Here is a 72,089-nt window from a genome sequence, read left to right as displayed (position 1 = left end):
AATGCCAAGGAAGGCAATGTTTATAAATAGCATTCAAAACAGCCCCCTCCACTTTCTTGGTGAATGTGCACCAGCTTGTCAATGTCCCCATTGTGCAGGGCCCAGAGCGGGATATAATTAAATCCTATTACCAAGGAAAACTTGCAGCATAGTTGGTCTGACACATTTAATGATTTATTAACTCAATACGCAAATGTAATGAGAATAACTGTGCCTGGGAAGTGGGGGATGGATGAGATGGTATGGTGCCATCTTGGTCCTCAAAGAGCTTATAATCCAGTGGATAAGGAAATGGCTAAATATAGTCTCAAGCACAAATAAGTGAATACTAATTACACCTTCAGCAGCAAGAAGCACCAAAATCTCTGAACTCTTTCAGGGCAAGGTTTTGTCTATGCCCCTTCATCTGGAGTGAGAGATGCTTGTGCAGTGATTGGAAATCTGAACTCTGGCGTCAGACCGCCTGGGTATGAATCCAAGCCCAAACCCTTGCCTATTGTATGAACTTAGTTGGGTGAGATGGTTAACTTCTCTAAACCTCTGTTTCCTTATCTTTAACATAAGGATAATAATAGTAACTATCTCAAAGAGATGGATGAAGGTTGAGATAATGAATATAAAACACATATTGTAATTCCTGCCACGTAAACAGTATTCACCTTAGCTCACTTTTCCCCAGCACCGATCATAGAGATCACCCATAGTAGGTACCACTAGTGGATATTTAAAAGAATAAACAATATATGAATAAAATAAAGAGTGAATGAATTCTTTAATTAAGGTGAATATTGTTTGAGAATAAGTGTGAAAGTGGAATTACGCTCGATTAGGGAAACAGGAGGTTTCTTAGAGGAGGCAATATTGGAGAGAGCCTGAGAGGCTGGACTCTCACAGCATGGGTGGAGCAGGGCAGATGTGCATTAAATGAGGTCAGAGCCTTGGAAACATTCCAAGGAGTGTGTAGTACTTTTTGGGGGGAAAGAAGAACTAGTAGAGGTTTTACTAGAGGGGTTTGATGTGATATCAGTTTTTTAAAGTGCTATTCAGGCCACACACAAGCAGTGTGAAAAAAGAGCAGAAGCTGGAGGGCAATCAAGAGGCCACCCCAATAGTTCAGAGACCGTGGGAGTCTGCACTAGGGCAAAGGTTGTGGGAATGAGGAGAAGAGGAGTCCAAAGGGATGGAATGTCAGGGCCAGAGGAGAGGGAGGAGTAAGTGAAGAGGCTCAGGTTTCTCACCTGGGTGATTGGCACAGCCTTTATTATAGAGAGAAATCATTATTAAACCATAGAGAGAAAATGGCGCATAAACAATTGTTCAGTTATTTCTCCTAAATCTATAATCCTAGATTATCATGGTGGATGAGACCAGTCCCCCAAACATTCACCATCTGCTGCATCAATTTTACTCATCTTCGTCCTAATTCCAAAGCAGCTTCAGGACATCTCTTATTCTTAGAAAGGTCAGCCTTATACTGAGTTAAAATCTGCTTTCCCATAATTTCCAGCCTTTGGTCCTGGTTTTAGAAACACATATCAAGTTTAGACTCTCTTCTCCAAGACGCTGTTTTTTGTTTTGTTTTGGTTTGTTTTTCCTTTGGACCCATTTAGCTGGCTAAACCAGAATGCCACCATTGTTTTTCTAATGTCTGTAAAAACAACATGAGGTATCTCATCGAATGGTCTGCTGAAATCACAGTACACTGTGTCTGCCTCCCGCTGCTCTATTAGTCTATTAAACCTGACCCTCTAAAAAATGTGGAGAGGGTCTAATTCTGTTTGTGGTGATAAACTGGACACTAATGACCATCAATTTTGGTCTAAGTGCATGTGAACAATCTGTTTCATCCTCTATACTGGAATATCCCCCAAGATCACCAAGTTGATGGTCCAAGTTCAAATGCAATAGTATTGTAATGGAAAAACTCCTCTGCGAATCTCTCAGAGCCACCATCACTCTTAGGAAAAGCTTCTGCTGCTTTCGATCTTTGATCACATCATAACAGATCTCCCCAGCTGATTTTTGCATTTGCTGATTCTTCCATAACTTACTGTTTGTATAACTGCTTCTTTCCCGTCACCTGGGTTTCAGCCCAAATATCCCACACCAGGGAGGACTTCCAAACCACCGGATCTAGACTCAACCAATTCCCATTCACTGTCCCATTACCCTGCTTCATTGTCTGCATAGAATTTAAAAACTATCTGAAATGGTTTTTTTCTTTGTTTGCTTACCATCAAATAGAAGCCTCTTGACGGTAGGGATTTTGCTTTATTCATGTCGTAGTACCAGCATTAAGGACGCTGCCTGGCCCAGAGCCTGTGCTGAATAAGAACTTGCTGAATAAGTGTATAAACATCACTGCCTTAGAATTCTAACTGCCCAGCCTCCCATCCTTTCAGCTTTCACAAACCCCATAATGATGTAGTTCTTCTCTCTTGAGGTTCCTGTCACATCCATTTTGCCAAGCAATTTTTCCTAGTTGATCAGAATTAGGTCCAGAACAGAAGTTCCCCAAGTCTCTTCTGCTTCTGGCTGAAAGATGAAATTATCAGCCAAGTCGAGCAAGACAAAATGGATCAGATGCCCTGTGTGAGGCTGAATGAAGCTCCCAGCAGTTACTGCCCCCACATCATTCCTCACAGAGAGAGGCCACATACCCCAGCTGTCTCCTTTCATCATAGGAGCTCCCCAGCTTCAAGAAGGGGCTGGATCTGCTCTGGCATTGTCAAAGCAAGTTTACCATGACCCACTGACCTCCTTCTCCTCTCTGTCTTGAGTTCTTGACTTTTGGCTTCAACAACTGACATTAGGCCAGACTCTGCTAGCAGCTCCAACCATGGAATTATAATCAATGTGTACCATTGGTTGCATGAGTCAGAAACCCTCAAACTAAAAAAAAAAAAAGAGGAGTAAATGAAATTCAACAGGGAGTCTTATAGATCCCAGGGCAATAGGCAGGCAACTATTGTTATTGTTATTGTCTCTGTCTCTGTCCCCTGCCCCTCTGAGGCCACGTGCTCTTGAATCCTTTTTTCTTTCTGCAGAGCTGAGTCATGCTCCTTTAACAGCTGGCTTTCACTCCTGGATCATGGTTTCTCTGTTCTCCAAAAACTTTGAAGTACATATGCTATGGCTTTCCCTTTGTCATGTTCAAACTTCCCCTCAAGTCTCTATGACCTTTCAGCTCTGATCCACCACTGATTTACTACAGTCTTTAGCCTGCTGGTTCAAGCTGGCCAATGAATTGTCTTGTACTTTAGGTACTTATCTTTGGTCCAATCAGACATAGCTCAAGAGACCATCATGTGGTTCATAGAGATGCTCCCCACAAGAGCAGTGAGTGGGATTTTCTGAGGTAGAATGTAGGAAAGGGAGACATCTCACATTCTAATTCGCATAGCATGGTATCCTTGCTAAGGTGACTATTTCTTTCTTGGTGCTGTTTTGTTTTCCTAGGTCGGAGCCCAGAACAAACCTTCGTACATTCTAGACCCAAATCTCTCTTCCAAAGGTGGGAGGGGACCCCATCTGTGCAGCAGTTAGCAGTTCTCATCGTGCTCTTACTGCTGGATTTTGGCTGCTTCTAGTGTAAGCCCAACATACTCTCATATCTAGAGACTGACACCTACTGCACTAGATAATAGTTGGTCTCAACCATGAGTGGTACCATCACCACAAGGGGGGTATGGAAATGTATGGGAATAGCTGTGAATTGTCCCAGTGACTAGGGATAGCTGCTGGTCTTTTTTTTTTTTTTTTTTTTTTTGAGACAGGGTCTCACTCTGTGGCCCAGGCTGGAGTGCAGTGGTGCAATCTCGGCTCACTGCAAGCTCCGCTTCCCGGGATCACGCCATTCTCCTGCCTCAGCCTCTCGAGTAGCTGGGACTACAGCCGCCCGCCACCACGCCTGGCTAATTTTTTGTATTTTTAATAGAGACCGGGTTTCACTGTTTTTTAGCCAGGATGGTCTCGATCTCCTGACCTCGTGATCTGCCTGCCTCGGCCTCCCAAAGTGCTGGGATTACAGGCGTGAGCCACTGGGCCCGGCAGCTGCTGGTCTTTAATGGGCAGGGGCCAAAGATCCTTAATCTCCTGTAGCATATAGTACCGTCCCTCTCAACAAAGATGTGTCCTGTCTAAAAAGCCAGCAGTGTCCCCATTGAGGAACACAGTCGACTGATAACTTAGCCAGTCATCCATGCTTATGTTCAGTACCTTTATTGCCAATTACTTTGTTAGTCTAGGTATACAAATAGAAGTGTGTACAACATAGTCCCTGCTGTAGGTTCTCACAGCCTGAAGGAGAAGGGAGTCATATAAACAAACAATGCCAAATTGGGAAATGAAGGAAAGAATTATTTCTAGATTAAAAATAAATAGCTGTATAAGAAAGGTAGCATAATTAGAGTACACTATTTGACTCAGCAATGAGAGATATGTAATCAGAACAAATATCAATATAACCAAAAAATTGTTATATATCTATTTTGGGACTATGCAGGGAATGAGAAGTGGGGTGGACTTTTTATAAGAAAATGGAATAGTCATCTACTATAAAAGAACAAATGATTCTAAGAAATTGCAGCATAGCTGTATAAGCACATTATTTAGAAATACAGAGGCAAATTCCAGGAGACAAAACTGGAAGAACTGCATTGGCTGCCTCTGGAGGATAGATGGTAAGACCAAGTTTGGGTTTTTGGTAATAAATCTTTTCAAATAATGTAATTTTTATCTATGCATATGTATTAGCACTTGATATAAAATGTAATTTTAAAGTTAATATAGAATGATAAGGCCTATCTTGGAGGAATGTGAAAGATGCTATGCATTTATTCTTAATGTTATTATGCTTCTGATTGGTGAAGGTATGAAAGGTTTTACTAAGTATGGAGGCCTGTGAAAATATACCAGCAATCCCCAACCTAAGAATGAGTCATGTTCCAAAAGCTTATTTATTTATTTAGTTTTTAGCATCTCTGTTGGAAAATGCCCTGATTAACCCACCTGGGGCAGACAACTCCAGAAATCCCAGCATTGGCTGCCACTTAGGGTATAGAGGAAACACAATAAATACCAGAGGTAAGGGAATTTGGAGCCTGGGAGAAATCTAGGAGACAGGAGGTAAGGAGAGAGAAAGACAACCCAAGAGCAGCATGCAAAGATATAAATGCCTGTGAGGCCCCCAGGTGACTTTGGGGTTTGTCAATTTTCCCAGTGTAACTGGTGATTTATCTGTCTCATCCCCCTCCATTTGTAAGTTCCCAAGAGGCAAAGTCCACACCTCAATCACATCTGAATCCCCTGCATCTAAGAGGGGACCCTGCCTGTGCTTCCCTAAACAGCAGAGAGTGATTGCGTGTTTATTCCTGACAGATGCTATTCTAAATACTTTCTGTGTATGAACACATTTAGTTCTGACAGACACCTGGAGAAATAGGTATTATTATCTCTACTTTGCAGAGGATGAAACCAAAGCACTTAGAGACTCAGGAAATCCGACTGAATCACATTGAGTCCATCTGAAATTTTAGCTCTAAGTCAAATATAGCCCCCATTCTGGAGAAACTTTGTTTCTCTGATTTGCAACCTCCCATACCAATATAATTCCCTTTCTAATTCTAAAAATGTAGTGGCAGGAAAGAGAAAAAAAGAGAGTTAATATTTATTGAGCTATTTTTTAATGTGCCAAGCATTTTGCATGTGTTATCTAATTGAAACCTCATGATAAACATTTGAAGCAGATGTTATTATATTTATTTTCATTTCATTGGTGAAGAAATTGAAGGTCAGAAAAATGAATTCCCAGGATCCTATACAGTTGGTTAGTTGCAGAAGTGAAGTTTGAGCCCAGGTCTGTCTGATGACCATGCCTTTCAAGGTAGCCAGCCTCCAAGATGGCCCCAAAAGATCCCACCTCCTGGCATGGACGTTTATGAAGTCTGTATTAGTCCATCCTCATGCTGCTATGAAGAAATACCCAAGACTGGGTAATTTATAAAGGAAAGAGATTTAATTGACTCACAGTTCTGCATAGCTGGGGAAACCTCAGGAAACTTACAATCATGGCAGAAGACACCTTTTCACAGGGCAGCAGGAGAGAGAATGAGAACCTAGTATAGGGGGAAGACCCTTATAAAACCATCAGATCTCGTGAGAACTCACTCACTATCACAAGAACAGTATGGGGAACACCACCCCCATGATTCAATTATCTCTACCTGGTCCCTACCATGACACGTGGGAATTATGGGAACTATAACTCAAGATGAGATTGGGGGTGGGGGAACACAACAAAACCATATCAAAGTCCTTTTCCTGGTCATTGTATCAGAGTTGGTCTACATGACCAACAGAATAAAGTGGAAGTGATCAATTTTGAGTATGGAGACTATAAATCATAAAAGACCTGTTGACTTCTGTTGTCTCCTTTTAAATCACTCACTCAAGGAGGGGCCAGTTGCCAGGTCATGAGGACCACACTGCAAGAATCTAAGGTCTCTTGCCAAGAGCCATCTGAGTGAGTCACCTTGGACATCTTGCAACCCTAGTCAGTCTTTCAGATGACTACAGCCCCAGCTGATAACTTGAACTTAACTGCAAACCCTAAAAGACCCTGAGCCAGAACCACACATTTAAGCTGCTCTCACATTCCTGACCTTCAGAAACCATATAAGGCAATAAATGTTTTAAGTTGCTAAGGTTTGGAGTAATTTGTTACACAGCAATACATAGCCAATATATCTTGTTCTTCCCTCTGAGGAGAAGTCTGTGAGCCAGGCATTTGTATCACTATGGCCTCCTCACCTTCCTGTGACCACTCCCTGCTCTTCTTGAGCACAGAGCTAATACCTGATCTCACTCAGTGGCCATGAAAGAGTAGCCACACATCTGTGATGACTTCTTGCTCAAGGTAAGCACAGAGCTGGCATGGAGCACATCAGCACAAGAGAAAAAGAAAGCATTTTCAACTTTTGCCATACTGAACCTGGTTCTGGGGAATGAATTTGGTGACCTACAGAAAGAGATCTCGTTCATCCTGCACACTTGTACCTTTGCCACTTCAAGAGAACCACAGAGAATGGAATAATTTGTGTCTTGGTAAAACTCGGGGAGTTAAATTTTCAAGGGAAATGAATGTAACGCATTTAATTAGGGTTACTGTGACCATGGGCAAACCAGAGCACTTTCCCAAGCCTGTTACATTCCTGCTATTGTTGCTTCCAATTTAAATAGCACAAGGAGCTGCAGAGTGGGTCTACTCATGCTTAAACCACAATCATAAGAGGGTTGTTTGTCTCTAAAATCAGGAGCCCAGGCAGAGGAAGGAGGAGAGACAGCAACTGGAACAACCCACTCCCTTCTCTGCCCAGCTCCCTACCCAGCTCCCAGTGCAAAAAAAAAAAAAAAAAAAAAAAAAAAAAAAAAAAAAAAAACCAATCCTGGGCTGCTGCAAAGGAGAGTGGATTTTCTGCTTGTTAAGATCCTACTTGGTACTCAGCTCTGTGGTCTGTTTTCTCATCAGCAGCTCACAAGAACCCGTTAGGTAGGAATTGCAGTCACCATGTTTGCAGACAAGGAAGGGAGGCTCAGAGAGGTGATGCCCTTGTGGGAAGTCACACAGGTCAGTAGTGAATTAGAATTCAAATTAGAAATTTTGCTGTGAGACCTAATCTTCCCTTTCCTCCACACACTCCCCTAGATGCCCACTGAAGAGATCTAGGCATGCAGGGTTTAAAACCCAGACCCCACCCCCAAAACCAGCAAACTGAAGTCCTCATGGAGGGGCAGGAACAGGCAGCGGAAAGTTGTGGGTTCCCATTCTAAGACCTCTTTGGCTACTTGCTGTCCATGTGGCCTTGAGCAAATCTCTCAACCTTTCTGAGCCTCCACTCCTGCTCAATAATCTTAGGGTTGTTGAGATGATTAAATGAGAAAATACATGTAAAGTACAGAGCAGAATGAATGAATGAATGATAAATAAATACATAAATAAATAAAATGCCTAGCCCAGAGAACAATTTCCCCCTCCTCATTCCTGCCTTCTCAAGTTTTGAGGAACCATGACATAGCACTAGAGACAGAAGTGCCTCAAAGTCCTAAAATTTCCCTATGGAAGAATCCAGAGCAGGAAGGTAATATGTAGGAACTTTCCTTCTCTGGGCCCAGCTACCTCATTCATCAAATGGGCCCCAAATTAATTTCCAAATCACAGGGTTGCAATGACAATCAAAGGGAGGAATGTATGTGACGGTAACAGAAAACTCTAAGAATTTTAAACAAGTTATGGCTTTTTCCCTTGATTGTTTACTTTTGGATCTCTATGACATCACTCCAGTTAAATGTGGTCAACTTGCTATCAGGTCCCATCCAGACCCAGGGACAAGAGGGAGGACACACAGTTCACAAGCAAAAGCAAGGGGCGGGAACCACTCCATCCAACCTTTATCCAAAACCTGACCCCGCCCAAATAGGACCCTATCCAACCAGGCCTCCCATGAGTAGGGAAGGTGTATCCTTAGGGACAAGCTAGGTTTTAAGCCTTGGCTTGCCTTTTAACAGTTTCTTTTGATGGAACAGGCACAAAATTTGGTATCAGGAGCCTAGTTTTTCAACCCCAGATCTGCCAGCTACTGGCTGTATAACCTCAGAGAGTCACCTAACCTCTCTGAGGCTTATGGTTTTTATCAGGATTTAATAAGCTAATATGTTTGACTGGTTAAGAATTGCGGCCAGGGATAGAGTGGTCCCTTCAGAACTGATTCAAGGAGTTTCAAACTTGAGCCTGGCCTGACGTATACTCTGTCCTTGTTTACCAAGAAATCCAGCACATCGCCTTTTGTGATGTCACACCTCATCCTCTTGGAGATGCCTCCTAAAAAGACCTTCAAAGCCCTTGTGGGATGCTCCTATGGTGTGTCTCTTACTCAGGTCAGAGCACCTTCCTGGGCATACTGTAGCAAGTCAGTCCAACCTTGCCAAGCTAACGCTGGCCAATCTCAATGCTGGGAAATACCAGCTTCCAGTGGCCAAAATTCGAGAATCTCTTCTCTTCTAACCTGTGATTTGAAGAGTCTCAGAACATCAGTGGAGTGACCACCTCCGCATTTAAAATGTTCCTTCCAAATGTGAAATTCTCTGGGCAGTGAGGGCAGTCTCTTAACCTTTGGAACCATGGTGTTCTGCAGACTGGACCAGGTGTCAGCTGCAAAAATAACAGCACAGCAATCATTTCCAAATTCATGGAAATACATTAAGCCAATAGCTGGAAATTTTTCAACTTCAAATTTTTTCTTATACTTATGTCACCAGTTAGTGCTTGTCCGTGCTAGAATCTGGTATTGAATTATGTCATATATACTTAGCTATTTCAAATTTCATATGTCAATATTTTATGGTTTTCCACAAATAGTGCAATTCAAGACATAGATCGTGTCAGCTCCCCTGCCCATCTCAGCCTGCTCACAGGTTGAGATACATAGTAGCTGTGAAACAGAGGCATTGACTCACAGATTTTCTTTTTAAAAGGGGAAAATAGAAAAAAATGGCCATATCAACATTTCTTTCTAAGCCCAACTCTTCAATTTGTAAAATGGATCTCATCCATTCTCATCAACTCAGAGTTCACTCCTGTTGATCTAACATTCCATTTTTCAGGTCCTCTTTACAGAAAAACTCTCAAGTAGATCAAGTGCTGAAGGTCACTATCAGCACTTTGTCTACTCCTTTTCTCTCCTGAAGTCACTGTAATCAGGTTTTTGGTCCTGCCATTCTGCCAGAAGAGCTCTTGCAAGGTCACCATGACCTCCATGGTGCAAAATCCAGTAGTCAATTCTCAATTCTCCGCTTTCTCAAATTCCCAGCTCATTTTACTCCTTCTTGGACCACTTTCTTCACTTGGTTCCCAACACATGACTCTTGTGGCTCTCTTCCTGCCTCACCTCACGTCACTTCATTCTCAGTGTCCTTCCCTTGCTGCCCCTTGTGCCCCAGAGCTTGATTCTTGGGCTGCTTCTCTTTTTTGTTACTCCGTATCTATTTTTGTTTCCTGGAGAATGATGATGATTTTAAAATACTCTTTAAATACCTTCTGTACTCTGACAACTCCAAAATATACATATCCAACCTGGATCTCTCTCGGAAATCCAGGCTTTTATCTACAACTGCCTCATTGACGTCTCCTCTTGGATAGCTAAATGACATCTTAGACCTAACAAGTTCAAAACCGAACTCTTGTTTTTCCTGTTTTAAATTTCCCTTCCAAATTTTTGCTCATTTTGGAACTGGCAGCTCCATTCTTCCAGGCGTCCAAACTCGGAATTACCCTTGGCTCTTCTTTCCCTCACATCCAGTCCGTCAGCAAATCCCGCAAGCTCCATCTTAAAAATGCATCCACCTTTTACCACATCTACTGAGTCCACCCTGGTTGAAGCCACAGTGGTTTCCATCTGGATTCCAGCAATGGGCTCCTGACTGAACTCTCTGCTGTCTCCATGCTCCTTTCACTCTGTTCTCCCCGCAACACCCAGAGTGATCCTGTGAAAAGGGGCTCACATCATACCCCTCCTTTGTCTGATATCCTCTGCATGCTTTACTCCATCAAGCCCTCTGTTCAAATGACATCTTACCAGAGAGCCCTTCCCTGGTAAGATTATTATTAAAGACAATTATTATAAATTACTACTCCCTATTGACTTACTGCACTCCTTTGTTCTTACCCAACTTTATTTTTCTTCACAGACATATATTAAATTCCATATATCAATATTTTATAGTGTTCCACAAATAGTATTTTATATATATATGTATATAATATTGACTCCCCATAGATGCTAATGCTTTGAACACTTTGCCTTTTTATATTCACTGCTTTGTCCCTAGCACCTAGAACAGTGTCTGACTCAAAGTTGGTCAATAAATACTTGTTGAATGAATGAATGAAATGAATGAATAAATGACCCCGATACAAGAAGTGCCAAAATAGAAGATGAACACAGAACACAGCATGATTATCTGACTGTAGAGAAGGTCATAAGGGCAGCCTCCTGGGAGAAAGGGATCTGACATTGAGTTGTTTGGCATAAGTTTGAGAACCACTGTCCAATAACAAAGTAGAAATTATCCCCATTGAAGCTTGTACTTGATTCCAGCTTAAATATCACCATTCACAGGCATTTTTTTCTTTGGTAAGGGGACAAGGTGTGCCTGACTTCCAAACTTCTTTCACATAAGAGATCCTGCCTTTGGATCTTCTTCCCAGTGCCCAGTAGAAATGGAGGCTTGTGACTATCAGAACAAGGCACCTTTAGTGTCCATGGTTCAGCCCACATAGAAAAGGGGCAATAAAGAAAATTTGCTCCGAAATTTTAAAGAGCACATTTGGCCAAACCAGACCTGCAGGAAGTTTAATGTTGCTAGAAATGTCCTGTTCTCTCGGAATGGCTGCAGCCAATAATGCTTTGAGAGAAAAGAATCACATCCATTCACAGAGGGGGTTCTGGAGAGAGCAGGTTAATTTCAGCAGCTGCCACTAGAGGTCTGTTCACAGCTAGAAATAAGAAGAGGCATCACTCCTGTAGCCTTTTCAGGGCTTCTGGAGAGAGCCTCCTGCCCCAGAGTCTGCCCCCAGAGCACACTGAGCTCACATGACACCTGCCGGTGCCTCTGCTGTGGTCTTTTTTTACCCATCAGAAACCCCATGTTGGGGCTCCTCCCCCAAACATCATGGAAGGACAGAAAACCCCTTAGAAGTACTGACTGTCGTGAGCCATGGCTGGAAGGTAAAGAGATGAGGAAATGGTTCCTGGTGACTCAATAAACATTTCTACATTTAGTGGTAGCATTTGCAATTACCCAAAGCAGGTCTTCTTTCATGCGATAAATGCTTCCCTAAAGGCCTATCTAAAATTCAAGTTGTTTTCATGCAAAAGAATTGAGAGCTCACAGTCTGAAGAAATACTTCAAGAATCCTGTGAGTAGTGACTTGATAACTGAATAATATATCTATTTGGTAGTTTCATGCCTCGGGGTTGCTTTAAGTGGCTCTAAGACTTGTCTGTAGATGAGTTTGAAGTATCAATCCTGTGTGCTGTAGAGTTTGGTTATGCATTATGTGCACATCCATTATGTATTTTTTATTGAGATAAAATCTATTTAACATAAAATCTGGCTGGGTGCAGTGGCTCATGCCTTGACGTTGTTTAGTTGTGTCCCCACCCAAATCTCAACTTGAATTGTATCTCCCAGAATTACCCTGTGTTGTGGGAAGGACGGGGGTGGGGGGGTGTAATTGAATCATGGGGTCTAGTCTTCCCCATGCTATTCTTGTGATAGTGAGTAAGTCTCACGAGATCTGATGGGTTTATCAGGGGTTTCTGCTTTTGCTTCTTCCTCATTTGTCTCCTGACTAGATTTCAGAAGATATGTGGAAACGCCTGGATGTGCAGGCAAAAGTTTGCTGCAGGGGTGGGGGCCTCATGGAGAACCTCTGCTAGGGCAATGTGGAAGGGAAATGTGGGGTCGGAGGCCCCATACAAAGTCCCTACTGGGGCATCACCTAGTGGAACTGTGAGAAGAGGGCCACCGTCCTCCAGAACCCAGAATAGTAGATCCACTGACAGCTTGCACCATGTACCCGGAAAAGCCACAGACACTCAACACCAGCCCATGAAAGCGGCTAGGAGGGAGGTTGTACCCTGCAAAGCCACAGGGGCAGAGCTGCCTAAGACCATGGGAACCCACCTCTTGCATCAGTGTGACCTGGATGTGAGACCTGGAATCAAAGGAGATCATTTGGAGCTTTAAAATTTGATTGCCCCACTGGATTTCAGACTTGCATGGACCCTGTAACCTCTTTGTTTTGGTCAATTTCTCCTATTTGGAATGGCAGTACTTGCCCAATACCTGTACCCTCATTGTATCCAGGAAGTAACTAGCTTGCTTTAGATTTTACAGGCTCAGAGGCAAAAGGGACTTGGCTTATCTCAGATGAGATTTTGGAATGTGGAATTTTAGGTTAATACTGAAATGAGTTAAGATGTTGGGGGACTGTTAGGAAGGCATGATTGGTTTTGAAATGTGAAGACATAAGATTTGTGGGAGCCAGGGGCAGAATGATATGGTTTGGCTGTGTCCCCACCCAAATCTCAACTTGAATTGTATTTCCCAGAATTCCTCCATGTTGTGGGAGGGACCCAGGTGGAGGTAACTGAATCATGGGGGCCAGTCTTCCCCGTGCTATTCTTGTGATAGTAAATAAGTCTCATGAGATTGGATAGGTTTCTCAGAGGTTTCCACTTTTGCTTCTTCCTCATTTTTCTCTTGCCACTGCCATGTAAGAAGTGCCTTTCACCTCCTGCCATGATTCTGAGGCCTCCCCAGCCATGTGAAACTGTGAGTCCAACTAAACCTCTTTTTCTTCCCAGTCTCAGGTATGTCTTTATCAGCAGCCTGAACACAGACTAATACATGCCTGTAACCCCAGCATTTTGGGAGACCGAGGTGGATAGATCGCTCATGCCCAGGAGTTTGAGACGAGCCTGGGCATCATGGCAAAATCCCATCTCTACGAAAAAATACCAAAAATTAGCCGAATGTGGTGCCATTTGCCTGTAGTCCCAGCTACTCAGTAGGCTGAGGTTGGAGAATCACCTGAGCCCAAGTAAGTTGAGGCGGCAGTGAGCTGTGATCTGCACTCCAGCCTGGGTGACAGAGCAAGGCCCTGTCTAAAAAACAAAAAAAGAAAAGAAAACATAAAATTAATCATTTTAAAGTGTACAATTCAGTGGCTTTTAGTACATTAATGATGTTGTACAAGCATCACCACTATCCAATTCTGCTATCTAATTCTATTTTCATCACCCCAAAAAGAAACCTGTACTTATTAAACAATCACTCCCCACTCCCCTTTCCCCCAGTCCCTGGAAACGACTAGTCTACTTTCTGTCTCTCTGAATTTGTCTTTCCTAGACATTCCATATAAATAACATCATACAACATGTGGCTTTTTGTATTTGGCTTCTTTCATGTAGCATAAAGTCTTCAAGGTTCAGCCATATTATAGTACTTATCAGAACTTCATTCCTCTTTATGGCTGAATAATACTTTATCACATGGCTATATCCCATTTTTTGGTTTGTTTATCCACTCATCAGTTGATGGACATTTGAGCTTTTCCCACCTCTTGTGTATTAAGAATAATGTTGCTATGAACATTTTTGTACAAGTCTTTGTTTGAACATCTCTTTTCAGTTCTTCAGTATACATACCTGGGAGTGGAATGATTATTCTATTCATTTTTGCATTCAATACTGAACGCCTACTGTCTGTGAGGCATCAGAGTACAGAGAGGAATAAGACAAAACCCCTCCCTCCCCTCAAGTAAACTTCCTCCATGTTTTCTGCATGCTATTCATTTGTTCAACAAACACACGCCAGGCACTGGGAGTATATCTGCAATCAAGACAGACAAAGGTCCCAGCTGTCACGGAGCTCACAGTTGAGTGAGCAGATGGGAATGAAGCAAGTAAACAGATGAACAAATAAGATAATTTCAGGTGACAGTGCAGAAGGACTACTTTTAGCTGGATGGCCAGGGATGGCCTCTCTGATAAGGTGACATTTGAGCTGAGATCTGAATAACAAGGAGCCAGTCATATGAGGATCCACAGATAAAGCCATGAGAACATGGGGGGGAAGGGCATTCTGGACAGAGGGAACAGCATTTGCAAAGGCCCTTAGGCGGATGAATTTGACATATTCAAAGAACTAAAATTTGCTCTCATCCATAGCCCTCCCTTCCTGCCTCCTTCCTGTGCAGCCAAAGCCTAATCCATGTCTGCCCACTCATGGACTTTACTCCATCTGCCACATCCTATTTTTTCTGTATTTCTTACCTCTCCCTCTCTACTGGTCTCCTTTCAGCCATAGTTAAATTAATCTACCCTTCAGCCAACAAAACTGGAACCCTTTATGGTTCTCTCTGGCCATTGTACCATCTTTTTTCTTCTCTTTACATTGGAGCATATCAAAAGGGTAATATACACTTGAATTACCACTTTTCTACTCTTCCTTATTCTTCGACCTTCAGCTATGTGGCTTCAACCCCCACAAACTCATGGACACTGTTTTCCTCAAGGTCTCCTCGTTTGTAAAATCTAGTGCACACTCCTTACCTTAATTAACTCTTAATTATGATGGATACTCTTGAGTACTTCTGCTCTTGAAATTTCATATTCTATGGGTATTAAACCTCACTGTCTTGCTCCTCTTCCTAAGTCTTCCTTCCACATATCTTTTCTGCTGCCCACTTATCAAATGTCAATGTACCCAAGGCATATTTTAGCCTCTCTCACTCTCATTCTAATCCTTCTCAAAGTGACATCAACCAAACAGTCATGGTTTTAAATACACTTTATCCTCATTATTCAAGAATTTCCCTACTCACTAAAATTTATTTGTAACCACCAAATCAATACTCTGGGCAGTGTCATGGTCATTCATGAACATGAACAGAGGAGCTAACGTTGAACAAGGCAGCACTCCTATTTTAGCTTTTATACTGCAAACAACTATTCTTTCATAATCTATTTAGGACTCCCCCACCTTTTCTTTTTTTTTTTTTTTGCATTTGTGTGCATTTTGTTGCTGATTTGACTGTTCAAGATGGCCTTCAAGCACAGTTCTGAAGTGCTGGCTAGTGTTTCTAAGTGTAAGATGATTATGATGTCCTTATAGAGAAAATATATGTATTAGAAAAGCTTTAGTTAGGTGTAAGTTACAGTGTTGTTGCCCATGAGTTTAATGTTAGTGAATCATCAATATATATTAAATAAGGCATCTTTAAATGGAAACACACATAAAACAAGGTTATGCACTGATTAGTTGATAAAAATATTATGACCAAAGGCTCACAGGAACCTAACCCTATATTTCCTCTAGGAGCAATGGCTCAATGTTCACTAATTCAGTGTTTTTGGTGACTCTGTAGAACATAACTACCATGAATATAAAGAGAACCAACTATACAATCCAAACCACAATGTCCCTAAGGGCATTTTGTCTTCTGCCCAAACTTCTTATCTTTCGTAAACCCAAATATTCAGTTGCCTACTGAACAATTCTCCTCAATTGTCACAAAACACTATAATTAGCACATGGAAAGCTAGACTTGCATCTTCATCCCATTCTTTCCCCAACTAACCTATTCACCTTCCTAGTTTCCTTGTCTCTGCTAATGACCTATCTAACCAGTGATTTCAGCCACCATCCCAGAGTCCTCCTCACTGTCCCAGCTCCCATATCTCTACATCGAAGCAGTCTCCAAGTCTTCTGCATTCTTCCTCCCATGTCTTGAGTCAGTCTTCTCTGTCCCATTACTCTTGCTTCTGCCTCGCAAGAGTACTACATGCCTGCCAGACTACTATCATCCTTGGATTTCTGAAGGGCCTCCTACTTCTCCCCTTCCGATCAAGGCTTCATCTTTCTGCCAGAATTATCTTTCTACCATGCCAATTCAATCCTGTTGGATTAATCCTACAGTTTAAAATCTTTACTGGCTTTCTATTGCAAACAATGTCAAGTCCAAACTCCAGCCTGGCATAAAAGGACTTCCCCCAGCTGGGCTCTGACTACCCCTCCTGCCACCTCTCCAGCTGATCCTCACATCATCTTTTCTCTAGCAGAAATAAATTTCTTTGATGTTTCCTAAGCATTCTATAGTTGCACATTGTTCTCTCTGCCTCGAATATACTTTCTCTGACTTGGCCTTCCATTCTGATATACTGTATCCTCTTAGAAGCCTTCCTATTCTTTTCCTCACTCCCACCAGACTGAATTAAATGCAGTCTTCTGTCTTCTTCAAACTTAAGTGGGCCGGCAATGACCTTTACTGTTCTGCAAGAGAGGATGGGCATATGTCTAGTTACTTCTATATCCCCAGGGTGGCACTCTTCCTACAAGGTATACTCTTGGACAAAAATGTTAGCCCTTCTGAGCTGCAAATTCACTTTTGCAAAAATGAATTAGTCCCACCCTCCTCAAATGGCTCTTGCAAAAACAAAATGAACAATGCAAACAAACAAAAACAAACTGCCCAGAATTTAGACCAAAAAAAAAATTCAAATCTTGCTAGTACTTTGGACTCACACATTTCAGCAAGAATTCCCCATCACCATCCAACTATGCCCAAACAGCTTCTCCCCAAGACCTCTTTATTTTCACCAACACCATCCAAATTATTCACACTCTAAACCTGTCTTTTCCCCATTTCTGCCTATATTCATTTGTTGTTCATGGAGACTTGTTGAACTTGTCTTTCATATTTCTAGTAACATCTTCCTGTCCATTTCCAATGCCACCTGTCCTACTTTAAGAAAAAATGGACTCAGTCTTGTATTATTCCTTGAAATCTTCGCTGGTCATCCTGCTCCCAATTTCCCCAATCCTCTCCATTCCTCCTGGTTCTTCAAGCTGCGCCATGGCCAGAAGCTCCCCGTCTACTCACACAGGAGTGAAATGTGCAGGGGTGTGATGGTAAATAATTGAGTCTCAACTTGATTGGACTGAAGGATGCAAAGTATTGTTCCTGGGTGTGTCAGTGAGGGTGTTGTCCAAGGAGGTTAACATTTGTGTCAGTGGACTGGGAAAGACAGACCCACCCTCAACCTGGGTGGGCACAATCTAATCAGCTGCTAGCACAGCCAGAATAAAAGCAGGCAGAAGAACATGGAAAGACTAGACTGGCTGAGTCTTCCAGCCTACATCTTTCTCCCATACTGGATGCTTCCTGTCCTTGAACATTGGACTCCAACTTCTTCAGCTTTTGGACTCTGGGACCTTCAACCATAGACTGATGGCTGCACTGTCAGGTTCCCTACTTTTGAGGTCTTGGGACTCAGACTGGCTTCCTTGCTCCTTAGCTTGTAGACGGCCTACTGTGGGACTTCACCTTGTGATCATGTGAGTCAATACTCCCTAACAAACTCTCCTTTATATATACATCTATCCTATTAGTTCTGTCCCTCTAGAGAACACTGACTAATAAAATGGGCGAATAAATTGAAAGCAGTCCAACAACCATGACAAAAGAGTGTTGCTTGATGACTTCCTGAAGCTGGAGAGATTCTCTTTTTCCATGTATCCAGTTCAACATTTGGCCAATGTTGTGCATGAATTACAGAGAAGTGATGTAAACCAAGTTGCATACAACAAAAAGTCAGAGGAAAAGCAAATACAATAGGTGTTTTTCCAACCTTCCAGAATGTTGAGTAAGAATGAATAAAATGTTGTGAGTAATGACAAATTCACTTTTTATTCAGATTCAAAAAATCAAATACTAGACGAGGGTGCTCTTGCTTAAAAACATTAAGAGCTCTAACCAAGTCAAGCCTGTAGCTAGGAATACAGGCACACGCCACCACATCCAGCTAATTTTAAAAAACCTTTTGTAGAGAAGGGGTCTTGCTATGTTGCCCAAGCTTGTCTTAAACTTCTGGCCTTATGTGAACCTATAGGGTAATATGACTACTGAAAAAAAAAGTGTGTCCCATGAGCATGGTGTTGCAAACTCAGGAAGTAATCGACCTATTGATTTTAGCTCCAAGCAGACAATATCTGGAATGTATGGGACCACATTTGAAGAGGAATATTGGCCAATTGCAAGATATCCTTGAATGAGCAATCAAAATAAAGAAGGGTGAAAATATCAACAATGGAACACATACAGCACCATTTATTTCAAAATTGTAGAGGAAGCCTCAGATGAATCTGTGTTACGTCATTATACTAAAAGCCAATTTTGTTCAACATCAGTAAAAAGCAATCATTTGAAAGACAGATAATATGAAGAATCACTTTGGCTGGCTTAAACGTAGCACCTCACCCTTGCCTGTAACTCATTGCAATTGCTTCTTCATTTGGGTAAATAGTCATTCAGTTATTTTTTTTAATTTAACTGAAAATGTAAAAAAAAAAATCAACCCTGTTGTCAATCAGATTGTAATAAATAATGTTTCTATGCAAACAGAGTCAAAGCCACATTAGAGCTAAAAAAGTTACCTCTGGGAGATTACTATTATTACTTTTTTGCCAATGACATCCCAGTCCCATTTTGTTCTTCCTGCTTCCTCAACAAGAATTTCTCAGATACCAGTTGCTGAATTGTCTTCACATTCTAATAACATCTAATACAAAACTGGCTCTTGTTTCTCTAGTTTTTCCTTACAGTCACCTAGCCTAAACCCAAATCCTTTAATAAGCCCCTCCAATGCCCTCTTGTTGAGAAATCATGTGCTCTTCCTTACTGCAACAAGATCAATAAACCTACATGTGTTTGACTATAGGTGTGTTCCTGGCAGTCTTTGACTAGTAGGCTTCAATACGTCAAATATTTATTGAGCATCTACTACGTGCTAGGTACTGTACTAGGTGATGAGAGAAAGTAAGGAGTTGATTACAGATAAGAAAACGGAGGAATCTGGGACAATTCCAGAGCAACTGATGACAAGAAGGGAAAAAAGAAATGAGGAACTAACCTAGAGTAGTAGAAGTTGAGCCAACTGTGTACAGGGCACCTGGCCTCCCCTTATCTCCCACTGCAGGTCCCCGCCGAGTAGACACAGACTCTGTACCAAGTGGCACGGAATAGGGGTAGACATCAGCCCCAGGTGGGGACTGTCTTTTAGATTAGGAGCCCTTGACTTCTGTGTCCTTTATCGAAAAATGATGAGTTAGGCCTATTATATTCCTATGTAGGATGTTGAGCTAAAATTCACATAGGCCAGTTCCAGCTGACAGTGAAGTCAAACCGACTGTGAAGCATTACCCCTCTATAGAGGGAACTGGGTGGCCATTATGGACTCTCTGCAACTGCAGGAGGAGAAAACAGATCAGCAGACAGGTGAGACTAGAGGTCATGTGCAGAGAGCATCAGAGATGTCTTAAGTGAGGTCATGAAGCCCTCAAGAGATAGAGCAGCCTTTTTGTGCACTGATATTCCCATTCACATCTCCATGGGGCCCGAATGAACTTGGGTTCCTGTCTTGAGTCTCATGTGGCCTGTCTTTACAGTTGGTACCCCTATTGTTGAATAGCTCTTATTGCCACATTAAGAGCCCTAACCAAGTCAGGAAAGAACAAGAGATCTTTTCTTTTTGGGGGGCAGGGTCTCATTCTGTCACCCAGGCTGGAGTTCAGTGATATAATTGTGGCACACTGCACCCTTGAATTCCTGGGCTCAAGTGGCCCTCCCACCTCAGCCTCCCAAGTAGCTAGGACTACAGGCACACACCACCCCACTCAGCTAATTTTAAAACATTTTTAGAAAAGTGGTCTTGCTATGTTGCCCAGGCTGGTCTTAAACTTCTGGCCTCAAGCAAACCTCCCCTCTCAGTTTCCCAAAGTGCTGGGATTTCAGGTGTGAGCCACCACACCCAGCTGAGATTTTTAAACATTACGAGACTAGTAACCTAAAAAAATAAAGGAGAATGAAGGGAAGTAGAGTTCACACAGCGCCCTCTGAGTTTAGCATGGAACCATCCAGGGACCGCAATAGATGATGAAGGCAGGAAGAGGTTGATGGTGGAACTAGTGACATGCTAGGTGGTATGAAGCCTTGTTGCTGCCATTGTCTTGCCCTTCAAGATGTAGCTTGGGAGTCAACTCCCTGGGGAAGCCTTCCCTTGTGTGTCCAGTCTGAGATGAGAACTTTCTTACCATGTTCTGACAACACCTTGGTTTACCACCTCAAAGCCCTTACCACTCTGCATTCTGATTACTAAAATTATTTCTGTCTGAATGTCCTCTAGCCCAGTGGTTCCAAACTGGGGCAAGTTTGCCCCCTCAAGGGCTACTTCACAATGTCTGGAGGCATTTTGCTTGTCATAACTGGGTGAGGGGAGTTACTGCTGATAAACGTCTAACAGCACACAGGACAGCCCTCGACAGCAAAGAATTATCTAGCCAAACATGTTAATAGTGCTGAGTTTGAGAAACCTTGCTCTAGGTCAGCACTATTACTTTTGGTGACAATAGAAATGTTCTGTTATGTGTGCTGTCCAATACAGTAGCTGCTGACTGCCTGCGGCTACCATGCACTTCACATATGCAAATGAGGAGTCTTTTTCTTTTTTTGAGAGAGGGTCTCACTCTGTTGCCCAGGCTTGGAGTGCAGGGATACGATCCCAGCCCCACTGCAGCCTTGACCTCCCAGGCTCAAGTGATCCTCCCAACTCAGCCTCCCAAGTAGCTGGAACTACAGGCACGTGCCACCATGCTTGGCTAATTTTATTTTTATTTTTTGTAGAGATGGGATCTCCCTATGTAGCCCAAGCTGGTCTCAAACTTCTGAGCTCGAATAATCCTCCTGCCTCAGCCTCCCAGAGTGCTTTAATTTTTTTATTTGTATTTAATTTTAACTACAGTCATGTGTCACTTAACGATGATGACACATTATGAGAAATGCATCATTAGGTGATTTTGTCATTGTGAGACTATCCTAGACTGTACTTAAACCTTGATAGTATAGCCTACTACACACTTAGACTATGCAGTGTAGCCTATCGCTACCAGGCTACAAATCTGAGCAGCATATTACCGTACTGAACACTGCGAGCAACTGTAACACAATGGTAAGCATTTGTGCATCTAAACATATCTCAACCTAGAAAGGTACAGTAAAAATACAGTATCATAATCTTATGGAACCACTATCATATATGTGGTCCTTAACTGACGAAAACATCATTATGTGGAGTCTGGCTGTCATTTGAATTTTTTTTTTTTTTTTTTTTTCTGAAACAAGGTCTTGCTCTGTCACCCAGGCTGAAGTACAGTGGCTTGATCTTGGCTCACTACAACCTCCACCTCCTGGGTTCAAGCAATTCTCCTACCTCAGCCTCCTGAGTAGCTGGGATTACAGGCACCTGCCACCATGCCTGGCTAAGTTTTGTATTTTTAGTAGAGACGAGGTTTCATCATGTTGGCCAGGCTGGTCTCAAACTCCTGACCTCAGGTGATCTGCCTGCCTCAGCCTCCCAAAGTGCTGGGATTACAGGCGTGAGCCACCACACTTGGCCTTGTAATTTGAATTTAAATGAGCACTTGTGGCTAGTGGCTACAGTGCAGATCAAGCCTCTCCTTTCTACTCCTCCCAGTGGCCACTCCTGTCTCTCAGCAGCACTTGCTATAGCTACATTTTTACACTTGTGTGAGCATTTGATCGTTTATCCCCCTCATTAGATTGGAAGTTTTCTGTGGGCAGGAAACATGCTAACTTGTTCACCTCTCTATTTTGTTTTTTGTTTTTTTCTTTTTTTGGAGGGGTGGAGTTTAATCTTTATTTACAGGACACTGTGAGATATGAATTTCCACAAAGAAATAAGAAACCCATTCAGAGGACAAGTTTATACAGTATTTACAGTTTGGAACTGTTCAAGTATAGTGTCAGTGTAAAAAGTGCTACAATACCAAACCATATTTAAAAAAGAGTTCTTTGTAGAGTAACAGTAAGACAAACTTATACCAAACATAGTACACAACAAATTTATGCCTCAGCTACATGATCTAAAAGTTAAAGTTCCCAGGAGTCTCATCCTGAACTTGGAAGGTATAGCTTTCAGAGGTAGTTTCTGGCACCATATTTTCATCTTCCTCTTCCTCTACAGAGAAATATTTAATTAAGCTTAACGGAGCCTTATACACACTCATTTTCATGATTTTGTAGAGCTTCAATTTTGTCTAAGCCTCCACATTCCTCAATCATTACACTAAGTTTCTCAGTTTCACCTAGTTTCTCAGCAGCCTGAAAGATATTTGAAATGGCATCCAGGATAACCAGAATAACCTTGGTATCTTTACAGTTAAGAGGTTCATCAATGGTTCTATTATGCCACAATGGATGAGGTACACAGTCTGTTCAACTGTTTCACCCCTGGTATAGTTGGTCATGGCCCATACCGCTTCCTTTTGTGTCTTAAGATCTGACTTAGAACATTGGCAAGGAATAGGACTAATCCATGATTCACAACTTGCTGTATCTGGTCCTGACGGCCAGCTGTGATGTTTGACATTGTCCACGTAGCTTCCTTCCAAGTGTTAGTTTTGAGGTTGGTGAGCAGGCTGGGAAAGACAGCAAGTGCTCCTGCATCGATCACAACCTGAGTCCGTTCATCTGTACCAGTGACAATATTCCCTGTGGCTCTTAGTGCAGGAGTCACAATTGGCAATTCAGAAGCTCCTAGAAGCTTCACAAGTTGAGGCACAACTCCTGTTTCATGACAGTGTCAATTCATTCATTTGGACCATCAGTCAGGTAGGAAATAGCCCAGCAGGTATCTGCTAATACTTCTGCATCATCATGATGCAGGAGCCGAACTCAGATAGGCAGAATTTCCTCAACAGCATCTAATGGGGGTGCAGGATTCTTGTTGCAGCAAAGATTTGAAAGTGTCCAGGTAAGATTACATAAGTAACCACATGCTAAAGATGACATATCAGGAACTGCAAGAAGAGCCAACAGTGGGTCAACGGCACCATAATTAGTAACCGAGTCTCAGAAAACTGAGCTATCACTTGCAATGTTTCCTGGAGCCGATACAACTTGTTCACTGAAGTGAGCATGGGGAGATGCCAACAGAGAAATGAATGCTAGGATGGCACCTCCATCTACCACAACCTTGGCTTGTTCTGATTCCCAGAAGCAATGTTAGTGAGCGCCCAGGCAGATTCAAACTGAATGGGACTACAATCAGTTCTGCCTAAGAAAGACACAAATTTTGGAATCAAACCAGCCCAGATTAAGTTGTCTCTGCGGGAGGTGGGGGGAAGGGGGGTTCTTTTCCTCTAGAAAGTAGTTTCCTGGCAGCTTGAGTAGCTTGGAGCTAACTTTCCACATTGTTGCTATTTATGCCTTTGACAATGTCATCAACAGACCAATTTACAGTGCCCTGATTGTTGTGGTTTTTCTGCAGCAGAGAAGTAGCATCATCAGGAAATGAGCTTACATTTCTCCTCTTCAATTTCAGTATCTGGTCATCCTTAGCTTTCCTCAGCTCCACACTGACTTCTATTCTGCGACACCTCATTTCTGTACTGTCTTTTCTCTTGTTCTTGAATCTGTTAAGTCGGGCAGCTGGGTTCACCTTTCTATTTTAGATGCCTAGTACACGGCCTAGTACTAGATAGGTTCTCAGTACACATGTGTGAAATGAAAGCATAGCCAAAGGATGAATGGCCAGCCAGGGAGTACGTTAGGGTTCTCCAGAGAAACAGAATAAACGGGATATTTTACATATACGTATATGCACATAATATACGTATTTTATATATACTACACATATTTATATATATATTATACACACACACACACACACACACACACACACACACACAAAGGGATTTATTCTAAGTAATTGGCCCATGTGATTGTAGAGGCTGAGAAACCTCCAGATCTGTGGGGTGAGTTACCAAACTAGCAATGGGAGAGAGCTGATGGTGAGCTTCTAGGCTGAAGACTGACAGGCTTGGGACCCAGACAGAGCCATCGTGCAGTTTGAAGAAAGCACTTAGGTAGGAAGAAGTCTCTTGTACTTGGAGGAAGGAGAGCGTTTTGTTCTATTCAGGCCTTCAACTGATTGGATGAGGTCCATCCACATTAGGGAGGGCCACATCTGCTTGACTGAGTCTACAGATTTAAATGCTAATCTCATCCAAAAACACACTCTGAATAATGCTTGACAAAAGCACCCTGAATAATGTTTGACCAAATATCTGGGCACACCACGGCCCAGACAAGTTGACACAAAACTAACCATCACAGGGGGTGACAATTTTTCTTGCTGAGTTTGTGCTTAGGTAAAACTTTATTATAATTAGGCAAATAGTTTAAGGGTTTTTTTTCAAAGGACTTAGGGACCCTAAATTGGGGTGGGCTTAGCCCTGATCTCTTTCCCTGAAGGAAACAGGAAGGAGCAAAGAAACAGTATAAATCTATCAACCCTGGTTCAGCCCGTGGTGTTCCTCATGGGACACTGAATTCCACAGTGGCTGCTGGGGTGATGGGCTGCCATGACCTACTCAGGTATAAAGTGGGAGTGAGAAGACCACCAGGGGCTGGGTACCATGTCCTTAAAATTCTGGACCATGAAACTCTGGGTCCCCGGTCATTTCTAGATATGGTCATTGCTAACCCTCAAATTGTTGTTTTGCATAAAAGCAAATGTGTTTTCATAAACAAGAGGGTTTGCTATTTCAAAAACTCAAAGACTCTGCCCTTCTAGCTCAGAAAGCTACCATCCTAAGTCCACCTCTGATGCTCACGCTCTTTATGCATGAGACCAAAGGACTGTGGCACACTCCTGCCACCTGGTGGCAACATATGAAAAGTCATGCAAAGGCTTAACCCTGAGGTTCTGATTTGGCCAAAACACAAGACAGAAAGAGCATGCTTGGAGACTTGCATTAGTGAAACAAAACTATAAGTTAATAGGACCATAAACCTGGAAAGAAATGTAGTGATTACTGAGTTCAACTATATCAATTTCCAGATGAGGAAACTAAGGTTTAGAAATATTTTGTGACTCACTTGAAGATATTTCAGAGCCATGGCCTCATCTTCTCCCATCAAGTGCAATTTCCATTTTAATCCACCACTTTAAAAAATTTCCTTACTTGGGGCAACTGAAGGCTTGATTAATTGGCAGAATGGTGAGCAATTAAATATAATTGTAAAATAAACCAAAGGGACCAATCTCTATTACGACCCCTGTTTTGTAATGAGCAAAGGTCTTTGTACAGACACTTGTTCAGAAGTGACAATTCTGCCAGAGATGGTTTGCAATGAACTTGCTCTTTCAATTTGAACACAGATGGAAGTGCATCAGCAAAATCAAGTAAGTGATCACTCCCTTCTACAGGAATTGGATATCACCTTTTCATTTGCATGGATCAAATATGGACTAAATATTGCTATGTTTTGCTGGCTGCTGTGCTAGGTGCTGGCAATACAATGAGGAGAAAACCAGAAGAGATTTTTGCTTTCATGGAGCTCACAGTCTGATAGGGAAGACAGAAGAGTTAAAAAGCAACTACAGTTACGCATCACATAAGGACATTTCAGTCAGTGAGGGACTACGTATACAACAATGGTCCCATAAGATGATAATGGAGCTGAAAAAATCCTATCTAGTGATGGCATAGCTGTTGTAATGTCATTACACAAATGTTTGTGGTGATGTTGCTGGAAACAAATCTACCGTGCTGCCAATCACGTAAAAATGTACAGTAGCCGGGTGCCCTGGCTCACGCCTATAATCCCAGCACATTGGGAGGCCAAGGTGGGTGGATCACTTGAGGCTAGAAGTTCGAGACCAACCTGGCCAACATGGTGAAACCCCATCTCTACTAAAAATACAAAAGTTTTCCAGGAGTGGTAGTGTACACCTGTAGTCCCAGCTACTCAGGAGGCTGAGGCACAAGAATCGCTTGAGCCAGAAGGGGCGAAAATTGCAGTGAGCCGAGATTGTGCCACTGCACTGCAGCCTGGGCAACAGAGTGAGACTCTGTCTCAACAAAAACAACAACAACAAAAGTATGGTAATGTCCTAGGCTTTCACACTCACTCACCACTGACTCCCCGAGAGTTGCACCTCGCAGTCCTGCAAACTTTATTTATGGTAAGTTCCCTATACAGCTATACCATTTTTTATTTTTTATACCACATTTTTACTATACCTTTTCTATGCTTAGATAAGTTAGATACATACATACTTACCATGGTGTTACAGTTGCCTACAGTGTTCAGAACAGTAACATGCTATACAGGTTTGCAGCCGAGGAGCACTAGGCTAAACCCTGTAGCCTAGGTGTATCGTAGGCTGTATCGTCTAGGTTTGTGTAAGTACACTCTAGGAAGTTTGCACAACAATGAAATCACATAACGACACATTTCTCAGAACATGTCCCTGTGGTAAAACTATGCATGACTGTGCTGTGCAAGGTGGTAATGAGAACACTGTATGTGGGACTAGGGATAAGAGTTGAGCTAGGACTGGAGAAGATAGCTGTCAACGGAAACAGAATCAACTATAGTCCCTGGTACTAGACAGGGAGCAGTGTCTGATGGAGCCAAATTCCAAATGTGGTTGATTGTTCAGAAGTGACAATTCTGCCAGAGATGGTTTGCAATGAACTTGCTCTTTCAATTTGAACAGAGATGGATGTGCATCAGCAAAATCAAGTAAGTGATCACTCCCCTCTACAGGCATAGGATATCACCTTTTCATTTTCATGGACCCAATATGGACTAAATATTGCTATGTTTTGCTAGCTGCTGTGCAAGGTGCTGGTGCAGACCAGCCAAGCATACAAATGGCAGCATTGCCAGACTGGAGTGGGCATCAGGAAGACCCATACAGCCCATTAGGCTGCTTGGCTATGTGGGGCTGGCCCCCGGCATGCCACGTGCTGGGTGTGGTAGTCACCAGAAATAGACAGAGGGGCAGAAGGAGGCAGTGGCAGAGGATGGACTGCTGAGTCCCTGCTTGGGAAGCCCCGCAGCCTAGCTGAGGAAGACAGTGTTCACGTACACCCCGCTTCTGTCGGGATTGGCCCAGGGACTTGCACTAGGCTGAGCCAGCAGGGAGTGGGGCTGCCGGCACAGGCGGCCTCTGTGGTGAGGGCGCCAGCAGGGCCCAGATGGAAACTCTGACCGTGGTGTTAATTCATTCCTCTGTGGTTTTCTGTTCAGGCAAATACCAGTCTCTTGTGGGTTTGTTTAGCTTAAAGCTATTGGCTATGTCGGGGCTAAGGCTCTGCATCCTTGATTTCCAAGTCCCTGATTGGCCAAGTTTAAAGGAAGGGATGATCAAGTTGTTGGCTACTGGGAAGGACATCATAAAGCTTCGGAGAGCAGCTGAGGAAACCCTACTAATTTCCCCCCCCGACCTGAGGTACGACCTGGCCTGGAAATGCATTCTGTCCTGCGCATAATACAACACAAGCGTGTGAGGTTTCAGGGCAGGCAGTGAGCCTGTGTCCTCTCATATGTCTAATGCAACATCTTCTTGGGGAGAATATTGACTCTTCCAAGTGGAAAGTTGGCCTGGAGCCTCCTAGGAAAGGTGGCAGATGGAGCTTGGTTGATTCATGATACCATAGCTCTTGCCCTTTTGTTGGATTGAGTATCCGCTGAAGAACTTTCCACACCCAAACCTGCCCTGGGACATTCAGTTCAACCCTCTGCAGTGAACTTTGGCCCAAATAGCAAGAGATTTGCTTCCACCAGGGCTTGGCCACAGACCAACCGTGTGACTCTGAGATAATTCTCACTCTGTGACTCAATTTCCTCAGCTACTCTTGAGATAATTTTCAACACCGAAAAGAACAACTATTGCCGTAGCCAAAAATGAAAACTAGATATTAGTTATGCTAGATATTAAATGCCATCCAAGAGACAGTAAATTTAATGGCCCCAAAGTGGTTTCAGGTCTCTGAGAGGAATTTACCCCCCAGCTTTGGAGAAGAAGCTAAGTGCTGTCCTTCTATTTCTGTCCTGCATTCAAAAAGTCATAAATAGTTAACTGTGTGAGTCCTTTTTTAAAACCTCCCAGGAGCATCTAAAAATAGCCTGTGGGGGCTCAATGCATATTTCCTCAGGTCCTCCTCTTAATCTTTCAGTATAGGTGGTGATGATGTATTGTTACTGTTACCTATGGATTTACAGAGACAAAAGCAGTTAGGCTGGAAGGCAAAGAGAAGAAGCTTTTCGTGTGGGAAGGGTCTCTTGGGAAGTGGAACCTAGCATCGACACAGGGATGAGACATGTCACCTCTCCTTTCCTTGGTTTCCCTGCTAGTAAAAGGGGAGAGAAGGAGAAGTCTGTCTCCCCAGGGTGCAGTAAGAATCTACCCTCAAGTAGGAAGCTTCAACAGACAAAGCAGAACCTGCCAACAGCCAAATGCTATTATGACAAGTCAAGTCCACACTCATTACATGCCTTTGCAGTGCATGTCACCCCTGCCGTTTCCTATCTCCAGGCCCAAGTGGGGCCCTCCTGCCAGTTTTCCAGCCCAGTGGCATGACCGGAGGCTGACTGTCCATCACGAGCTTGATGGACAAGGGGCAGGAACAGCCAAACCCAGCTCAGTTGCCTGCCTGTTCTTTTCAACCACGCCTCTGCTTCCCTTACACTTAACAGCAGCAAATAGCACCCCTCTCTGACTCTCAGCCATCTCCTTCAGGCAGGCATCCTTGCAAACAGACCATCAGCCCAAAGCGCTCCTATGGACTTAGAAGAAAGGATAGGGCAGGAACATTCCTGGCGGCCTGCGTGGCCTTGGTCCTCTCTCGTAACAATGCACAGTAATTAGCTGCATCTCGGGCCCCCTGACACCCCTTAACCTGGAAAATCAGGCAGACTTGTGCGACAGCAATCAGCTCCCAGACACATCCAGCCGTAATGTGATTACGCCATTTACCAAAATGCAAAGAGAGATACTTGAGGCGTTTCTGATTAGGGCTGACATTATCCCTCTAATGGGCCACCGCATTAATCAAAGCTGTTGCTATGACTATGGCGATGGTGGGGAAATAACCCCAGCTTGATTCTGGGCCTACCCAATGCCGCCAAGGAAGAGGTCAGCTTTTGTTAGGGACATAGCAGAAGAATTGCTTCTTCCTGCTTAAGAAGGGCTTTCTATTGAAATCGCACCAGCAGCCAGAAAGACAGGCCTCTGTTTTCTTTCATTACACTGGGATTTTCTGGTGCCATTGCTCAAGATGACTCGATAGCATTGTTCTGGGAGGGACTGGGATGTGTGTGTGTTGGGGGTGGGGATATGGAGGCTGATTTGTGGGGCTGTCAGAGCATTCTGCTCTCCAGAACTGTATCTTAATTGCTGGGTGGCCCCCTGGGAATCATGTAGGGCATGAGAAGCTGGGGGCGGGGGAGAAGGATGATCTGTGGAAAAGCCCAGCTTTTCCCATGGCATAAACACTCTGGGCTTCTGCTGCTTTCTCCATTCCAGAGCCACTAAAGCATTTGGCAGAGACAAGCCTGCACCACACACCCTATGACAAGGCAGATGGAAAAACAGGCGGGAATGAAATGGATTTGACAGGCCTGCGTGGAAAACCCCTTGGCCTCTGCTCTGGGCTGTGGAGAACCCATGAACTACAGGGGAGGGCAGGGGAGACCAGGTGGTTGGGGCTGGGGATGGGGTCATCAGAACCCCATGATGGCTAGATAGAGGTAAACTGTTTCAAACACCCAAGGCTGCCTTCTCTCCGGTGCAGATACTGAAAGAGGTCAGTGATGTGGCACAGCTCCTCCCCCCAGCACAGGGATAGAGCAATGGAGAAGAATCAAGGAATCTGGTTCTAGTTCAAGTCCTTTGTAGAATTTTCTAGAATTTTCTCTGAGCCTTGGTTTTCCCATCATCAAAGTGGGGACAATGAAATCTACTCTGCTGTCTTCATAGAGGGGTAAAGGTCGGTCAGACCACTTCCTTTGGGGGAAAGTGATTTGTAAACTCTGGAGAACAGATATTCAAACTTGGCTGCATCTGGGAGTCACCTGAAGAGGTTTTTGAAGTTGTGAAGCCGGGGCCCCAGCATCAGACATTCTGGTTTCTTTGGTCAGAGAGGCGACAGGGTGTGGGGATTTTTCAAAGTTCCAGGGGATCCTCATGCACAGCCCAGGTTGAGAATCACTGCTCACAAGTGCTATAGGGAGCCATGCCCTGCCTTTGAGCCTCATTTCCTGTATTTTTTAATAAGAATAAAAATTTTTTTAAGTAAAAGGCTTTCATGGGAATAAAAGGAAAAAAATGTATGTGAAAATGCATGAAGTCATATATCCTGGATTCCTAATTAATGTTCAGTTCCCTCATTAGAGGCCATTGCCTCTGTTTCAGGGGAGTCTCGTCCCCAGGGTGAGACCCTGGACAGCACCTTCCCCCTTAGCTGTGTGACTGTGTCCAACTTACTGAATAGCAGCAAGAATGTACAGCACCTGAAGCCTTTCACATGCTTCATCTCACTTAATTATAGCAATAACCTGGGGAGGCGGGCATAGATCATTGTTACCACCCTGTGAAGCAACATCATAGGTGACTCAGGCAGTCAGTGGTGGAGCTGGGATTTTAGCCCAAATTTGTCTTGTTCTGAAACCGGAGTTCTTTCCATGACCTACTTGGTTAGAACTGACCTGAGTCAATTTTGTCATTCACTATGTAGATGTAAGAGGTCTTGGGGCCGTAGGTCTCTGCATGTTGTAATGAAAGCAGGTGTCAGATAGAATTCTGCCATACAGACTTTCATTTATTAGCAAAGCACGTGCAAAAACAGGCATGTGGCTTGCTCTGTGAGCTCAATGACATCCTGAATCATTGTCCTTTTAGGTGCCCCAGTAGATCCTTGCATGCAAGCTTCACTCAGGGCAGAGGTGACATTTTTCAGCACCACGATTCAGCTAACCTTATCACTGAGTCATGAGAAAAAAATTAGCTGATAATCAGTCTAACAAACACAGAATCCATTGGAGTCATAAACTTATGGCACTGTTCTATTTAATAAACACAGGGAGACCAGTCATAAGGCTACCAGAACATTCTAGCCCAGAGTTGACAAAGGCCTTTCCCAATGGCTATGGGGAGGTAGGAAAGGGGTTGGATCATTCACTGAGTCAACCAAACATATTGAGCACTGTACTAGTTTCCTATAACAAAGTACCAAAATGAAGTACCACAAAATCGGTGGCTTACAATGGAAATTTATTTTCTTATTCTGGAGGCCAGAAGTCTGAAATTAGGGTGTCAGAAGGGCCATGCTCCCTCTGACACCTCTAGGGAAGGATCCTTTCTTGCCTCTCTCTTGGCTTCCTGGCTTCTGGTGGGTGCAGCAATCCTTCGTGTTCCTTGGCTCATTAATCTCCATCTCTGCCATCACATGACACGGCTTTCTCCTTGTGTATGTCTACACCTGTGCATCCTTTCGTTTTCTAATAAGGACACCAGTCATATTGGATTTAGGGCCTGTTCTAATTCAATATGATCTTAACTAATTATATCTTCGAAACCTTATTTTCAAATATGGTCACATTCTGAGGTTCTGCATAGACATAAGTTTGGGGTGACATTATTCAACCCAGTACAGGCACCTACATTATGCCAAGTGCTGTGAAGAAAGAAGATAAAGGTGAATAAGCATTTTTCTGCACTTAGGTTTCTCAGCCCCCAGAGAGGGAGACAAGCAGGTTAGTGCCTATTCTGAGAGCAGTAAACACACATTGCTGGTACAGGACAGATGAAGCATCTCACCCCAAATTAACAGGGTCATGGAAACAACCTCTGAGCTGAGTTCTGAAGGCCTGGCAGGAGGTAGCCAAGGCAAGGAGGGCAGAAAGGCAACAGAAACAGAGGGAGGGACATGTAGTTCCAAGGCTCTGGTTGTAGAGGGAGCAGGATGAGTGCATTGAGGCAAGAATGTGGGGTCTGAGATGGACAAGTGGTGATGTGTGAAGCCAAACTGTTAGGCAAGGACAGGTCAGGAAGCACCTCATGTGCCAGTCTAAGAATTTTTTTCTGTGGACCACAGGGAGCCATTGGCATAGTTTAAGTAAGGGAAGATTGTAGTCATATTTGCATGTTAGAACAATCACTCTGAAGCAATGAAAAGGGTAAACTGGAAAGGTTAAGAATGTAAATGGGAAATCTCAGTAAAAGGCAATAAATAGTAAGGTCCTGGCCTATGGTCGCAACCATGAGGATGGGGAGAAGGGAATTGATTTAATATTTATTCAATATGAGGAATCAGTGGATAAATCAAATGGTGGGCATGGAAAAGGAGTCAATAAAAACATCCAAGGTGCTTTGCTGTAGGTTTTTTTAAGCTCAGGTCCTGAGGTCATCCCTGAGCTATTTGGAAGTGATCAGGACAGAATGCTGGTTGAACTTCAACTTCAAGTAGCAGGAGAAAAACCATCTAGTAAATAATTCAGAGAAAAAAAAATAGTCACATGACAGGAGAAATGGAATTATACATGGGGAGCATTAAGCAGACAGCCACTGGGACCCAGGCGGAATTAGTACCCAAGTAACAATGTTAGCCCAACGAGGTGACTCCCAGGGAAGGAAGAACTCTGGGAGGCTTAGAGACCCAGAAAGAAGGCAGAGTAGGGACAAAGACCGCATAACTTTATATTAGGCAACTTTCCCAACTTCGTATTAAGCCTGGATGTTGCCAAGAGCAGTGGGGTCCAGTTCAGTTAACAGGGGTGACCAACTGTCAGGTTTGCCCAAGTCTGTTCCAGTTGAACCCTGAGAGCCTAACGTCCTGAGAAACCTTTCTGTCCTGGGGAAACCAGGACACTTGGTCACCCTGATTAACAAACACTTCCTGAGCATCTGCTACATGCCACATGCTATACTGGATGATATCAAGATTAACAGTGCACAGAGCAGGCTCTTGTGCAGCCCACAGCCTGGTTGGGGGAAATAATGGATTATAAGCTCCCAAAACCTGTAGAAGAGTAGGTTGAGATTCCTCTTCTTCACTGCCAAGGGCAAGTTATATAAGTTATAAGTTGGATATAACTTAGGCCAGGGATGAAAAAATGCTCTCTTAACAAAATAAGGCTGTGTGTTTATTTTTTTTTTTTTTTTTTTTTTTTTTTTTTTTTTTTTTTTTTTTTTTTTTTTTTTTTTTTTTTTTTTTTTTTATTTTTTTTTTTATTGCATGTTTTTTAATTAATCTCATTTAGCATTAGTGTATTCTAATGCTTCCCCCCCCCCCCCCCCACAGTCCCGATGTGATGTTCCTTCTGTTCATAGTTCTCATTTTCAATTCCACTATGAGTGAACATGGTGTTTTTTTTTTGCGATGTTTTGAGAATGATGTTCAGTTATCATGTTACAAGGACGAATATATTTTATGCTATAGTATCCATGGTATATGTGCAATTTTCTTATTCTTGTTTTTTTTTTTTTTTTTTTTTTTTTTTTTTTTTTTTTTTTTTTTTTTTTTTTTTTTTTTTTTTTTTTTTTTTTTTATGTTTAATATATTAATTTCTTGTATCAAATCGAGAAGGGCAGAAGTTATGCTTATTCTGTTTTTTTTTCTATCGTAAAAGAAATGTGAGTTTTCGAGATAGTTTTGTTAAAAGGAGAAATAATTTCTCTTGTAAAGTTAAGGACAGTTTGGGGCCAGAAGGAAGGGAAGATGTCTACACAGGATAAAATGTGCTTGATTTTATATGCTGCAGGAAAGAACTAGTTACAACTCAAAAAGAAAAAAACCGTCGAGTCTCTCTTTGGTCCCATGCCTAGATAATTTTCCCAGGGCTGCTGTAACAAATGACCACAATCTACGTGTCTTAAAATAACAGAAATTTATTCTCTCATAGTTCTGGAGGGCAGAAGTCTAAAATCAAGGCGTCCGTAGAACTACACTCCCTCTGGAGGCTCCAGGGAGAGTCTGTTCCTTGCCTTTCCAGCTTCTGGTGGCTATTGATGTCACTTGGCATTCCTTGACTTGTAGCTGCATCGACTTCAATTTCTGCCCCCATCTTTGCATAACCTTCTTCCCCATGTTTCCTTATGCGTCCTCTTCAGTTTGTCTAATCTCCCTCTGCCTGACTCTTATAAAGGCATCTGTCATAAACTCATTGTAAGTTGAGGGGCATACTGAATGCATATCACTTTCACACTTACAGTTGAAAAATCAAATACAGAGAGATGTCATCACGATTGCTTACTTGAGGTGCTCTGCACTCACCTCCTCCACAAGGAAGGATGAAAATACAAATAGATAACCACATGTCAAATAAAATATCTAAGGAAGAACACCAGAATTCAGCAAGGAAGTGACAAATACGTTTTGAGATAGAAACTCAGAACAGCAACATGAAGAGGGAAGTACAGCACCCAGCCAAGATCAGCTCAGAGCCAAAAGGGACTCCCCAATGTAGGGGAAAGGTAGGCAGGACATCTCCAGCAGTCCACATTCTCACTTCACATGCCTGCAATCTTAGTTACACGAGAGACCCCCATCTTCACAGGCCTTAAGCCCAGTGTAAGGAGAGGCCTGGAATCCACATGACTGCATTATTCCAGAGACAAAATTCACACAGAATCACCCCCAACTCCCCAGAACCCAGGCTGCTGTAGCACAACACAATTTTGAAAGCAGAGCCATCACCAGAGTGCATCCTGCCCTGAGGATCAATAGTCTCTGCATTTCTCTATCTCTGGAGCTCCACTGATATCCCATCACATTTATCCAGAGGGCTGCAGAGTCAAAAGACCAGCTGAAACTATCAGTACAGCCATATTCCTGGCACCAGACCCCACGCAGTACTCTACCTCTTGGGGAACAGGCAGTCCAGCACAGTTAAGGAGGCTGCCATCAGGAGAGAGGGAGCTGATGTGTGCACTCTCCAGAGCCTGAGAGCCATTTACCCAAGGCTAATTGCCACCAACCCTGCTCTCTCCAGCATCAAAGCTGCCAAGCACCCATGTATAACCCCCAGGAGCCCAAGGACTGGCCTACCCAGGGCCTGTGCTGCTGGTAACCATGCCCTCTTTAACAGGGAAACCACCAAGTGCATGTGCATGCCCCCCAAGGGCTCAAGGACTGGCCTCCCCAGTGTTCCCAAACCCACCAAAGCCATAACAAAGCTTCCACAAACAACCACAGCCTAGGCTGCTGAGGCACTTGCAGACACTGCTGACATTGATTATAGCCAAAGAAATTATACAGAGACTATACTACTACACCCATCCAGAATCAAAGTGAAAGCACCCTACACAATCAATAATATAGGACACATCTACAGAATAAAGGTCTTACCCTACAAAAGCTACTCCATAATATCGGAAGAACCAAATGTTCCACAAAATGTCAGATATTACCGGAAAACAGAAAACATGAAAAACCAAGGAAGCATGACATCTCTAAAGAAACACAATAATTCTCCAGTAACAGACCATAAAGAAAAAGAAACCAATGAATGCCTAGAAAGGAATTCAAAATAATGACCTTAAGGAAACTCAGTGAGATATAAGAGAACACAGATAGACAATTCAACAAAATCAGAAGAACAACTCATGATCTAAATTTTAAATTCAATAGAGATAAATATCATTTAAAAATGAGCTAAACAAAAGCCTTGGAACTGAAGAACTTAATGAATAAAATTAAAAATATAACTGTCAGCTTTAACGATAGACTGGATCAAGCAAAAGTTAAAATTTCTGAATTTGAAAACAGTTCTTTTGAAATAACATGGCCAGAAAAAAAAAATAAAGAATAAAAAGAATGAAGAAAGCCTATAGGACATATAGTATCCTATTAAGCAAAAAAAAAAAAAAAGAAAAAACAAATTATGAGATTTCAAGAAGACATGAGAAAACACATAGAAAACCTATTTAATAAAATAATACCTGAAAACTTCCCAAGTATTGGGAAATATCAGGAGATGCAGATACAGAGAGTTCAAAAGATTCCTAAATAGATTCAGCCCAAAAAGATCCCCTCAAGGCACATTACAGCCAAACTGTCAAAAGTTAAAGACAAAGAGAGAATTCTAAAAACAGCAATAGAAAAGTATCAAGTCACATATAGGGCAGCCCCCATCAGACTAACAGTAAGTTTCTCAGCAGAAATCTTACAGGTCAAAAAAGAATGAGATGATGTGTTCAAAGTGCTAGTTTAAAAAAAGAAGAAAAAATCCTATCAGCCAAGAATACTATACACAACAAAAGTATACTTCATAAATAAAGGAGAAATAAAGTCTTTCAGAAAAACAAGCAAAACTGAGGGAATTGATCACCATTAGTCTTGTCATGCAAGAAATGTGTAAAAGCTGGGCATAGTGAATCATGCTTGTAATCTTAGCAGTTTGGGAAGCCAAGGCAATAGTATTGCCTGAGCCCAGGGGTTTCAGGCCAGTTTGGGCAACAAAATGAGATCCCCACCTCTTAAAAAAAAAAAATTAGCTAGCCATGATGGTGTGTAGCTGTGGTCCCAGCTACTCATAAGACTGAAGTGGGAGGATCATTTGAGCCCAGGCGGTTAAGGCTGCAGTGAGCCATGATCATGCCTCTGCACTCCAGGCTGGGTAACAGAGTAAGAACATGTCTGAAGGAAAAAACGTGTGTAAGAGAGTTGTGCAGCTGGAAGTGAAAGAGCAATAGCTACAATCATGAAAACATATGACTCCCAGGTGGTCAAGAGGTTAGGATAAAAATAAAAACACAAAAAACTATAAAACCCACTGGTGGAACAGATAAACAAAGGATAAAGAGAATGTAATAAAATGATACCGCTACAGAAAACCTGGCATGGCAGAAATGGCACTAAAACATGGCAGAAATAAACAATAAAAGAGGACAAAAAGAACAAAGGGTATACACAAAACAACCAGAAAACAACAAAAGGACAAGAATAAGTCCTCACCTATAAATAATAACTTTGAATGTCAGTGGTTTAAATTCTTCAATTAAAAGATGTATTCAAGCCCACCCTTATGGTCAAGAAAAAAAAAGATATGTATTTATACATTTATACATTGGCTGAATAAATTTTTTTAAAAAAAGAAACACACATACAAAAAAAAAAAAACAAGACCGAACTATGTGCTGCCTACAAGAAACTCACTTCAGCTGTAAAGACAAACATGGGCTGAAGGTGAAGGGATGGAAAAAGATATTCCAAGCAACATAAATGAAAAGTGAGCAAAAGGGGCTATATTAGTTAAAATAGACTTTAAGCCTAAAAAAACACATAAGGAAACAAAGAAGGTCATTATATAATGATAAAGAGATCAATTCAGCAAGAGAATGTGACAACTCTAAATATATATGTACCCAATACTAGGTACATATATAGATATGTACCTAGATATATAAAGCAAGTATTATTAGAGCTAAAGGGAGAGACAAACCCCTATACAACAAGAACTGGAAACTTCAATGCACCCAGTCAGCACTGGACAGATCATCTGCGCAGAATATCAACAAAGGAACATTGAACTTAAACTGCACTGTGTACCAACTGGACCTAACAAACATTTACAGAACATTTTATACAACAGTTGCAGAATATACATTTTTCTCATCAGCATATGAAACATTCTTTAGGATAGACCATATGTTAAACTACAAAACAAATCTCAACACATTTTTAAAAACTGAAATCCTATCAAGTATTTTTTCAGATCACAATGGAATAAATAGAAATCAATAACCAGAGGAACTTTGGAAACTGTATAAATACATGGAAATTAAACAACATGCTCCTGAACAACCAATGGGTCAATGAAAAAATTAAGAAGGAAATCCAAAAAATGTTTGAAGCAAATAAAAATAGGAATACAACATATCAAAACCAATAAGATACAGTAAAAGCAGCACTAGGTTTATAGCAATAAATGCCTGCAGCAGAAAAGTAGAAAGATTTCAAATAAATAACCTAATGCAGAACTAAACAAAACAGGGACAAAAAATACAAAAGGTAAACAAGTGAAAAGTTGGTTTTTTGAAAAGATAAACAAAATCAACAAACCATTAGCTAGATGGCCTAGGAAAAAGAGATGTTCCAGATAAATAAAATTAAAAAAAAAAATAAAGGAGACATTACAATTGATACTACAGAAATACAAAGAATCATTAAAGACTATGATGAACAAACATTTAAATTGAATCCAGTGAGATTCAAATCAGGGATACAAGGATGGTTCAACATACACAAATCAATAAATGTGATACATTGCATCTATAGAATGAAAGACAAAAACCATATGATCGTCTCAATAAATGCAGAAAATTCACTTGATGAAATCCCACATCCCTTCATAATAAAAAGACTCAACAAATTAGATACAGAAGAAACATACCTCAACACAATAAAGGCTATATATGACAAACCCACAGCAAACATCATTCTGAATGGGAGAAAGTTGAAAGTTTTTCTCTTTTAAGAAACGGAACAGTTAAAAAAAAAAAAAAAAGCCCACTTTCACTACTCTTACTCAAGATAGTACTCGAAGTCCTAGCCAGAGTCAGGCAAGTGAAAGAAATAAAGCACATTCAAATTGGAAAAGAGGAGGTCACATTGTCCCTGTTTGCAGATTATGTGACCTTATATGTAGAAAAACCTAAAGACTCCACCAAAAATCTCTTAGAACTTACCAATTCCATAAAGTTGCAGGATACAATTTTTTTTTTTTTTTGAGATGGAATCTCACTTTGTTGCCCAGGCTGGAGTGCAGTGGCTCAATCTCGGCTCACTGCAAGCTCTGCCTCCCAGGTTCATGCCATTCTCCTGCCTCAGCCTCCTGAGTAGCTAGGACTACAGGTGCCTGCCACCAAGCCTGGCTAATTTTTTGTATTTTTAGTAGAGACAGGGTTTCACCATGTTAGCCAGGATGGTCTCGAACTCCTGGACCTCATGATCTGCCCACCTTGGCCTCCCAAAGTGTTGGGATTACAGGCATGAGTCACCACGCCCAGCCCAGGATACAAAATTAATACAAAAATCAGTAGCATTTCTATATACCAATAACAAACTATCTTTAAAAAATCAAAAAGTAATTTCATTTTTAATAGCTACCAAAAAATAATATGTAGAAATTAAGCAAGAAAGTGAAAGTTCTCAACAATGAAAACTACAAACACTGATGAAGGAGATTGAGGAGGATAAAAAAGGTGAAAAAAAATCTCATGTTCATGAATTGCAAGAATTAATATTATTACAACAACCATACTATGCAAAGATATCTACAGATTTTATTCAATCCCCATTAAAATACCAACAACATTATTCACAGTAATTGAAACAACGATCCTAAAATTCATATGGAACCACAAGAGTCCAAATAGCCAAAGCAATCCTATGCAAAAAGAGCAAAGCTGGAGGCATCATACCATATGACTTCAATATATACTACAAAGTTATACTACAAAAACAACATGGCCCTGGCATAAAAACAGACACATAGACCAATGGAACAAAATAGAGACCCCAGAAGTGAACCCATGTATTTATAACCAACTGATTTTCAACCAAGGTGCTAAGAACATACATTGGGGAAAGACAGCCTCTTTAATAAATGGTGGTAGGAAAACTATCCATATGCAAAAGAATGAAATTAGACTACTATCTCCTATCAGATATAAAAATTAACTCAAAATGGGTTAAAGCCAGAAATGTAAGACCCAAAACTATAAAACTACTGAAAGAAAACAAAGGATATGCTTTAGTACATTGTTCTGGGCAAAGATTTTATGAGTAAGACTCCAAAAGCACAAGAAATGAAAGCAAAAATAGACCAATGTGATTATACCAAACTAAAAAGCTTTTGCATGGGAAAGGAAACAATTAACAGTGAGGAGACAAGCTGTAGAATGGGAGATAATATTTGCAATATCTATCCAACAAGGGATTAGTATCCAAGAATATACAAGGAACTTAAACATCTCAATGACAACAAAACAAATAATACAATTTTAAAATGAGGAAAGGATCTGAATAGACATTTCTCAAGAGGAGACATAAAAATGGCCAAGTATATGAAAAAATGTTCAACATCAGTAATCATCAGGGAAATGCAAATCAAAACTAAAGTGAGATATCATCTCACCCTAGTTAGAATTGTTATTATCAAAAAGATTAAAAATAAGATGAGTGTGGTGGCTTATGCCTGGAGTCTCAGCCACTTGGGAGGCTGAGGCAGGAGAATTACATGAGTCCAGGAATTCGAGACCAGCCTGGGCAACATAGTGATACCCCATCTCAAAAAAAGAGATCAAAAAAACAACAAATGCTGCTGAGGATATACAGAAAAGGGAATTCTTACACACTGTTGATTGGAATGTAAATTAGAACAGCCATTATGGAAAACAGTATGGAGGTTCCTCAAAAAACTAAGAACTTTCAAATGATCCAGCAATCCCACTGTTGGATATTTATCTAAAGGAAAAGAAACCTGCACTCCCATGTTTATTGCAGTACTATTCACAATAGCCACAATATGGAATCAATCTAAGTGACTATCAACAAATGAATAGATAAAGAAAATGTGATATATATATATATATACACACACACAATGGAATATTATTTGGCCATTAAAAAGAATGAATTCATGTCATTTGCAGCAACCTGGATGGAACCAGAGGTTACTGTGTTAAGTAAGCCAGGCACAGAAAGACAATTATAGCATGATCTCACTTATATGTGGGAGCTAAGAAGGGTTGAGCTCATACAAGTAGAGAGTAGATCATAGTTATTAGAGGCTGGGAAGGGTAGTGGGGAGGGAAAATTGGGAGGGGGTCTAGTGAGAGGTTGGTTAATCGATACATTACAGCTAGATAGGAGGAATAAGTTCTAGTGTTCTATAGCACTGTAGGGTGACTACAGTTTATAATGTATATTTTCAAATAGAGAAGAGGATTTTGAATGTTCCCAACACACAGAAATGATAAATGTTTCAGGTGAAGAATATGCTAATTTTCATAATTTGATAATTATACATTATATATGTGTATCAATAAATCACTCTGTACCCCATAATAGATATATACCCCATAAATATACGTAATTATTGCCTGACAATTAAAAATAAATATTTATCACTGGATTTAGGACCCACTGAGGTCATCCAAGATGATCTCATCTCAAGATCCTTTAGTTAATCACATCTACAAAGGCCCTTCTTCCAAATAAGGCCACTTTCACAGGTTCTGAGGGTTAGAACTTAGACATATCTTTTGGAAGCTACAATTTAATTCACTACACATCCGTTAAAATAATCTGAGTCAATTTTCTTTTCTTTTGTGTTGCAAGGAGCAAAGACAGACCCCTACCCTGACATAGAGCCCACCTTCCCTTAGTCCCACCTGTACATGAGCAGAAAAGCCATTGATAGCTTTTCTCCACATATGGTTGTCTTATTTGTGTACTGCGTAATCCCTTGGCTAAGGGGTAATTAGGAAGGGATACTAAAATCCAGCTTTCTCTCTGCAAGTCAAACCATATGCCTGGTCAGCACTGCATCCACTGGAAAAAAATCAGCAATTTTTTTCTTCCCACAAAGATGCTGCTCATTTCTTATGCAGTGTGCCCACTCAAAGGGGGTTCCTTTTTCTGATTTGCATAAAGACAATGTATAGGCTAGGAGAGACTCACCATCGGCATTCATGACCTCAACTGTGTTTGCCGGTGCCCAATTAGAGGTGATGGTATAAAATACCTGCTAAAATTGTTAGGACCATGCAAAATTTGCCAGATACTAAAAGAGATGGAGAAGGGACTGATAAAAAGCAGCGGTGACACAAGGAAGGAAACAAGGGGAACGGCCGGTAGTGAGTTAAAGGGAGTTTCTAGAAGCAGAGGGAGGAAGGGAGTGGATGTAGAAGTCCACCAGACTTGGACAGCCTTCTGTGAGCACACCCCCATGCTCACCACCCCCACCACAAGCAGCAAGGCCTTGTCCCTTTTGTGATAGGAAGGAGCAATCTAACCTAGGCTGAGACCTGTTCCCCAAACCCACCTAGCTCACCCCCTGCTCTGTAAGACATTGAAGGAACTATCAGAGCCCCCATAGTAAAGACCTGCTTGAATTTTCAGTGGGATCTAATATGCCTTTGCTGTACTGTGATATCTGAGCCACATGGAGAAGGGCAGCTGGATCCTCACTGGAACCAGCTATGTCTCCAGCAACAGACACCCACAGGTAATGACCCACTTGGAGGAAGACCCAATCCCCCAAGACGACCTGCCAGAGACAGGCCAGACATCCATCTTGTAGAAGAAGAGGATGAGGAAAAGCTAGCCATGCCCTCCACTGACACTGAAATCCCTTAGGTATGTACAACCCCAAAAGCCCTTCTATATCCACAATTTTGTTGAATTCTTACAACAATATCACATGACAAGCCCATTTTACAAACCTGGAAACTGAGTTTCACAGAGGTGAAGGTCTTGCTCTGTCTAATACAGGACTCTCTACTCATAGTCGCTTTTTGCCATTCAGAGTGGTGGATTTTAATTTTGCTTTTTCCCTGTGAGACATACTGGGAATCTGAAGGCTGGGTTGTCATCTAGACTTCCTCGTGCTAGAATCTCAGGCGTGCCACTTAACCCCAAAGTGGTGTTTTTTCTGTAAATAAAAAAGAATAATAATTATCTTCCCCATGATGTCACTGTGGAACAGTCAATAAAAATTATTAAAAAGCAATTGCCAACAATTGAAGTCAACACATAATAGGAGAGTAAATTGTTGTGTTCTACTAGCTTCTGCAGGAATTTAGATACAATTTTTTTAAAAAGACCAATCCCTGGATATCTATGCAAGTTAGAGGGAGTCATTAGTAGGATGGAAAGAAAAGTTGTTTTATTTTCTTGGTAGTTTTATTAATAAGAAAAAGAGTAGATGTGTATTGTTTCTCAAAAAAAAGTGAGATTTTCGGGAGCATATGGCAAATTAATCATTAAGACTCTCTTATGGCTCAGACCCACTTAATATGTTCTCTGTGGTGTGTGTACAACAAACCTGCAAAATTACATTACAGTGACTATTAAATGATTCATCAGGGTCACTTCCCCAGTAGATTTAGAATCTGGTGCTTATTCATGCTTCTCCCTCGGTAAGCTTTATTATCTCAATTGTGTTTGCCAGTGGCTAATTAGAGGTGATGGTACAAGCTAATTGCTAAAATTTTTCAGAACCATCAAAGTATTTATTTTGAGAGCGGGGGAAAATTACAGTTCCATCTTTGGCAGCAGAAGGGATGCATTGTGATTTTAACAAATGGTGTGTCTGCTGGTCCTTAAGAGTTCAGTAGCAGTTTAATATGCAAAGTGATTGGCTGACAGTGTGAACCTGGAGCTGAGATGCTTTTATTGCTCCCAGTACCCAGGAGTACTCTGGCTACAGCTGGGCTCATGCTTCATGGCTTGAAATTCCCACAGCCTGGGTTTGGTCTATAAAGACTCCCCCCTCCCCTGCCCCTTTTGTAGCTCTTAACCATAGCAAGATTGGGAAAACTGTGGGGGTGACAAATTGAATCAGGCTCACAAGGGATGTGAGGGGAGGCCACAGCAGATAAGCTCCAGGTGATAAGAAAAAGTACAGTCTGATAGGGAAACGGCAGACTTCAAAGAGCAGAGGAAAATTGTTTGCCAGTAGGGCACAAAGACACGGATCCGGGAGAAGCAATGCTTAGTAACTCAGGCTGGCAGCCCTGAGAAGTCTGACAACCAATAGCCAAGACGTGAACTCTAGAATGAGATCAGGAAGGAGACTGGCCCCTAGGGAGAAAGAAGTTGAAAGCCAGAGAAAGAGAAGAATAAAGGCTGGGTCTCAAACACAAAGCCTAGAGGCAAGAAGGCTAAGGCTGAGTCCCAGAGAACAGGGGTTAGATAACTCACTTTTGATCCTGGGAGTGATGTTGGTTCTCTCAGAAATCAATTATTGGCCCCAGCTCATCAGACAGCTACAACACTTTCACCTTCATGATACTTTGAGATCAAGCAACACCCAACTCACCTAGTATTCATTTCCACTTATTGTGCGCCTTCCCATCGTGTGTGTGTTGGGGGGCAAGGTGGAGGGCAGAGGGCGGGTGTTAGTGGGAACTGGGAAGGGGAATTACAATTTCTTGGCTCACTTGTGGCTAGAGTTTGCCACGTAAATTAAATGCACTCATGCCAGATCTGAATGTGGGAAGTGGAGACCATTTCCCTGTTTTTCACCATTTCTCCAGGTAAGAAAAGTCATGAGGATATAGGGCTGTGGCAGCCATGAGAATGCACCTCTCACTTCTGCACTGCAAGGACTGGGGTTGACAACAGTCCTGTTACTGCAGTCTGAAATCCATGCTCACATTTACCCCACTGTGTCCGGAATTGGTGGGTTCTTGGTCTCACTGACTTCAAGAATGAAGCCGCGGACGCCCGCAGTGAGTGTTACAGCTCTTAAGGTGGCGCATCTGGAGTTGTTCGTTCCTTCTGATGTTCGGATGTGTTCAGAGTTTCTTCCTTCTGGTGGGTTTGTGGTCTCGCTGGCTCAGGAGTGAAGCCGCAGACTTTCGTGGTGAGTGTTACGGCTCTTAAGGCGGCGCGTCTGGAGTTGTTCATTCCTTCTGGTGGGCTCGTGGTCCCGCTGGCTTCAAGAGTGAAGCTGCAGACCTTCGTGGTGAGTGTTACAGCTCATAAAAGCAGTGTGGACCCAAAGAGTGAGCAGTAGCAAGATTTATTACAAAGAGCAAAAGAACAAAGCTTCCACAGTGTGGGAGGGGACCCGAGTGAGTTGCTGCTGTTGGCTGGGGCAGGCTGCTTTTATTGTCTTATCTGGCCCCACCCATGTCCTGCTGATTGGTAGAGCCGAGTGGTCTGTTTTGACAGGGCGCTGATTGGTGCGTTTACAATCGCTGAGCTAGACATAAAGGTTCTCCACCTCCCCATCAGATCAGTTAGATACAGAGTATGGACACAAAGGTTCTCCAAGGCCCCACCAAAGCAGCTAGATACAGAGTGTCCATTGGTGCATCCACAAACCCTGAGCTAGACACAGGGTGCTGATTGGTGTGTTTACAAACCTTGAGCTAGATACAGAGTGCCGATTGGTGTATTTACAATCCCTGAGCTAGACATAAAGGTTCTCTACATCCCCACCAGACTCAGGAGCCCAGCTGGCTTCACCCAGTGGATGGCGCACCGGGGCTGCAGGTGGAGCTGCCTTCCAGTCCCGGTGCCGTGTGCCCGCACTCCTCAGCCCTTGGGTGGTCGATGGGACTGGGCGCCATGGAGCAAGGGGTGGCGTTTGGCGGGGAGGCTCGGGCCACACAGGAGCCCATGGAGGGGGGTGGGAGGCTCAGGCATGGCGGGCTGCAGGTCCCGAGCCCTGCCCCGCGGGAAGGCAGCTAAGGCCCAGTGAGAAATCGAGCGCAGCGCCGGTAGGCTGGCACTGCTGGGGGACCCAGTACACCCTCCGCAGCCGCTGGCCCGGGTGCTAAGCCCCTCATTGTCCGGGGCCGGCAGGGCCGTCCAGCTGCTCCGAGTGCGGGGCCCACCAAGTCCACGCCCACCCGGAACTCCAGCTGGCCCGCAAGCGCCGCAGGCAGCCCGGGTGCCCGTTAGCGCCTCTCCCTCCTCACCTCCCTGCAAGCTGAGGGAGCAGGCTCTGGCCTTGGCCAGCCCAGAAAGGGGCTCCCACAGTGCAGCGGTGGGCTGAAGGGCTCCTCAAGTGCCGCCAAAGTGGGAGCCCAGGCAGAGGAGGCGCTGAGAGTGAGCAAGGGCTGTGAGGACTGCTAGCACGCTGTCACCTCTCACCAACACGGCCATGCTTCTCACAGACTGATTCCAGCCAGTGACTATGCATGGCAGAGAGACATGAGCTCCTTGGATGGGTGACTTTGACTCAAGGATTCTCCATATGCTTTGCTGAACATTTCTAAGGTCTTCTGTCTTGCAGATTGGATTCTCTGGCATCAGTAGAAAGAATCTAATAGAACATTGTCTTTTGCTGTCTGGTACTTGCCACTGTGAACCTCTTGAGGGAAGGCGTAGTGGCCTCCTCATTTTGTGCCTTACAAACCCTGAAAAAGACAAAAAGTTAAAGACGAACATCTATTTTATTCATGTATTGTTTGTTTTTGAATTAGTAGTGATGATAGCCATTATTAGCTGAATACCTAATCCATATGCCAAACATTTTACATTGTACCCTACTAAATGTATTAACTCATTTTATTCAATTCTCACAACAAAGCAGGTCTTATTATTAGCCCCATTTTGCAAATGAGGACAATGAAGCTTAAAGAGATCATGCAATTTTTCCCAAAGTCACATGGCTAGTAAAGGACAGGCTCTCTTGCCTGATTTTCGTACAAACATCACATGCCAGGTGCCAAGCTAGGATCTACCTAGAATTCATTTCACAATTTCTTACTATAAAGGTAACACCAGCACCAGAAGTACAGCAGGATCAGGCTTGGCTTAGATGGATATGAATAAGAAAGCTTCATTGTTGGATTCCTTTTCAATGTTGTCATATCTATAATAATAGAGATTGCCAGATAAAATACAAGACACTCAATTAAATTTGAATTTCAGATAAATAATGAATAATCTGTTAATATAAGTACACCTTCAGCAGCATTTGGGACATGCTGATTTACTTGGGTGTCTTATATTTTCGTTGGCTAAATTTAGCAACTCTAAAAATAATTAAGAAGCTGCTCCCAGAGATCAGGGGGCATGTTGTTCAAAGCCCTAATGCAAAAAGCCAAGCACTCTTAGAAGAAAGATAATAATAACAATAACAACAACTGCTAATTTATTGAGTACCTTTTTACGTGCTAGGCACTGTTCTAAGGTCTTTTACATAATAACTCACCCTAACCTTACAACAAACTGGTGGAATAGGCATTCCTGTTCTTCCTATCTTGCAGACAACTGAGACAGAGAAACTTGCCCAAGGACAGCCAACCAGCAAGCAGCAAGGCTGAGATTCAAACCATGACTGTCATTTCTAGATACTACATGTTTAACCACTAACCTCATAAAGAGTAAGGCTCAATTTGCCAAATTATAAAGCAAATATTCAACTCAGGTTTACACAAATTCTATAGACTCTCTCTTCATTTGTTCTTTCTTGTTTACCAAAAATCTAGAACCCATTTTTCTCCTTATAGGTGTCATACCCTCGTAGGGCAGTGATCTAACCAGACAGTATATTTTTAAAATACAATTTTCCTGTTTAAAAATTATTGTATGTTAAGGTTTTGTAAATTTTGGAATACAGAAAAGAATACAGAAAACTACAGAAGTATAAAGAAACTTAAAATTACCTTAATTTCCTTTGTTAACATTCTGTATAGCCTTTCAGTCTTCCTATGAACACATATTATTTGCTTTTTTAGACAAAGTATGAATCATACTATACATACTGTTTTGTGGCTTCCATTAACAATATGCTGTGAACATCTTTCCTTTTTATAAATTGTCTAAATTGATGCTATGAACTGAACTGCATCCCCCACAAATTTCATATGTTGAATCTCTAACCCACAATGTGACTATATTTGGAGAAAGGAAGTAATTAAGGTTAAATGAGTTCATAAGGGTGGGGCTCTGATTCCAAAGAATTCATGTCTTTATAAGAAGAGACACCAGACAGCTCGATCACTTTTTCTGCCATGTGAGAGTATAGCAAGAAGATAGCCATCTGCCACCCAGGAATAGAGCTCTCACTAGATGTCAACCTTGCCATACCTTGATCTGGGACTTCCAGCCTCCAGAACTAACAGAAGATAAATCTCTGTTGTTTAAGCCGCTCAATCTATGGTACTTTATTATGTAAGCCTAAGCAGACTAATAGTTTTTCAAGACTATAATACTCCATTGGATAGATACACCAAAATTTATTCAACAAATTCCCTTGATAGGGCTTGCATCTGTGTCCCTACCCAAATCTCATATTGAGTTGTAATCCCCAGTGTTGGAGGTAACGCCTGGTGGAAGGTAATTGGACCATGGGGGTGGTTTCTCATTAATCGTTTAGCACCATCCCCTTGGTGCCTTGGTGCTGTTCTCATGATAATGAGTTCTTGTGAGATCTGCTTGTTTAAAAGTATGTAGCACTTCGCTCTGCTTTCTCTTCCTCCTGTTCCAGCCATGTGAAGTGCTGGCTCCTTCTTCATCTTCTGCCATGATTGTAAGCTTCCTAAGGCCCCCGTAGATGCCAAGTAGATGCCAGCATCATGCTTCCTGTACAGCCTACAGAACTGTGAGCCAATTAAACCTCTTTTCTTTATAAATTACCCAGTCTCAGGTATTTCTTTATAGCAGTATGAGAACATCCTCATTGCTAATTCTATAAACTGCATTCAAATTTGCACTTTCATAAGTAACACCTATAAGTAAACTTTCCCAGCCCTTACTTAGGATAGATTTTTAGAGACAGAGTCACTGGTAGAGTGACCGATTGTCTCAGTTTGTATGAACTATCATGGTTTTTGCACTGAAAGTCCCATGTCTTGGAAAACTCCCCTAGTTTTGGCAAACCAGGATAACTAGGGCTTTGTTACACATACTGCTGGATCACTCTCAAAATGGGTGCTAATTTCCATACCCACCATGTAAGAGGTTTCTCTTCAGAGGTATAGTATCTTATCTGTAATTTACATAAACATACTTTTGCATAGATAGTGAGATATAGGAGGTGTAAATTAAAAGTAATCTATACCCTAGAAAGAGTTAATTAATATGTGAAGTACCCTAATCAGGAATCCACATTCTAGAGGTGTCTGGTTAGCATTTGAAAGACCCTAATCAGGAGCCCCTACTCCAACTCCAGCGCCTGCCACAGGCACTCAGACAAGTGCTTGCTTTAAATACCATTATGTGAAGCTGCATATTGAGCTTGTTAATTAGCATAAGGGATATTAGAGATAATGTTTCATTGGTGAAATATGAGCTATTCAGAAAAACGTTCTGCCTTGCATCAACAGAAGATTTTGAAAAATCTGGTATCAAAAACCAGCAGCCAAACACTTTTGGAGTAACATTTTAAATGTGGAACTTCATTTGATCCCATCACCCCTACATTTATCAGAGGATTAAAAAGGTTTGGAAATGGGGGAGTTATAATTTGGGAGTTACCACGATGACTAGAGGACTAGGAGGAGGATGGATAGCAGAATTCAGTGCCTGGGTAGAGGCAAAATGTCCTACAATGCCCATGCCCAGACCACCCAAAATGCCATAGACGCTGGAAGAGTTTCCAGCTAATGTTCAGAATCTTGTGGCATTTTTGCCTCAAAATTATCCTTCCAGGTTGGAGAACCCCAAGAACAGAGGTTCCACACTTTAGTGGTTTTAGAAGAGAAAGCAGCTGGTCTTTGTGTATTTTTGTTGTTTTACTGTATTGGGGCCTTTTGTTTATTTATTATTTTTGTTGTTACATGTGGCTGGGAGTTCAAAGGTCTGAGAACCAGGCACTCCAATATCGAGGGCAGGAGAAGACAGACGTCCTAGCTCAAGAAGAGAGAAGGCGAAATTGGCCTTCCTCTGCTTTCTTGTTATATTTGTGCCCTCAAGGAACTAGATGATTCCCACCCACATTAATGAAGACGATCTTCTTTCTTCTGTCTATGTATTCAAATGCTAATCTCTTCTGGAAACACCCTCACGGACACACTCAAAAATAACCATTTCCCAGCTATCTGGCCATCCCTTAGCCCAGTCAACTTGACACATGAAATTAACCATCACATCATCCCACAGGAAGACCCACTGAGGACTTCTGCAGGCTGAGATGGGGGTGAAAGGAGCAGACTTGGGTTAATGGCTTTAAAGGAGGTCTGAGATGGGGGGATGTGAACTGGGATTGGGAGGTTCAGAGAAAGAAAGGGAGTCAGCATTAGGAGATTGCCGGGTACCCCTGGTGGCCGGGGCCTGAGAATCTCCAGGGAGCTGAACCAGCCACTGCCAACCCTCGGGGGGGGAAGGAGCACGTCATGCCACACAGGTGGAAGGGCCACGGGAGCTTCTCCTTCCTATGCTCTTACATCCCACTTGCCTGCAACCGTCAATACATCGCCTATCATAATGGTCCTTCATCGGTTGCATATCAGAATCACTTGGAAATGTTTAAGATACAAGTGCTCAGGCATAGATTCTGATTTACTGGGTCTGGGATTGGTCTAAGCATCTTTTTTTAATGTTCTCCTGGTAATTCTAATGGACTGCCGTGTGCTAAGATAACCATACTTTTCTTTAGACCACCTCAGCACAGACTATATGGTGTTACTATGTTACAGGATTAAGCTGGTGGTTCTTGACCTGGGCTGTATGCTGAAGTCACCTGGGGAGCTTAAAAAAAATACCAATGCCTGGGTTCCGCCTCCAGAGATTCCAGTGTACTTGGTTTGCAGGTGCATCGATGGTTTTAAAAGTTCTTCCAGTGACTCCAGTAGAGATCAAGAATGAGGCCCACTGGATCAAGTTCTAGCTCAGAAACCATAGTATATTTAAGTGTGCAAAGTTTGGGGGTGGTCAGGTGAATTCTAATCTAGACACTCATTCTTCAAGAGAAATCTATACATTCTTCTACTATCCTATCTCAATCAAAAAACAAATGCTTTGCAAATTAGCTACTGGACATTAAACATGGGTTTTTATTAAATTGCATGATGAATATGATGAGCAGGCTCTCCACTGGTGAAATTGCAGTTAGATGATACATATGTATTGGCCAACAATATTTTAGAGACACTTTCTACCTTTGCATAAATAGGGTTTGGAAATTCAGTGAGGCCCATATCCTTTAATATTAGGGATATTATTTTAGAAATATTACCCTGAAACTATATTAGAGCTATATTGCCCTAAGTGAAATCTCTAAGTGGTTCCATGTTGAGCTGTGAATTCTCAAAGGTGTTGGTTGCCTAATGCCATCTCTCGGGGTGACAGGAACTTTGGCCTTCACCACTGTATTAGTCCATTTTCACATTGCTATAAGGAAATACCTTGCTGATCACAGTGGCTCATGCCTTTAATCCCAACACTCTGGGAGGCCAAGGTGGGTGGATCACTTGAGGCCGGGTGTTCAAGACCAGCCTGGCTAACATAGTGAAACCCTGCCTCCACTAAAAAGACCAAAAATTAGCTGGGCATGGTGGCACATGCCTATGGTCCCAGCTACTCAGGAGACTGAGGCATGAGGATTGCTTAAACCCGGGAGGCAGAAGTTGCAGTGAGCTGAGATCGCACCACTGTGCTCTAGCCTGGGTGACAGAGGGAGACTCTGTCTCTAAATAAATAAATACATACATATATACATACATACATACCTGAGACTGGGCAATTTAGACAGAAAAGGTTTAATTGGCTCACTGTTCTGCAGGCTGTACAGGAAGCATGATGCTGGCATCTACTTGGCTTCTGGGGAAGCCTCAGGAAACACAATCATGGCAGAAGGTGAAGTGGGAGCAGGCATGTCTTACATGGCAGGAGCAGGAGGAAGAGAGAGAGGAGGGAGGTGCTATACACTTTTAAATGACCAGATCTCATGAGAACTCACTCACTGTCACAAAGACAGTACCAAGAGGGCTGGTGATAAACCACTCATGAGAAGACGTTCCCATGATCCAGTCACCTCCCACCAGGTCCCACCTCCAACAGTGGGGATTACAATTCTACATGCGACTTGGGCAGGGACACAAATCCAAACCATATTAACCACAAATGAACCTTTGGTGCAAAGTGCTAAGTTGAGCACCTGGGAGCAGACTTCCTCAGGTATAGAACATGTCATGAGAATCCTTTTGTGATGACTTGCTAACAAGCATTTAGTTAGTAAATGTTTGTACACCTAGCAGAATTGTCTCTGAGACTTGGTTTAATTAAAACGTGTTAGTAAGGATGTAGAAGCATGTGACTCTCACCCACCCCACACTAGAGCAGCTCCTGATGGCTGTCAGCATAGAGCTGGCCTGGCTCTAATAGCAAACCCATGGTGTTCTCTTCTAGAACATAAGCAAAGCCTCTCTCATTGTTACAGAACAAGACGTAAAACACGACCACTCCGGAATCGTGTCCCAGCACAAGGACAAAACCAACAGCCAAACCATGAAAATGGTCAAACACCTTCTACCAGCTACTAGAGTGACTGATGCTTCTTTACCTGTTCTAGATTTGGCTCTACTCCATTCCTCCCACCTCCTAAATAAAACTTATCTAGGAACTATGCAATCACAGAGTAGCCTTGCTTCTGATAGCACCCAAACCAGAGCAAAATCATGTTCCCTTAAACTCTCCCCTTACACAAGCCTAAATTCTATAAAAAGCCCCTCCATAACTCCCTTACTGAGATAGAACAAGGTTCTCCATTTTGCTTTGTCTCTCTTATCACAATTACCTATTCATATTAGTGTTCTATTATATGTTAGTACATAACAAATTATTAGAAATTTAGATGCTTAAAAACAATACAAATTTATTATTTCACATTTTCCATAGGGCAAAAGACTGGGCTTAGATAGCTTGGTCCTCTCCTTAGACTCTTAGAAGGCTAAAATCAAAATGTCAGCTGGGGCTATGTTCTCATCTGCAGCTTGGGGTTCTCTTTCAAGCTAATTCAGGTTGTTGGCAGAATTCAGTTCCTTGTGGATATAGGACTGATAAGGTTTGGCTATGTCCCCACCCAAATCTCATCTTGAATTGTAGTTCCCATAATCCCCACATCTTGTGGGAGGGACCTGGTGGGAGGTAACTGAATCATGGGGGTGATGGTTTTATAAGGAGCTTCCCCTTTCACTTAGTTCTCATTCTTCTCCTTGCTGCCTCCCTGTGAAGAAGGATGTGTTTGCTTCCCCTTCCACCATGATTTTAAGTTTCCTGAGGCCTCCCCAGCCATGCTGAACTGTGAGTCAATCAAGCCTCTTTCCTTTGTAAATTACCCAGTCTCGGGTATGTCTTTATTAGCAGTGTGCAAATGGATTAATACAAAGACTGAGGTCCTATCTTCTTACTGGCTGTTGGCCAGAGGTTGCTTTCTGCTCCTACAGGCCACCCTCACATCTTAGCCCCATAAGCCCCCTCCATAGGCAATTAACAACTTGCTGTTTGCTTTCTTCCAAGCTGCCAAGATGATCTCTCTGAGATTTCATCTTCTTTTAAGAGCTCACCTGATTAGGTCAGGCCCACTCTATATAATTTACTTTTGACTGTAGTAACGTAATCATGGGAATGATATTCCAATGTATTCACAGGTCCCACTCAGATTCAATTGAGACTCAAGGTGAGAAAATTATACAAAGCATGTTCACCAGGGAGCAGGAGTCTTCAAGGCTATCCGCCTACCACAACAAGAAACCTGTATTTGTTCAACTATGCTCTTCACGGTCTTTGGCTAAAAGACACCGACACTCTCCAACTATTATTTTCTGTCAAAAGGAACCAAAGACTTGCCCATGATCAGACTACAACAAGTCAGTTCATAACATCAGGATGGGAAACCACTGGGCACAGACTTGTCGGAACACTTGGCTGAGTCCCAGTCAAACCATCTGGGTGATCACTCCCCCTTTTCAATAGCAAAGGCATTCAGAAGCCTCTCTCACTAACAGGCAGGTGGAACTTGATACACAGAGGACTAAAAAGAAGCTAGTTGCCTAATGTAAACTATTTGATCAATAACCAATTATCCAAATTTGGACTACCTATTAATGATCTATTCCCAAATTTTAACTTTAATCATTTACTGAAATTTATCTTAAAAATATTCTTGAAATATTAAATACATTTCAGAATATTCTCTTAAAAACAGGAATAATGTCTAGCACTTCTCTCCTTCTATTAGAAGCAAAGAACACTTGCTAAGTGAAATAATGGTATTTCTATTACCTATGATTATGAGTACTTTCTGTCCCAGGAGTCTAATTTAAATTATCCTTTTGAAAGAAAATATCAGAATGGTAGGGAACCTGGAATTCACACCCAATGGAAATGTCTCTATGAACCACAACAGGTTGATTTGCCCCCTGAGGAGGTGTCCTTACAACCCCAATTATCCTTTAATTTATGTGAATCCTCTGATTTCTTCTTTTAGGCTGTTACTCAAATTATCAGGGCCATTCATTCATTCATTCACTGAATAAATACATTTGAGCACCAACTATGTGCCAAGTGCTCACTACAGAGATACAGCAGTGGATCATAAAAATTTGCTTCATGAAACTTCATGGAACTTTCAATATAGCAGGAACACAGGCATTCAACAAATAATTCAAAAATGAATACATAATTACAAACTCTGATGACTAGTTGGAAGGAAAAGTGTAAGAGAAAGAAAAAAACCCTATGGTTATCATGGTTATTTTAACTATGGGGTGAAAATTGTGAGTTTGAACATTTTCTCTTTTTTCCTATTTCTACAAATATTGATTAGGAAGACATCTAGCCTCCCAGAAAATGAGGAGGGCAAGTAGGAATGTGCCAAGGGATAAGGAATCTACTCAACCCTTTCCGGGATTAAAAAACAGGTCAGCTGGTAATATGGTTTGCCTGTGTTCCCACCCAAATCTCATCTTGAATTGTAATTCCCATTATCCCCACATGTCCAGGGAGGGACCCAGTGGGAGGTGATTAGATTATAGGGGCAGTTTTCCCCATGCTGTTCTTATGATAGTCAGTGAGTTCTCATGAGATCTGATGGTTTTATAAGTGTTTGACAGTTTCTCCTTCACATGCTCTTTCCTGCCACCTTGTGAAGAAGGCACTTCTTCTTCACCTTCCACCATGATTTTAAGTTTCCTGAGGCCTCCACCACTATGTGGAACTGTGGGTCAACTAAACCTCTTTCCTTTATAAATTACCTAGTCTCAGGTATTTATAGCAGTGTGAAAATGGACTAATACAACTGGTGATCATAACCTACCACTCGCTTCAATGTAACTGGAACAAGTCCTACCACACAAAGATCTCTACCTCCTGATATTACTTGCTTTATCAATCTTTGTTACAAAGTCAGCTAAAGGAGAAGTATTTTTTCTATCTTTGGCCATACCACCCAGAACACGTCTGATCTCAGAAGCTAAGCAGGGCCAGGCCTGGTTAGTACTTGAATGGGAGAAGTACTTTTTCCCACTCTGAATAAAAAAGTAATCTACTTTGGCCGGGCACGGTGGCTCATGCCAACAATCCCAGCACTTTGGGAGGCCGAGGCAGGCAGATCACGAGGTCAGGAGATCGAGACCATCCTGGCTAACATGGTGAAACTCCGTCTCTACTAAAAATACAAAAAATTAGCCAGGCACGGTGGCAGGCGCCTGTAGTCCCAGCTACTTGGGAGGCTGAGGTAGGAGAATGGTGTGAACCCAGGAGGCACAGCTTGCAGTGAGCCGAGATAGCACCACTGCAGTCCGGCCTGGGCGAAACAGCGAGACTGTGTCTCAAAAAAAAAAAAAAAAAAAAAAAAAGAAATCTACTTTGGATATACTTAATGCCCATTAAAATTGTATATGAAAATCAGGAGTACCTCATGTTTAAATATTTACCAAACATGGATAAATCTTAGATCTTATATAGAACAGTATAATCCATGTCAGTTTATTCATTCTAAAATAGAGATTCTCCATCATAATTATCCAGGTAAAGTCAGCTACTCTCTAAAACCTTCCTTAATTTCCCCAGGCACAGTTATTAATAGTGTTATGTCCTCCTCTCTGCTCCCACAAGACATATTACAGCTCATTTTTGCATAGTACCATAAATATCTTGAGGTCTTTAAAGTTATTTTTCTGCCTCTTTTACTCAACTGAGGCCCTTAAAGAGAGCAACTTAGTCTTATTCATTTATGTGCCCTTAGTACCTAGCAGAGTGCCAAGTTTACAGTAATAAAATCGATAAAAGTTTGAGTGAACAAAGAAAAAGTTTTCTACAAATTAAATCTCATTATGATGAATGGAAGAGGATGACTTGACTTTTTGACTTGGGCCCTGAATGAGGAGACAGACATGCAATATCTAGGCAGGAATAGCAGTCAAGGGAGAACTGCAAGTGCCAAGACATGAGGGGAGGAAAAATGATACAGAAATCAGGCACCTGGGGATAGTAAAAGAGAGTGGAGAAGCTGAGATCAGAGTAGAGAGGTAGAGGCTAAATGATGTAGGTCAGGATAAGAAGTTTAGAGATCCAAAAATAAAAATAAAAAATAAAGAAGTTTGGTAAGTGTATTATATATGACGGATTCATTTTCAGCAGAAGAATTACATGATATATTTTATATTCTGAAAAGATTACCCTGGGTATTGCTTGGAGGATTCATTTCAAAGGTGCATGATTGGGAGCAGGGAAACCCTAGGATACTATGGCAGAAGTCCAGGTGAGAGGTATTGATGGCTGGTTCTAGAGCAGTAGCAGGTGAAATGGACAGAACTAGCTGGATTTGAGATATCTTTTAGAGGTAAAGGCAACCAGACTTCGTAAGTTAGACATGAAAAGGGCTATTATTTAGCTTGTGAGTCCCTAGAGAGCTCTCCCAGTTATCAAAGTATTGAAATAGTTTTATACCTTTTGGAAAACAGTCACAGCCAAGGGCCCCCAAGTGGGGCCTCAATTGCAACACCCCAATACTCCTAGACTTCCCTATAAGCAAAAACAAAAATATTAATGCCTGGCATGGTAGAGACCTCTCTAGACAGCTCTATTCCCTGCCTCTGTTCTAATTGATGAGTCCCATTCTGTACCGTTAGCTAAAGATCACAACTGGCTTTAGAGGAAAAGAAACAGGAGGAATGGGGAACACCTAGGCTTTTGGCTTGAGCTGTTGGTTGCATGGCATTGCTATTTACTGACATGTGGAGGAATTGGAGAGGAACAAGTTTGGTAGGTGGAAAATAATAATTCTGTTAAATTTGATACTTATTAGACATCCTAATGGAAAAGAATAGAAAGACTTCAGACGCGAAGTGAAGGTTTCCAGTCGCTACCCACACCAGCAAACCTCAATGCAACAAAACTCTAAAACAATAAAACTTTCAAATGACCTTCAGAATCATTTTACTGCAAATAAATTTAGAATTTACTACAAATAAATCTGTAATGCTCTGGATTCTATTAAAACCATGAAGTACTTCCAAGCCCTTTATAAATCCAGGTTCTAACAATCCATTTGGATAGCTGTAGTAGGCTGAATAATGGCCATCCAAAGATATGAAGTCCTAATTCTGGTACCTATAAACATGTCCTTATTTGGAAAAAGGGTCTCTGTAGATGGGATTAGATTAAGAATCTTGAGATGGGTTGACTGCCCCGAATTATCCAGGTAGACCCTAAATGCAATCACATGCATTCTTAGGGAGGCAGAGGGAGATTAGGGCAGACAGAAAAGGAAAAGACCATGTGAAGACAGAGGCAGAGATTGAAGTGATGTGGCCACAAGCCAAGGAATGCTGTCAGCCACCAGAAGCTGGAAGAGGCAACAAACAAATTCTCCCCTAGAGCCTCCAGAAAGCAGGCAGCACAGCTGACACTTTGATTTCAGCTCAGTGATAACAGATTTCAGACTCCTGGCCTAGATAACTGTGGGATAATACATTTCTTTTGTTTTAAGCTGCCACACTTGTGGTTATTTATTACAGCAGCCACAGGAAACAAATACACCCACCAAAGTAATCAAGAAAAAAGGCAATGTTGTATACCTCTTATAAATGAAAACCCAGTGGCCGGGTGCAGTGGCTCACACCGGGTAATCCCAGCACTTTGGGAGGCCGAGACGGGCAGATCACGAGGTCAGGAGATCGAGACCATCCTGGCTAACGTGGTGAAGCCTGTCTCTACTAAAAAAAAAATACAAAAAATTAGCCGGGCGTGGTGGCGGGCGCCTGTAGTCCCAGCTACTCAGGAGGCTGAAGCAGGAGAATGGCGTGAACCTGGGGGATGGAGCTTTCAGTGAATGGAGATGTGCCACTGCACTCCAGCCTGGGCGACAGAGTGAGACTCCACCTCAATAAATAAATAAATAAATGAAAACCCAGAGATAGGGATGCTTATGACATTGTGCTATAAACTCACACTACTCCTATTCCCCCCAGCTAGAGGAGGCTAGATGACTTTCCCCAGACCTCCTTTAAAGCCTTTATTTCCTGTGAGATAAGAGAGGGGACAAAGACTTTCCCTGACCAAATTTTAGTCAGGCTCCTCTGAGCCCTCCTTTCAACTAGGCCTCAGTCTTGGCCCCTGTCCTACCTTCCACCTGTCTAGCCCACTTTTAGAAAGAATCCTGCTGTCAATTGAGAAAGAATCTCTCATCCTTAATATCTAATCACCCTTAGTATATAATCAAGTTTCTCACCCCCTACCTTTGATGTATATGTCCATAACCTGCCTTCAGCAAGAAAAAATTCCCCTACCCACTCTTAGAAATTTTTCATTCACTAACCCCTTTACCCTTCTCCTTGGCAGTAAAGATCCACTTGTGCTTGTATTTGGAGATGAGCTTGATCTCTGTTTTCCATTGGAATAAAGTTAGCCCCTATTGTGATCATCTTAAATAAAGTTTTCTCACTATTTTAACAAGTGTCAGGATAACTCACTCTTTAATAGAGAAAGCATTGCTAGCTTATCAGCTGTTGACTTTCAGACATTGGAAACTTCAAATGGCTTTCCTTTCTAGATGTGATGTTTGGTGCTGCTGAAAATGTCATAGGTGAGCAAGAAAAGGAACTATCCCAGTTCTATTTGGATATACTTGGTCTTTAAGTTGAAACTCCTCATAACTTTTGTATTCCAAAGAAGACACAAATGGGACAACTCTTTCATTTAACATCTTTTCCCTCCTTCCCTCCTTCCATCCTTTCCTTCCTTTTTTTCTTCTTTCCTTTCACCCAATTATTTATTCACTCATTCAGCAAACATTTGCTGAGGCATGACTGTGCACAAAGCTACATGCTCTGGGCCATAGAGCTAGAAAGGTGTAGATGTGATAGTCACCACCCCCAAAGGAGGAAGGAAACCACAGTAGGGCTCTGAGCCCGTACCTGGTATCTGGCTCTATTCTGGAAATTTTCACATATATTGTCACATTTAATCCACCCACAGAACCAGAGAGATGATTGTTATTATTCTCTTTTTCCCTAACAGATGATGAAAAACTGAGTCTTAAAAGAAATTGAGTATGAAGAGAGATGAATAGAGCACAGACTATTTTTAGGGTAGACAAAATATCCTGTACAATATCATGATGGTGGATACAGATTATTATACGTTTGTCTAAACCCATAGAATATACAAGCCCAAGAGTAAATCTGATGTAAATTATGAACCTTGGGTGATAATGATGTGTCAGCGTAGGTTCATCAATTGCAACAAATGGACCACTCTGGTGGGGGATGCTATAATGGGAGAGGCTATGCCTGTGTGGTAGTAGGAGGTATAAAAGAAGTCTCTTTATCTTCCATTTTTCTGTGACCCTGAAACTGCTCTATAAGAATAAGGACTTTTTTAAAAAGAAAAAGAAGAAAAATTGAGCACCTTACTTGGGACCATGCAGTTACTCTTTTTTCTCACTGTGCTGTAACAAGATATGCACACAAATAACTATGATACAAGGTAAATGGGAACAACTTTGCTACTCTAGAAGAGAGTAGGTAAATCGTTTTAGAGTTCAAAGAATTTTTAAATATAGGAAAGAAAGAACTATTTTGTGTCTGGTATGTGCTAGGCATTTCACCTTGCATATCCACATGCATAATCTTTCTTTATGGAAGTAAGAACATGTAATATGGGCTCTACCCTCTTCATAAATTTTCAACTGGACAATACAGTATTGTTGACTACAGGCACAATGTTGTACAGCAGGTCTCTGGAACTTATGTTGCATCACTGAAACTTTACACCTGTTGAACAGCAACTCCCCATTTTCCCCTCTTCCCTGCTCCTGGTAACCACCATTCTACTGTCTGCTCCTATGCATCATCTTGTTCAATTCTTTCCACAGCCCTGTGATGAGTGACATCCCACTTTCAGCTGGAGAGACTGGGGAAGTCATCAAGGAAAAGGCAATTCTAATTTTGGGCTTTGAAGGGTGAGGAAGGTAGAGCATACAGAATTGGAAAAAAGGCACATTCCAAGGGAGGAAACAGAAAAGTTCTAGAAAAAGAAAAAAAATTTTTACAAAGCAGCTGTTGGTGAAATTGGCTGGAGCAGTAAAAGCACAATAGGAAAGAAAAAAGGTGGACAGCCTTGAAGGCCATGTTCAAATATTTGGGCCTTGTTCGGTGAACCATGGGAGCTCTTGACAAGGAGGCCGGGGCTGAACTTGAGGAAAAGTGTGTCATGGAGGATGAACGGGAAGAATGAAGGAGAAACTAGGGTCAAGGGAGCGAGGTGGGAGGCTTTGGAAATAATCTAAGGAGTGGTTGTAAGACTCTTCTGAGAAAGGGGACAGGCTCAGAGGGAGGGGGGAATCACACAGTGAGATAAAAATTGACATCATTTTTCAAAAAACATATTAAAGATAGGAAAAAAACAGCTTAAAATAACTGGTCCTCTTTTGGAAAAGAGGCAGCAATGGGCCAAGGATATTTTCATTTAAACCTATATTTGTTAGATGGCAAGGGCGGCAGCTGGCCAGTAGTAAATTGCTCCTTATCTCTAGACCTAGGCCATTTCACTCTTCTACCCAGAGTCTGAATAATAGATGTTCTGCTCTTCCAAGGAAAACAATGTCACTGAAAAAGGTGGAACAGGATGGTTTGTTTTTTATGGACAAAGTTTCATACACTGTGTCAGAAGTCATCTATTTCTTTCCCAGTTGACCCAACAGCCCAACCAGCTGACCTTGAAAAGTCATTTTCTTTCTCTTTTCAGTACAGTTTTAAAAATCGAAGTGTTCTTAGAATTGGAAAGACAAACCTAGGAATGAGGCTTTCAGCAAAAAAAAAAAAAAAAAAAAAAAAAAAAAGGTAATCGATGTGTTCAAGAGTTCTCCTGATAAGACTGAACAGTGAAGGCTACGGATTATGCAGTGATGGGGAAGGAACTAATTTACTGGTGCCTGTTAGTCCTCAATACTCAGCTTGATGCTGTGAATTTAACAACAAACAAGACAATCCCTACCCTCAGTGCACTCACAAACAGATAGAAAAATTACTTGAACAACTAGTTTGGAAGGGAAATTTCCAGAGGTATTCAATGGGATGAAAACTCTGGCGATCTTGTGATTTATGGATCACTTTCTGATCAAGTCTGATGGCCACCTATACTTGCAAACACAGTATACATTCAGTGATTGAAAAGTCAAATCTTGTGTAATAGTACTCAGAGCCGCCAAATCATTTGAAATGATGACTCTCTTCTCCTTCCTAGGAGGAGGGGGCAGAGAATGGAGAAAGAGGGAAATGTGGTCATTTTCTCCACCTAACAATGTTCCCCTCCCCCAGCTGGTCAGTGGCGGTTCCTGATCCCCTCAAGACTGGGTTAGGGCATGGTTGGATAGGTGTCAGTGGTAGGAAAAAAAGGTAAGAGTAACAGATAATGTCTTCCCTGACTGGGTGTATTGTAAGCAGTTTGGGCAGTGGGGATGGGAAATGTTAAAGCTGCTTTCTAGGGCAGCTCACTGATAAGCTTCCACAGGCCATGCCCTTGATCGAAGTAAAAGCCCACTGATCCAGCATTACTCACTCTCTCCTCTGCTCCTAGGAATCCAGAAGTGCAACTTACCCTCTGTTGAGGCCATTTCTCCCCACTTGACAACCCTATGGGATAAGATAATAAGATGACCCCACCCAGGGTTGTCAGATAAACTGTTCTGTCTTTGTCCAGAAAAAATCTGGGAATGAAGACTAATCTCCAGAAGGAACAATTCTCATCCTCTGATATCCTGGGTGGGGTGGGGGAATAGGGGTCAGAAAACAGGCCTGTGTGTTCCCCTAACTGCTCTCTGCATGGTCCCTTTGAACTCCTCTTCCTTGACAAGGTGAAGGAGGAAGCTCCCCTTTCAACCCTCCTCCTTGGATGGAGAACTCACAACTCTTGTGGAGGACTCACAACATAGCCACAACTCTTTCCAAAGAAATCCCCATAAATTTTTCCTAAATCTGCACTCTCTCAACCCTATTATATCCTGGGTATGGTGGGGGTTAGGCAAGCTATGGTTTTCAATTTATCTTCTCTAGAATTTCTGCATATGACCTAAAATCTACTATAGAATGTATGGGTTGCAGAAACTGAAACCTTCAATATAATATCCTGTTTAATTTTCAGAGACAAAGTTGAAAATAAATTACAGAATTTATTAATAGCAGTAAGTGCTTGATGCTCCTATGCAAAGCCCTTGTAAGAGAATAAAGAATATAGATGAGGCCAAAGCCTCTTGCTTCCCGATCGTTGACTCTCTCCCTCTTCCATTCCCCAAACACAAGGGTGGGAGGCTATCACTGCAGTGCAAGGAAAGATCGATGTGAAGCAGCACCCCATGACTACTAGAAGAAATGGAGCATGTCAAATCACTAAAAAAAGTACATCTGACCCCAAATCAAGTGCTGAGTAATCCAGGCATCTTGGCGCAGAGTGAGAACAATGAACAGGGTCAAGTTGTCATCTGGGAGAAAAGAATGCTGATTAGAGATGAGTAAGTGTCTTCCACCACAGTAAAGGACCCAAGACCTTTAACCAGTTCTTAGAGCAGGAAGTAAAAGAAGAAGAGGCAGGAGAGCCCACCTTGCAAAAACTGAAGAAGCGACAGAGAAAGAGATTGGCTTGGTTTCTGCCACTGAGTAATCCAAAGCCTTCTAACTGGCCAAGTTATGTGTCATGAATAGGCTACAGTTGTGCCACAAGACCTTCAATCCATAAACCTTGGGGGCTGCCAGAGACACTGTATGGGTCACCTCTGACCATGAGCAGCCTTATTTGGGGCTCTTCAGAGGGTAGCTCAAGATTAGTGGGATCAGTCTGTATACCCCACAGTCACTGTAGGCAGGAGCGTAATAAGCACCACTGTGCAATAATGGCTCAGCTTCAACATACTGAGCAGGGCCAAGGAGGAGCCCTTCCATCCAGACAGCCACGCCAGCAGCTAAATGGTGTGGGATTGCTGGATCAAATGCCGGATCTAATGGATGAGTGAACAGCTCATCATGGACAAGTGGCCCACGGGGCTTATAGAGAAGTTTGTGTTCCTGATGTCCAATGTCTATAGTACACAGACCAAGGTGCCACCTGTCCGCATTGAAAAACAGGGATGTCAAGCTCCTGAGGTGGTGGCCTGCCAACATATTTGGAATTTCTGGTCATTTGTTATTGATGTGCCCTTTAATGGCATTGAAGCCATCTGCATGGCAACAGCTCTAATGATATGTGAGAGTTCTGTAAATGAGAGTCACTTTATTATTTTGAAGTACTAGATATGACAAAGTTAATTAGATTTGAAAAGCATTTGCATTATCACAAGATATTTCAATAGTAAATTTGTGAATAAAAGGATGGGCTATTATAGTCCTAACTATAATTTGAACTATTATGAGTTTTGGAATTGTTGTAAAACAATGATCTAAATACTATTTTATGACATCTTCATGCAAATTTTCTCACTGATGGTGAATATCCAAGATTTGAAGAGATCATTGTTAAAAAACTTTTGATCAGGAATTGAGTGTAGCCATTTCAAGCATCAAACTTGATGTTAAAAAGTTGTGTTTCTGAAAGTAAACTCTCATTTTTAAAATTGACAATACCCTATTTAGATATTCTATGGAAACATATCTAGTATCTTTCTCAATTTTTATTTTCTTATAAGAAATTGGCTTCAACATACATATTTTAAAGTTTTGATGTTTTATAAAGAATATATTCCTTGTGTATAGCATCCAAGGACTGTTGCATAAAAAATTTGATCCTCAACTATGGCTCTCAGTCTTCAAGATTCTAGCATGAACCTCCTCTCCTTTTAAGAGGAGGGTTCACAGCTACCTCGTTCTTGGGACCCTCCTTCCCGTGGAAGGAAACAGAACAACCTGGGTCCTGTGTTTTCCCAGGTGTTTTATCTTATTAAGTCATATTTTCTTATTTGATGGCTTTTTTAAAGAAATATTAAAAAAAAATTTTAAAGACACATGGTGGAGATTTCTTAAAGAACTAAAAATAGAACTACCATTTGATCCAGCAATCCCACTGCTGGGTATCTACCCAGAGGAAAAGAAGTCATTATACAAAAAAGGTACTTGCACACACATTTATAGAGGCACAATTTGCAATTGCAAAAATGTGGAACCAATCCAAATGCCCAACAATCAATGAGTGGATAAAGAAACTGTGGAATATATATATGATGGAATAGTACTAAGCCATAAAAAGGAATGAATGAATGGCATTTGTGGCAACCTAGATGGGATTGGAGGCTATTCTTCTAAGTGAAGTAACTCAGGAATGGAAAAGCAAACATTGTATGTTCTCACTCATAAGTGGGAACTAAGCTATGAGGATGCAAAGGTATATGAATGATACAATGGACTCTGGAGACTCAGGGGGAAAGGGTGGGATGGGGGATGAAGGATAAAGACTACAAATTGGGTGCAGGGTATACTGCTCAGGTGATGGGTGCACCAAAATCTCACAAATCACCACTTAAGAACTGAGGTAACCAAACACCACCTGTTCCCCAATAACTAATGGAAACAAAAAATTTTAAAGACAATTCAGTCTACTTTTAGCATATGCTTTGGCTAATTTTACTATTTTCATTAAAAATATTTTCTCTACACTTCTAACTTATTTGTAATATTTTATCTTTTTTCTCCTGGTCTACACCATTGTAGAATGGGAAGATTGGAGAGGTGAAGGTCCTCAGGGACTTTTTTTTTTTTTTTTTTTGAGGCGGAGTCTTGCTCTGTCGTCAGGCTGGAGTGCAGTGGCGTGATTTCAGCTCACTGCAACCTCCACCTCCCCTGTTCAAGTGATTCTCCTGCCTCAGCCTCCCGAGTAACTGGGACTACAGGTGCGCACCATCACACCCAGCTAATTTTGTATTTTTACTAGAGACGGGATTTCACTATGTTGGCCAGGATGTTCTCGATTTCTTGACCTCATGATCCGCCCACCTCCTCAGAGACTTTTCAGAAAAGGCATCATAAAAGGGAGCCAGGTCAGAGAAAAAGGCTATTCAGCCAGGCCCACTCCTCAGGAAGCCTTGCTGAATTTCTCCTATGTCATCATTTATTGTTCACCTACTACCTGGAGGCACATGCACAGGCTTTTGCTAGTCATCCACAATGACTCAGCAGCATGGGTATTAGTAGGTCCAATTTACAGAAAAGGACACTGAGGCTCAAAGCAATTGCTTAGCAATCACGCAAGGGCAGCAGACACATCTTTAGTGAGAAGGTGAGTGTGTCAGGAGTTACAAAATCTGTTTGATTTTGAACCTGTGCTCTTTCTGCTCCTTCAGTGCTTCTCAAACTTTAATGTGCTTATGAATCACCTGGGCATCTTAAAATGCTGATTCCAATTTAGCAGGTCTGAGGTGGAGCCAGAGATTCTGCATTTCGAATAAGCTCCTAGGTGAGGCTGAGGCTGCTCCCCTGAAGACCACACTGAAGCTGAAATGTGCACGTGGTCTTCACCAGGCCCCTCTGGGTACACCCACATCAAGGAGGCAGCCCAGATAGAGCTGTCGAGGTTATCATTTACAGCAGATTTCTCCTTTCGCTGACTGGCTTTGATCAGGGTTCCAATGGATGGCTAGCAAGAGCTAATTACAATCCCAACTAATTCACTGTGTCAGTTGTTATTCATTAACAAATTATGTTCCTGACAAACTGCTCTAGTGTGGTACCCTAAGTACTGTAATTAAAATCTTAGAAAGTTGCATGTGGGCCTAATTGATTTCCTTAATGTATTACTCAGACTAAACATTCCATTATTTGGTGTCTTGATGTTTATGAAGGGGCGGAACTGCTGCTGCCACCCAGGCGGCAGATAGATCCATCTCTGGGTTAATGGGGGAGCTTTTCTGCTCTTGGGTCCTAGTCAGTTCCCCAGCAGCACTGCCCAAGCATTCAAATGACAGTGGCGTTTCTCTCCTCCAGAAGTGTTTACGTAGAAAGGGATGGAGGGCAATTGGAATTATGTCTATAATTTGTATTTCCTTCTTGGGTTTCCAAGCTTTCAAAATTTATGATAACTCTTTAGTGTTGCTTCCCGAGGCTGTCATGATCCCATATCCTATAGCTCCCCTTTTACCACTGAGCACCATGAGGCAGAACAGGAGATGGAGCTGGGGTCAGTATCTAAAAATGTCTGTGCTTCATCCAAAGCCGTGTGTGATGCAAACAAATCCAAGTGTATCTGGCAAATGTGGAATGTTATGAACAGCCAATATGTATACTGCAGTTCAGTGAATTGGACTATGTTTATTCATTCATTCATGTATTCAACGGCCTCTGAATAAGCACCTAGCATGGGCCAGGCCCAATGCTAGGTTTAAAAAACAAATAAAAAACAATCAAAATAATCACAATCATAATAACAGCAAACAGTCATGTATTGTAAGCCAGGCACTGTTCTAAGTGCTTTAAATATATCCACTCCTTTTATTTTTGCTTATTTCCTTTGAAGAAAGTACTCCTATTATCCCTATTTTACAAATAAGAAAACTGAAGCAAAGAGAATTTAAGGAACTTGCCTAAGGTCACACAGCCAGGATTCAGGTCCAAACAGTCCGGCTCTGAGTCCTCGCTTGAACTACTATGCTATACCGCCTCCCTTCAATATTATAATAATAATAGCTGGTGAGTACTTAGTAAATCCTCATGAATAGTTTTATACTCACAAACTCACAAAAAACCTAATGAGGGCTAGGCGTGGTGGTTCACACCTGTAATCCCGACACTTTTGGAGGCCAAGGCAGGAGGATCCCTTGAGCCTAGCAGTTCGAGACCAGCCTGGGCAATATAGTGAGACTATGTCTCTACCAAAAAAAAAAAAAATTAGCCAGGCATGGTGACATGGGTCTGTAGTCCAGTTACTTGGGAGCCTGAGGCAGGAGGATTGCTTGAGCCTGGGACGTAGAGGCGGCAGTGAGCCGTGATTGCACCACTGCACTCTAGATTGGGCAACAGAGTAAGATCTTGTCTCAAAAAAACAAAGCCTAATGAGATAGGTCTTTATCCCCATTTCACAATTGAGGAAACTGAGGCACAGAAAGGTTGCTGAACTGACCCCAAAGTCTTGGGTTGTAAGTGGCAGAGTCAGGATTTGAGCCCAGGCCTGGAACCTAACATTTCAATCTCCATGCATCCTATGTAGAACTAGCAGAGATCTGAGAAATCAAATAGGGATTTGGGGCCAGCACAGTCCAACCAATTTAAATAATCAAACTCCAGGTATCCCTGCCCTAGATCTGCAGCAAATGAAGCTACGGCCCAGGTGGAAAGTGTAGAGCTGGAATGTGAAGCTGTGGGCTGCCCTCTGCCTCTGCATTAGAGTATCTCTTGCACAGCCCTAGTTCTCTGAAGCTCCTTCCTGTGCCCTCTGCCCTACTCACCTTCACTCAGCATCCAACACAATGCGGGTGGATCACATGTGTCCAAAGATAAACTTAACAGGCTCACTATACATTGCATGATATGCTACACACTGTATGTTAAACTAAAATGTGCTTAATTTGGGAGCATCCCTTTCTTTTTTTATGAGTGTACATCAAAAATGCAAATTATGAAAGGCAGTATTTCTTATGGTTTCGTAATTCTTAACAAAAAAAAAAGAAATGCCAGCTGTGAGGTCTTTTGGAAGAATTGGACTATTTTGTTTGCTAGAATAGGAAACAGGGCTTTTTCAATAGGTTATTTCTCACGCTGCATGGATGCATTAAGCGAGGGCTCTTACCTTCTAGTGGCTGCCCCAAGAACGATGTGGTTCATTAGTGTGTTCAAGCCCTTTTCTTGGTTCTGGTACTTTACGTGAGTCAACACCATTACCCTCTGAGTCATTTCCTGTAACCCTGGTACACAGGCTTCCGCATCACGAGTTGTGTTATTTCTACTTCTCTTCAACAAGTGCCGTTGCATACACCCAATCCAGGCCCCTCCAAACCACTTTTCTCCTAGATTTCTGCCCCAGGCATCACAAATTCCTTTCCCTCTGGTTTCTGGGAATGATCTTACTATGCACCATCTTTGGTGAGCTCCTTTCAGTAGTTTCCACTCGTGGTTAAGCACTTTCTCCCCTCAGCTAAACCAACTGTGTATCCTTCCACTGAAATGTCCCACCAGTAGAACAAACTGGCTTTTCATTCATCACTCTCAACACATGACGTTCTTAAACTGTTTTTTAAAATGCATGTGTGGCCAGGTGTGGTGGCTCATGCCTGTAATCCCAGCACTTTGTGAGGCCGAGGTGGGCAGATCACCTGAGGTCAGGAGTTCGAGACCAGCCCGTCCAACATGGCGAAACCCTGTCTCTACTAAAAATAAAAAAACATTAGCCAGATGTGGTGGTGGGCGCCTGTAGTCCCAGCCACTCAGGAGGCTGAGGTAGAAGAATCATTTGAACCTGGGAGGTGGAGGTTGCAGTGAGCCAAGATCGTGCCATTGCACTCCAGCCTGGGCAACAGAGTGAGACTCTGTCTCAAAAATAAATAAATAAATAAAATTAAAATGCGTGTGTGTGTGTGTGTGTGTGTGTTAGCAGTCAATACCACAAATTTTTATTCATATTACTAAGCAAAAACTAGATTTAAGAAAACTAGATTTAAGTTTAAAATATCATGTAGATATATTCATCCCAGCAAACTCCATTGTCAGTTCTTATGTAGGACTTTGTAGCACTAATGACTTGGCTAATAAAAATGCTGTCGGAAGTTAAGAACTACTTCTGGGATAGTGCTCCCTTTCAATAAGAGTTCTTAAAAACACTTGACCAAACTGGGGAACTTGGTTAGGCGTTACAGTTTTTTCTCTCTACACAAGCCACTATTTTTAAGCAAAGAAGGGTCAGTGCAATTGTCAGAAAAGTGTGAACCATTCTCTCCAATTTATTTGATATAAAAAAATCTGGTTTAGGATATGTGTTCAGAATACAGACTATTTGTGAGGCATGATGCTGGTACCTGGTAAAGACAGGATTTCTTTCTTTCTTCTTTCTTTGTTTTTACTGAAATGGCCATTGGGATGTTGCTTAGAGTTTTTAGTGTGGGGAGGCTGAGAGGCTCTCAGGCTCTTTGGAATGAATTTGTTTTTGGAAAATTACCAAGATTGATCCCATACTTATATAAGTATAAAGCAAGTACCCATTTCTTGTCCTTGGCGACAGCAGTGAAGTCACCATAAATCTGAATGCTGATGGTGCAGATTAAGATGCCAATTCTTTTGCCCACTGATGTAAGTAAGTATCTTTAGCCAGGACCATGCCCTTGAAGAGGGGGAGAAATGTTTTGCCCAAATGTGAATCTAAGGCATTGGTATTTAAGTGGTATTTGAAGAGTAAATGATACCAACCTTGTGGAATGTATTTTCAACAATTTGGGTACTTTCAACTTTTTCTGAAGCACAGTTTTTAAAGACTTTTTAAAAGATATTTTACATTTTACATTGTATTCCAGTAAATATATGCAACAAACATCTAACAGTAACAAAATTTCATTAAGCAATACTTACCTTTATTGTATGTAATGCTTTCTGCTATGTCTATATATTCCTATTTCATTGTTTTTAACGTTGGTCATGTCGCATTGAATTGATATTACAACCTGCTAATGGTTCGTAATTTGTAGTTTGTAAAACACTGAACTATTGTGATTGCTTTATCTGGATCCAGTGGTCAACCACATTCTGTGAAGGGGAGTGGTAAGAAATGAGTAAGCTTTCCACTGAGCAGAAGGAGCACCTTCTCCAGTCTGTGGACTCCAGGAGGTTTGGGGCATTAGACTTTAAGGTTTGAGGACCTGTAGTGATGACAGCAAGGTACTACAAAATACTTCCGCATAGATAGTGAGATACTACATACGTGCCAGTTAGTTGCAGCTTTAATTAGGAGCGGCCAGGGGTGGTCAGCTGGCATTTTCACCTGGAGTCCACCCACCAGTGCTTCTGTTGTCTGCATCTCAATCAATAGTCAAAGCTTCACCATTGAATATCTTACACACTGAATATCAAAAATGGGTTTTTATTGGCCGGGTGTGGTGGCTCACACCTGTAATCCCAGCACTTTGAGAGGCAAAGGTGGGCAGATCACGAGGTCAAGAGATCGACACCACCCTGGCCAACATGGTGAAACCCCGTCTCTACTAAAAATACAAAAATTAGCTGGGCGTGATGGCATGCACCTGTAGTCCCAGCTACTCAGGAGGTTGAGGCAGTAGAATCACTTGAACCTAGGAGGTGGAGGTTGCAGTGAGCCGAGATCACACTATTGCACTCCAGCCTGGTGACAGAGCAAGACTCTGTCTAAAAAAAAAAAAAAAGGAGGGGGGTTATGCAAAATCGTGTTCTATTGATTCACTTAACAAATTTCAGAAATGATCTTTTGTTGGTAACATTAGAAGAATTCTTAATGTGTGGACTGGCTAAAATATCTCTACCCTCATCTAATCAGAGTATTAGAATCCAGGGAACCTGGTAGCCTACTACCCTGGGAGACTTGATTGCTAAAAGGCTCTATGTGCAGCCATCGGTGTGTCGCCATCGATGTGTTGCCATCGATGTGGAATATCCTTGCTATCTGATGTTGACTGTAAGGGTAACAGAATCCTACCTCTGAAGTATTGGCTTTTGTCTCCAGTGAACAGAAGTTCACGCGAGGTGCTCATCAGAGCATCTAAAAGGCCAGACAGGGGCTGTGACTTCATCAAGCCTCCAGAATAGGCCATATGAGCCATTTTGTGCTCACTTGCTAGTGAATCTGTGTTTAGCAAATGTCTGCTTGTGTAGCAGAATTTGGTCTGAGAATTGCTTTCATCGTAACCCAGTAGTGAGGTTGTGTGGGAATGGCAAACTGTCACCCCCCTCAAACTTTGGGTGGTTTGTGTTATCTTAAAAAAAAAATATTAAAACCTAAGAGCTGTGATTATCAAATTGATTATATTCAGTTCCTAGGCCCCTCCTCCCTCGCAGATCTCTGTGGAGAGTGAAGGATGCTGGAGAAGCAGATAACTTGGGGAATGAATGGTTGATAAACACGCCCAACAGCACAGGTGTGTGGGGCATGGGAATGATCCGTTGATTCCCAGAATTCAGTTGTGGAGGAAAACTCAACAGAGGAAGGGTGTTCAAAGGATGGGGACTCAGGGCCATATTACTCTAGATTGTAAAAGGAAATATGACCTTATTTGGTAGTCAGAGGCTGGTGAGGACTGGAAATCCACAGGTCGTATTTGAAATCACAGTCTACCACAAGAAGGCTTTTGTTGGCATTCCACTCCATATAAACATTAACATTTTAGTTATGAAGTAGACTTTCTCAGGGTAATATTGTAGAGGGAAAGGTGGAGAGACTCCATGTGTTCCTAAGATGCACCCACTGCTGTGTCCCAGGCCTTTCTGACAAGTCAAACAAAGGGAAAAGCCCTAATGGAATGACCATTGAAGAAG

The 72,089-nt window shown here is 42.1% G+C and overlaps 1 pseudogene; it reads right to left on the bottom strand.

Annotated features, from left to right (window-relative positions):
* Positions 1-22,563: 22,563 nt before the first annotated feature.
* LOC101177404 lies at positions 22,564-68,477 on the bottom strand (annotated as a pseudogene).
* Between the last annotated feature and the right edge of the window lie 3,612 nt (positions 68,478-72,089).

The sequence above is a fragment of the Nomascus leucogenys genome, chromosome 1a, assembly GCF_006542625.1.
Source record: "Nomascus leucogenys isolate Asia chromosome 1a, Asia_NLE_v1, whole genome shotgun sequence".
Lineage (NCBI taxonomy): Eukaryota > Metazoa > Chordata > Mammalia > Primates > Hylobatidae > Nomascus > Nomascus leucogenys.
The sequence above is the reverse complement of the archived record's forward strand: the minus strand, read 5'-3'. Positions and strand labels throughout refer to the sequence as shown.